This window comes from Felis catus, chromosome C2 (genome assembly GCF_018350175.1).
Source record: "Felis catus isolate Fca126 chromosome C2, F.catus_Fca126_mat1.0, whole genome shotgun sequence".
Classification (NCBI taxonomy): Eukaryota; Metazoa; Chordata; class Mammalia; order Carnivora; family Felidae; genus Felis; species Felis catus.
The window spans coordinates 74,089,421-74,153,270 of record NC_058376.1 but is presented as its reverse complement, the minus strand read 5'-3'; the positions used below and the strand labels follow the sequence as shown (position 1 = coordinate 74,153,270).

Here is a 63,850-nt window from a genome sequence, read left to right as displayed (position 1 = left end):
AAAGAAAACAAACTCAGGTCTACCACTGTCGGCAAACACCAGACAACTTAGGGTACGTCTTCTCCGCGTCAAGGGCAATCAGAAGAGGCTCCTGACATCTGTTTCCTCTCAGGAGCCTGTCAAAAACATAACGCAGGCCCGCATGCTGGCTCCCGGATCAGCAGGGCACCTGCCCACTGCCCGCGGTTCCTGGTGCTGCAACCTCCCAAGCTGGCGAGGAGGGGCAGTTTCCGGGGGGGAAGGGGGGTGTCCTGGGGGGGCTGTCACCTCCCCAGCCTCTCATGTGCCAGCTACTCAGACGGGTTTTCCCCAACCACTCTGACGAAACTTCTTCTCCTTCTTTCAGACTCCGCGAGTATACATTCAGTCCTTAGACACAACTCTGCAGAGGCATCTCCAGGCCGGGCACAGGTCACTCTGCGACGGAATAAAATTTCCAAAGCTTAAAAAAAAAAAAAATCATCAAAATACAAAGAGTGTGGCATGAGCCGAGCCCTTCCAATGCATAATTAGTTCTAGATGAAGGATTTTCAAATAGGGTAGGGTAAGGTAGGGGAAAGACATCATCATCTTTTTAGGGGGTTTTTCAAACCACACAGGCCACCCACACGCCCAGTTCCGGAGATTCTGGCACATGCCTCAGTGGCTCTCAAACGTGAGTGGCATTGGAGTCACAGAGGGTTTGGTAAAACACAAACCGCTCCGCCCACCCCCAGAGTTTCTGATTTAGTAATTCTGAGATTGGGGTCAAGAATGCGCATTTCTTTTTTCTTTCTTTCTTTCTTTCTTTCTTTCTTTCTTTCTTTCTTTCATGTTTAGTTTTGAGAGAGCGCAAGTGGGGGAGGGGCAGAGAGAGGGGGACAGAGGATCCGAAGTGGGCTGTGCGCTGACAGGCTGACAGCAGTGAGCCCGACATGGGGCTCGGACTCACGAACTGTGAGATCACGACCTGAGCCGAAGTCTGACTCTTAACCGACTGAGCCACCCAGGCGCCCCCAAGAATGTGCCATTTCTAACAAGTCCCCGGGGGGATGCCGATGGTACAGATCCCCCGTCCAGGACCATGCTAAAATTCCTCCAGGTGTTTCGAGGTAGAAAATGGTGAAGAACCATCGGTTTCAAAAAGAAACCGTCTGCTTCTGTTTATCGCAAAGGAACAAGATCAAACTTCCCTATCACTTACTTCTCTTGCTGCTGAGAGATCCGCACACACAAAAAATATTGGGGGGCAATGGCTTTGAGATGAGCATATGACCAAGACACTAGCCCCGTCAGAGCCAGTGGCTCTCTTGGTTGCAGACCACGGTCAGGCTGGAAAGTTCCCGCTGGTCAGGGGCTGAAACAAGGCTGGGTATCCACCTGCTTTTTTAGCCGGAGCCTGGATGTGAGAATAGGGCGGAAGGAGGCCAGGAAGCTTGGCCTGTCCTGTGGCCATGGTCGGGGGCCTCTTAGGGGTCAGTCCTCAGGCCGTAGGGGAAAGCAAGGTGGACACCCCTCGCAGACAGCCAGTCCCCTGCAGAGCTACCCTGGTCCCTGCAATAACTTTCCCCTTGGAGACGAACGCCACATTCTCAGAATTCAGAGGGGACTTCGTGGCCACCAAACTTACAGCTTTTAAGCCTAAGTCATACCCTTGACCCCAAGGGTAGCAGTCACGATGATAGAGAAAGGAAGATGGCCTGGGGTCCCATGGAAGGAAAACCACAATCTGGGAGAAGAATTTTTTAGAACTTGCTTTCATCTCCTCTTATGGGCTCATCACATAAGAGGTTGTATTGCCTCATCACAATATGGAGGGGGAATGGATTTCTCCACTTCCTCCAGGGCTGGGAACCACATGTCAGAGCCTCCGGGGCCTAGCACAGCGCCTCGAATACGCTGGGTCCTCAGTGAAAGATAAACGAATAAATCCTTTAAATTTGGTTTACAAGCCAATGCCTCCCCAAAGGGGGCAAAAATACCATCACAGGGCAGAGCTGTGGGGGCCTGTGAGCTGTGTTCAGCTCAGGGGGACTCAGCTCAGTCTAACAAGGAACCCCACAGTCATGGGGCAAAGATTCTTTCTCCCGATTCTGTTGGCTCTCCCGACTCCATTGTAAACATTCAGTGATTGGAGTAATTGAGGCTATCACCCACAGACGGTCACCCTGAGCATTCAGAAACTGTCCTGTTATTCTTCCAAAGAGTTAATGACATTCAGACCTTGAAAAGACCCTCTACTTTGGCTGGTTATCAAAATTACCGACAGAGGAACTGATTCCAGGAAATGGAGTCTTCTCCGTGGCCGTGTGTATGTTGGGGGCGAGGGGGAGAAGTAGGCAGGGGAAGAAGGGCTTGTATCCACATCCACTCCCATACATGCATGGCCACGGACACCAACAGCCAACAAAACTTAGTTATTAGCCGTTCAGCCAGATGATTCATTTTCTGCTCAGTGCGGCGGGGGAACGGGGCACAGGAAGGAAAGTTGGCCACATGTGGAGTTAGTGACTCCCTGGAGATAAGCCTTTAGTAGCTTGCCTTTCGTCTTTTTTTTGCATCTAACTTGAAGTGCCCTTCAGTAAGGACGGCATGATATACGTGCCAGATGATTTTACCAGTGCTCTTAGAATTTCCCACATTCCAGGGGCGCCTGGGCGGCTCAGTTGGTTATGCGTCCGACTGCGGCTCAGGTCACGATCTCACGTTCCGTGAGTTCAAGCCCTGCGTCAGGCTCTGCATTGACAGCTCAGAGCCTGGAGCCTGGTTTGGATTCTGTGTCTCCCCCTCTCTCTGTGCGCCCCCCTTCACACTCTGTCTCTCTCTCTCTCTCTCTCTTAAAAAGAAATAAACGTTAAAAAAAATGAAAAAAAAAAACAATTTCCCACATTCCATTGTACCCCAAGATCCTTCCACTTCCCAGACTAGTCTTAGTGGTGTCCTAAATGCTGGCCAAGATCATGATAGAAAATACGCATGCGTTTAGCATAAAACTGTTGCTGACACATTGGTCCACTGTATCACCCTCCAGGAGCCCCTCAAAAAATTAGAACTCAAAGACAAGATAAACTTTATCTCCCCTAAGGAATCAATCTACTTCCTTTTTTTTTTTTTTTTTTTTTTAAATTGGCTACTAGGAGCCTCGGAGTTCACTTTCATAATAGTTTTAAGTTTTGTATTTTTACTCCCCTCCTCCTTCCTGTGGTCCTGAAAATAGGACAATTTTAATAACCTTATTGAGTGTGTGTTCTTTGTTCTAAAGCACCCAATTTTTTTCATGTTTTATTTTTGGCTAAATTCAAGGTATCGGTCATCTTAGTGTAAGGCAGAGATAAATGCAAGATCCTACTCTCAGAGAAGAAACCAGCTGCATAAATGACGATTTTCCATAAACAAAAATCCCTGAAAACGATGAAGGGGTCAGAGTGGGGCACAAGCCGATGCTACAACAATAATCTTGTGCAAGGGGGCTATTCCTTCTCCAGACCACTATTTTCTTGCAATTTTCCATGAAGCTTGAGTTTTAGTCTCACACTGGCCTCAGAAGAAGATAATGGTTTTACTAAGACTCGTAGGAAAAGATTGTATCACGCTTAACTGCAATCTTTCTGCATACGAGAGCTGGCTTAACATCCATTAGACACCTACTGTTGTCAGAATCCTGCCCAAGTTCTAGAAAAGGGAGCATCAGGAGGACAAAGAAAACAGTACAGGTTTTCTCCCACTTGCGGTCACCAGTGTTGATAAACACTTCTGGAAGCAGGTTTGCCGGCAGCATTTTCTACTGAGAGGGCTGGTCAGCTCCTGGTTGGGTGTCCGAAGGCTTTAGATTCTCCTGTTTGCCCAGGCTTTTAGAAAATTGTCATGTGATTGGACTGGTCTGGTCCCTCAGGACTCCTGCTCTCCACGGCCCAGGTCACACCATGGCCTGGCCTCAAAAGCATGCTGCCAACTCCCAGAAGGCTGGCGCGAAGCATCACCATACCGTACGTACAGTCCTGATTCTCTCGTCTAATCCTCCCCAGCCTTCCTTCCTGGAGCTGCCGTGTTGGGGGTTCTGGCACCAGTGGCCATGTGAGCTGTGCTGGCTGGCCCCTTTCCCTGACTTTTTTTTTTTAAATATAAATTTTAAAATGTGACTTTGAGATGAAAGCAAGAATGCCAAAGGAGGCCGATGCTTTCTTGTGTTCAATTACAGCCCTGGGGAGTACCCCACAGAAGGAGCCGCTCAGAGCTCCAGCCAAGATGAAATCTGCTTTTCCAATAAGCACTTCAAACAGCGAAGGAGGTTTTTGGCTGCATTCAGCACCTGGGAAGCCAACAGTTAATGGGGCTGGGCACTGAGGCCGGGCTCCCGGCCATCAGGGGAGATCTGAGGTTGCCTTTACCGCCGCTTTCGCTGCAACTGAAGTTACAAGGCACTTGTCTGCTTCCCCCAGACGAGAGCACGAACCCCACCTTTGGACCTCATGGAGCAGATCTTCCAAGATTAAAGATTTCAGTACCCCAGTTAATTACTCTCCATACAATTTTTCTACATTATTTTCTCAGGCCAAATTCTTTTATAATAAGTTCTAGGCATGGAATGGGCCACATTAGAAATGCAGATAATAATACAATAAGGAAATTGATGGCAGTGGAGATGACTGGTGAGGGAATGGATGGGCGGATGGATGGATGGATGGGGTGGGTGGATGGATGGATGGATGGATGGGCGGATGGATGGACTGATGGGTGGGTGGATGGATGGATGGATGGATGGGTGGATGGATGGATGGATGGATGGTTGTACTGATGGATGGGTAGATGGATGGATGGATGGACTGATGGGTGGGTGGATGGATGGATGGATGGATGGGTGGATGGATGGACTGATGGGTTGGTGGATGGATAGATGGATCGATGGATGGGTGGATGGACAGATGGATGGATGGACTGATGGATACACAGACTGGCTGGTGGCAAAGTTGAAGCAGCATAGTGACATAAGTAGGGGAACCTTCAGCAGCTCCATTTCATAAACCTGGAAGTTGAAACTCCTTAAAGTGAATGACCTGCCCAAGCTCACCACAGTCAAGCCCAAGTCTTCCAAGTCACACCCTTCTCATGACACCGGCCTGTAGATTCAAGAAGTTGGGTTGCCCCTCGACTTGACAAAATCAACATCTTGCCCTGCACTACGGGCTCTCCAGACCCACTTATGGTCAGGGGTGTGTTTTGACTGCTTGAGTTACTAAATATTAGCCAATTATCAAGTCAGGATCCTGGAGTTTAGCGGCACTCTTTTTTGTTTTTAATGTTTATTTATTTTTGGAGACAGAGAGACAGAGTGGGGGAGGGGCAGAGAGAGAGGGAGACACAGAATCCGAAGCAGGCTCCAGGCTCTGAGCTGTCAGCACAGAGCCCGACGCGGGGCTCGAACCCACGAAGCGCGGGATCATGACCTGGGCTGAAGTCAGACGCTCAGCTGACTGAGCCACCCAGGCACCTCTCCAGCTGCACTCTTAAACTCCTAAAGTCACGCATAGATTTGGGCCAATATTTCCTGAACTGTTAGGTCAGAGTCTTTTGCATGGAGAAAAAGCACCAGGGTGCCAAGCAGGAATTTCCCAGTTTTGGTGTGCCTAAGTGACTTGTCAAAAAATACATATTCCCAGACCCCACTCCTGGAGGCTCTGAGTGAGCCGGTAGGTCTAAGTAGGTACAGGACACACTGGGTCAATAGTAAAACACTGGCCTCTCAAGTCTTGGTTCAATGCCACCTTCTCAGTAAAGCCTATCCTGACCGTTACATTTAAAACCACAACCCATACACCACCTCCCTGGTCCCCATCCCCTCCCCTGCTCCTTCTCCTCACAACACTACACTCTCTGTCACGCCATTGCTGGAGACTGCATGTTTGCATCCTCCCCACAAATTTGTATGTTGAAGTCCTAACTCCAAATGCGACGGTATTTGGAGGGAGGGCCTCTGGGAGGTGATTAAGTTGAGGCGAGGTTATGAGGGTGGAGCCTCCATGATGGGATTAGTGCCCTTATAAGAAGGAGGGAGACCAGAGCTCTCTCCCCGCCCTGTGAGGACACAGCAAGAAGGCAGACATCTGCAAACTAGGAAGACAATCCTTACCAGAACCCCAAATCTGCTTGCACCTTGACCTTAGACCTCTCAGCCTCCAAAACAGTGAGAAATAAGGGTTCGTTAAGCGACCCAGCGTACAGTATTTTGTTACAGCAGCCCAAGCTAAGACAACTGTATAACGGATTTGTTTCTTATAATTATTTTGGTCTCCCCAGTAACGCAAGTTCCACAAAGGGAGGACCGGTCTTGTTTCCTGTTGAATCTCACGAGCCTGGATCAGTGCCTGGGTCGGTCCTATCGGTTTCACGGAACTGACTGAATGAAGAAGGGATTCCAACGCAGGGGGCCCGCGACACACTCCTGAGAAATCCTGGTCAAGGAAGAGCATGTTTTGGTATTGGCCAGACAAGACTTCGGATGCCAACTGTATCCGCCTCCGTATCACTTCAGGCAGTGTAAGCCCCCGGAGCCTGAGTTCTCTCATCTGTAAACGGAGACAATACCCAAATCTTAGGGTCACGACACAAGGATCCAGTGAGATAACGGGGCTCAGAGCAGTGCTCCGTGCATTCCTTCCTTCCTTCATCCTCCTCTTCTGGGTGGAATTTTGCATTCAATGTCCTCTGAGCAGAAAAGGTGCTTGAAGCCTCCCAGGTGGGAGGGAAGTGCATTCTGCTTCGCATCAGGTGGAGAGAGGCAGGGAGGAAGAGTTCGTAGAGGTCGCTGTCGGAGGGAGGTGAGAAGTCATCCCTGCTGGCTTCCTCTGCAGCTCAGAGGACACGTGTTCACCGCCCTCCGTCCCCCATCCCTTCCCACCGGCAGAAGTGAACAAGCAGCATCTGGGGAAGCGGACAATAAATCACTAGCTGGGATCAGCGCCCCCAAAAGCAGCACCATTCAAGATCCCAGGCAGAGAGAGCATGTGCTGGAGACAGCAGTGTGGACACCCTGAGCAGGCATTCCTCGGGAAACAGCCCGGCCCATTTTCCTGGGGGCCCTTGGAACATGTCCCAGACTCTGCCAGCCCCACCTGGAAGGACTTAAACTAGAGCATGGCAGATTCGGGAGAGGTGGGGACAAGGGTTTCCTGATAGTGATCCTGGAATCGGTGGCTAAGGTTTATAGAATCTCTTTTCTCTGGGTTTTCGTGAAGCAGAGAGAGGATTTGGAGGCAGGCATAAAGGAAACAGGAAATGTCTGTGCACATGCACATGCACACAGACACATTCATGACACACCCCAAAGGGAGGAAAAGAGGCAGCCCGCATAGGGTGGGGTCAAGGCCTCTTTCCACATGGGAAACAGGACAGTGGTGGGACACACGACTCAGAGTCCAGAGCCTGTGTCTAAGCGCTGGCTCTAACTGCTCAGGGACCTGGGCCAGCCCCTTCCTGCCACACCCAAATTTCTCACCCATATGCCATGAACACGGACCTCCGTGATCCTTTCCATGCTGATGGCACAGGAGTCCCTGATGCCGGATGGGCTGCTGGGGCAGCAGGGACACAAGTCCAAATGCACCAGTGTCTCGATATCCTTGCCCCCCACCCCCACTCCAGACCCATCTGAGATCCAATTCAAGGCTCAGGCCCTCGCTATCAGAGGCTACCCCGGAAGGAGCAGGATGTGTACTCCCCTGGCCTTCCGTCCCTCTTGAAGGCCATTGCGGGGCAGGCTAAATTCCCCGAGTCCTGGGGAGGCTGTTTCCACCCACACCCCTGCTGGATCGGTGACTCAGTGTTGCCCTAAGTTCAGGCTAAGTCCGGGAATGACATCTGCTTTGACAAGAGGTCACGCATCTGGATTCAAGGAGAAACTAGATTTCTTCAAATTAAACCCAATTGGTTCCCTTTGGATCCCAGCCACCACTCCCTCAACACTGCCTTAAAATGTCATACCCGGGACCTACTAGGAGCTCGGAAGGGCCTTGGCAGGGGCTTCTGAGGAATTAGCTTGAAAAGGGATCTGCCAAGAACCAGTTGTGTGACCTTGAGCAACTCCCTTCCCCTCTCTGGGCCTCTGTTCCCCTCTGAGCTGGCTGGCTCTCCGCCATCGGCCCAGTGTTGACACCCTCCGCCAACGTCCCTCACCAACGTCCAAGCAGCCACCCTCCTGTGGGGCTGCAGGGACACCCACCTCACTGGCTGGTCATGGCCGGGGGTGGATGCCGTGGGACTCAAATGAGAGAAACTAGGAACAGGTACTTGAAGGCAAGGCCAGAGGGAGAAATGAAGCCTGCTTCCTGCTTCCCAGAATTACCTCTTCCCCTCTGGGAAGGAGCTGTCGAAGCCATACCGGTCATGAGGCATCATCCAAACCAGAGGTAGTCAAGCTGTTTTTACCCACACAGTCTTTCTCCAGATGAAATCTCACACCAGTGAGCCCAGATACCAAACAGATTTGGGGGGGGGGAGGAGGGGGGGACGTGCAGAAGCAGGGATGAAATGGAACGTTTATGATAAAAAGCAACACTGGCATGGACGCTGGGAAAAGCAACTCCAAGGAAAGGAAGAGTCTTCAGCCAGTGAGGGAAGTTAGGACAGCATCACTGTACCTGCCTGGACTCTCATCTCCAGAATAAATTCCCACCTCTGCTTGAAGGGGTACTATTTTTTTTTTCTTTTTAATTACATCAACATCCAGAACTCACCCAGTTCCCACCCACCAAGAGAGCCGATGTTGCTTACAAATGGCACTGCCTTATCTGTCATACGAAACCGTGGCAATCTGGCCCCATCTATGCCACTCCTGCGTACGAAAACACAGTAGCTTGGAATATCTGATCCACACAGCTCAGATAAGACAGAAAAGGGAAGGGCAGGCAGCAAGGAAGGAACTGAGCAGAGGAGAGTCAAGGAAAAGAAAAACTCCTAAGAAAGGTTTGAGTTGGTTCCTGTCGCTGACCCGGAAAATCCAAGGACTTGGGCCTGGGGGATTTCCTGGGACCTTCGGATCCCTGACAAGGCACAGAGCTGCTGGGGAAGATGGGGAAGGGCACTGGGTCTCAGTCCGAGTCATCGTCGGAGGGGCGTGAACAAAGGCTCAGTACCCAGAGTGAGCCCGGCATCCTGCTTGGAGGAGGCGCGCAGTACGTGTGGCTGCGTCAAGCAACTTGTCTCGTGGGGCCGCAAAGGCCGCATCTCCGCTGCACGGAGCACTTCACTGACGCCAAGCGCAGCGGGGCCACGGCCTGCGCTAACGAGGTACAGATGCCCGAGAGAGGACGGCCTCCGCGAGGAGCCGCTCCCGTGGGCGCCAACCCCCCAGCCCTGGTTCTGCCCCTGCAGCGGGCGGGGAGGAGTCTGAGCCTCCCGCCGCCTCCCAGGCGGTGCGACAGCGCACTCTAGTGGCCACGGCTCAGGGAGCGTGTCTAGGAGCCCCGCAGGCCTAGGCGTGGGCCTGACACCTCTCATACCTTCTAACGTTCATCGGCCTCGCATTAGAGTCGCTTGGAAAGCTTTCAAAAATCTTAGTGCCCAAAAGGCACCACATCCCAATTAAATTAGAACCCCTGGAAGCGGGACCTAGGCGCCAGTATTTGTAAAAACTCTAAGGGGGTGGGTCAGAGGCTAAAGGCAACCACTCTCAGTTTTTGACACAGGAACTCTATAAATCTATATGGACAAAAATAACTACATAAAAAAATTTAAGGGGTCCCTGGGTGGCTCAGTCAGTTAAGCGTCCTGCACTTGATCTCAGCTCAGGTCAGGCTCTCCCGTTTCATCAGGTCAAGCCCTCGTCCCGGCACTGTTAATGTGGAGCCTGCTGGCAAAATCCTCCCCAAAATCTCTGGATCAGAGAGCTGGATGGAATGTTCCAGATTATCTGATCCAATTCTCTTGCATGACGGATGGGGGAAAACTGAGACCCAAAGAAGGGAAAGAACTCGTCCAGGGTCAATCATCCTGGGCACCCCAAATTTCATACATGCATAAACATCTCCTCCTTCTCCCCAAGAGGTCGCACTTGTGAGTTCTGATCTTTATCCACAAGTCAGGCACCTCATGAACTTGAGGAGGCCTGTGGAGGTCCACGGCCTTCTTGTCCTGTCGGCTTGGGGTGCACTGAGGCAGCGAGTGGAGACACAGGAAAACTGCAGCAGAGCACAGTGGGAGGTGGCCTGTACAAGGTGACCCAGGAGAGGACAGGGTAGAGATTTGAGTGTCAGCCCGATTTTTTGTTCACGATTCTCCTTCTGAATTGTCAAGGAAGAGACATCAGAGGCCGATCTTACACGTACCTATCTTGTAGACAAATGTGCACACGCTGAGCAGCCTGTCCCCAGAGCGGGCTGAACGTCCAGCTCTGGCCAAAGTGCACAGTGGGTTTCCATCTTTAGATATAATTCATGCAGGCAGTCTGAGGGGCACACAGAGCCTGGGTGGAGACTAGACAAACACACAAATAAATGACAATGAAATAGACATCACAAGACTGGAGGTTTTGATGTCCATGGGAGTGCTGGGAAGGATCGCATTTGGAACAGGTGGACACTGGGAGTATGCACAACGTGGGTCAGAGAAATCAGAGAGGGCTTCCTGGAGGCTGTGTGGCCCTCACAATTGGGGCGTGATGGAGCTTGGACGTGACCCCTAGCCTGTCCAAATTTGGACCTCGCACTTCTAATCGCTCCTCTACTCTGTCCTCCAAAGGTGCAGAGACGAGACCCACCTCGTGGCCTGTCTGGAACCCGTACACGCGATGTCTGGCTGGAAAAGGTCCAGGCCGAACAGAGAGGGAGGAGCGGGAGGTGGGGCTTGGATATAAAGTTGATGAGTTTGAGCTTTATCCAGGATCCCACTGGAATCTGGCCTGTGATGCAGGAAAGCGACCTTGGTAAAAAGTTCCGGGAAGGCTGAGGCTCTTCAGAGCCCGGCATATTGCTGATGCCTACAGCTCCAGCTTTAGGGGGCTTTACGAGATTATAAAATTTCATTCCCCAGAATCGGGGGGGAGTGCAATCAATTGTAATTGTTAAGTAAAACTGGCGGGTACTTGTTGTCCTCTGGTGGTCTTTTACATTCCCGGCTACAGCACGTTGTTCTCAGCTTCACAGAAAACAAAGAGACTGAAATTAAACATTAACCAGGATCATTGAGAATGTCAGGGAATGGTAAGCCCTGGGGTTAGGAGAAGAACACCTGACTCTCTGGTGGCTGTCGTCCCAACAGGAAAGGGACCTGGGGGCAGGCCCCATCTGCAGGGTGCAGGGGGGCGGAAAGCACACTAGCCCTTCAGACAGAGGGAATCTAATACAGAGGACCAGTCACACAGCAATGTAAAAGCTAAGAAGCCGAACAGGGTGTGGAGGCAGCACAGAGGTTAGCCATGGTGAGAAGCCACCAACATCATCTAGGGCAAGAAGGACAAAAGAGGGAGGCTTGCACCGGGAGCCAGGAGCCGGGAACCACGGGGCCCCGCACAAACCAAACAGGCCTGTGCAGTGCGGTGCGGGCTGAGGCCGCGTGGAGGAAGCCTAGCGCAGGGACAAGGGACAGAATGGCCTGGCTTCTCTCCTCGCCCACCCTCCCACCTCGCGCCTGCTATTGGCCAAGCCTACTTGAAACCCCAGAGATCAGGACGCCTGGGAAATGTGTCCCCAGCACAGAAAGCAAGCAGAGAAGGCCGGGACTCTGCGTGAAAGCGGCAGGCTGGTGCGTAGCAGCCTCACGGGGAGCGTGAGGCGCCTCCCCGAAAGGACAGCTAGTCCACACTGAAGACGTGGACTGGGAGGGCTGGCAGATGTGGACGGGTCAGCATGGCTCTGTTGGAGGTTTCCCTGGCTGAGGCAACAGCTGACTCACAGCTAGGCCACACTGTCCCAGAGCCGAGCCTCATGGGTGGGGCCGGACAAGGTGCTGTCTGGTGACTCAGTGATATCAGGGACACCAGACGGTGCTGTGGAGACGGGGCTGTCCTGGAGAGGCTGCTAGGCTCACAGCAGCGGCCAGTCCTGACAGCAACTAGCCGTGTAACTTTGGGCAAGTGAACAGTGCCTTCTGGGCCTCGGTTTCCCATCTGTAAAGAGCGTACCCTCCCGCCTCTCCCCCCAATGGGAGACTGGAAACCATACAGAGGCACTCTGTGAACAGTGAGGCTCTAGCTACTGCTGGAAGACCCGGGGTGCCAAGCAGATGCCAGACCTGGCCAGGGCTCAGTGATGCCACCGAGGCGCTGGGGACGAGGGCTGGGTTGAATCTGATGCACTCCTGGGGCCTCCTGGGATTACCTACACCCGCAGAGAGGCTGGTGCCATCCGCCTGCTGCCAACTGCTGGACTCGAAGGCTAGTTTCTGGTGTGTTTTAACCGCCCGGCCACGCCTCTGGCCTTTCTGTTATGACGAGCCACCCTATTCTAAATGACTGAGAAAGGGGCGCCTGGGTGGCTCAGTCGGTTAAGCGTCCGACTTCGGCTCAGGTCACGATCTCACGGTCCGTGAGTTCGAGCCCCGCATCGGGCTCTGGGCTGATGGCTCAGAGCCTGGAGCCTGCTTCCGATTCTGTGTCTCCCTCTCTCTCTCTGCCCCTTCCCCATTCATGCTCTGTCTCTCTCTGTCTCAAAAATAAATAAAAACATTTAAAAAAATTAAAAATAAATAAATAAAAATAAATGACTGAGAAGGCAGAGTGGCAGGTGAGGCCCCAAGGAGAGACAGACTGTCTGGTCCCTATGAGGCCTGTGACCCCATCTCTGGTAGCAGGGAGGCAAGCAAGCTAAGAGTAAGTACCCTTGACACCACGGATGCCGGTGGGCGTGCAGGCAGGAGCCGGGCCACCGGAGGGCCAGGGAAGGGCGTGAGAGACGGGGCACAGGAACAGCGCGGCATACGGGCGCATCTGTGTGTCTGCACCATGGCTGGCTCTATCACAAGGGCAGAGAGACGGCAACAGTCAGTGTTCTCACTCGACAAGGTAAACCTACACTTGTTTTGTTTTGTTTTGTTTTGTTTTGTTTTGTTTTGTTTTGCTAGACAACGAATCGAAGTGTTGAAACGCTGACCTAAAAAATGTAATGTGCACTCACCTTCACACCCCTCACACAGATGGGGATGACTGAGCCCTGCTCACAGGGAGGCCTGGTCCTTCCCGAAGGCCCGGCCTCGAGAGCTCTGCCCAAGCACTCACGTTATCCCAGCGCAGCACGACGCGTCGTGTCCCCACGGCCACGCCACCCACCTGGGATGGCTGGGGATTGGGGGCAGAGCAGAGGACACGGCCTTTCAGCAGCAGGCATTGACCCACGGACACGTCCCCCACATAAAGTTCAAACTCTTCCTTTCCTGATACAGTGGGGGGTGAATTCCTCACCCCCTGCCCTTAGCACCCTGCTCATAGCCACTGGCAAGTGTGGGGCCCACTCTGGCTCCAGAGAATGCAGGGCGGGAAGGGGTCTTTGAGGTCCTCTTGGGTTGGAGGCCTTGCCCCGGTCCCTGAAATGGTGTACAATATCCTGTGCACCATTTCCTGAGAGAGGGGCCATAGCTTCTGTCAGGTTCTGAGAAGAGTTGGCAGACCCCGGGGGGGTCATGACCTCCAGGTTGAGCCCCCCCCCCCCACTCCACAGCCTCGTCCCCTGCCGTCCCCGCCTCACACAAGTGGCTTCAGCACCACGGAACTGCTTGCAGTTACCAAAGTCTCCATGCTTCGTCAACATCCTGGTGCCTAGTGGTGCTGCCTCGCTACCTGGAGCCCCTCTCCGCCCCCCCTCGCCACACATCTTAGCTTTACCAGTCGTTAAGACTCGGTGCGAGCGTCTGCCCCTCCCCCCTCTCCCATACAGCATTTTCTGATATTTTTCTGGTATTTTCTGAAGATGGCCACTCCCATGCACTTGTCCCATCCCACGGGACCTCCTGGCAGTGTGACTGACATTGGTCCTGTGGAGAGGTGGGTCTCAGGCCCTCCCCTTGGGTCTGGGTCTGTCTGGTGAGAGCTCTGACCCGTCGAGTGGAGGGGAAGTGAGGCCTTGTGACTTCCAAGGCTAGGTCAGAAGAGGTCAGCATTTCCACTTCGTTCTTATTCATATTTGTGTTCATTCTCTGTCTGTCTCTCTCTCTCTCTCAACACCTGCTCTTGGACCCCAGCCACCATGCTCAGGAGGCCCCCGGGCCAACAGGTCACAACAGGTGTGCCTTCAGGTTATCCCATGATGGCGCCAAGACAAAGTGTTCCCACCATGCCTGTCTGCGTGCTGACCCGCGGAAACCCAGAGAGGTAATAAATAATTGCTGTTGCTTGAAACCACTCTGTTTTAGGGTAATTTGCTGTGCAGCAATTGATAAAAGTACTTCTCTGGAGGCCCAGGACGCCTGGGCTTCTCTCTGCCAGCATATTTTATCCATGAGCCGTAACTGTTGGCAGACAGCTCTGGCTCCTCGCTAGACCCTGAGGACCCAGGGCCCAGACCACCTGCCATCCCCACATCCTGGGCCAGCCTCCCTTCTGGGGCCCCAAGGGCACTCAGCAAACCTCTACCCAACGAAACCCAGGAACTAGCAGGAAGATGATTCGTTGTATCAAAAATGAACTCCTAGGGGCGCCTGGGTGGCTCAGTCGGTTAAGCGTCCAACTTCGGCTCAGGTCATGATCTTGTGGTCCGTGAGTTCGAGCCCCGCGTCAGGCTCTGGGCTGACTGCTCAGAGCCTGGAGCCTGTTTCAGATTCTGTGTCTCCCTCTCTCTCTGACCCTCCCCCGTTCATGCTCTGTCTCTCTCTGTCTCAAAAATAAATAAACGTTAAAAAAAAAAAATGAAAAAAAAATGAAAAAAATAAAATGAACTCCTAGCTGAGTTACTCCTCTAAAGATGGCAGATGCGTGATTTTTATTCACTTTTTAAAAAGTTTTTACTTATTTACTTTGAGAGAGACAGGGAGCAGGGAAGGGGCAGAGAAAGAGGGGGAGACAGAATCCCAGAATCCCACTGACCGTGCAGAGCCCGACGCGGGGCTCAAATTCGTAAACCATGAGATTATGACCCGAGCTGAGATCAAGAGTCGGACGCTAAACCGACTGAGCCATCCAGGTGCCCCGGGAGATATGTGTTTTTTAGATGAATTAAGTATCAGAGAGAATATATTCATTTAAACCTTGAACGCCTCACGAACTGGTCACACTAGCCTTGGTCTCCTACGGCTTGCAGACATTCATCTGTGGAGTAAACAGATGAAGGACATAGAGGGACCGATGGCCGTCATGTCCCTCCAGCCTAAATGACCTCAGGGAACCACCAAGTTGTATTTACAGCTCACTGGATTCCACAGTGTCCTTCTTCTCATGGAGCCTCACTTTCTCCCTCCCCGCCGCTGCCCCGGGGACTCTATGAGACCCCCAGAGAGAACCCCCCACTCCCCGAGGCTGTACCCCACAGGGAGCCACCCCGAACACAGAACACCGCTCTGCAGTCACAGACCAAACCATTCTCCACGGCTGGACCCGCACTTCCTTCCCGGAAAGGCCCCCCACTCAGAGCCGTCTCACGAGGACACGGACCTCAGCGTGGGGAGGCTTTTCTCCTGCCTCATTCCACCTGATTGCCACACGGCCATGGGGGCAGATCCGCAGGAATGACAAGGCCCGTGTTGTAAAGGGAACGGGTCCCACTGGCTCTCGAGCCCAGACTTGTGCCTGCACACCTCGCCCCATGCTGGCCACCGTCAGCCGGGCTGCTGCTAAACCACCGTGCTGAGCCCGGCTGCATGGGCCTGGGTGGCTGAATCAGCCACACACACCTGACCGGCTTGGCTCAGCCCTCAGCACCCGGAACATTTCTAGGCCTCTTGACTTGCAGCGTCAGTTAAGCACAGGAAAAAAAAAAAAGCTCGGGTAAATCAAATAGGATGAGAACCGGCACCATGGCTACCAAAAGATACACGCGCGCGCAGAGCAAAACCAAACAAATCGAGAAGACAAACACACAAAAACCTTCAGCGTACGTTCCCCAAGCCAATGACAAAGAACTGGTTTTGGGTGACTTACTATTCGGGGCTGTTGGAGCTCCCTTTGCTGGGACCAAGAGTACCAGTCCATTTAGCTGTGCTCTATTTCACCAATGTCTGCTTCTATAAATATTTAGGGGGTCCCGGCGTGTGTCCCACATGCACACGCACACACACCTCCCTCTGGATAAAGAGGTCTCTGGGTTAGGATGCGTTCTGGAATCTTTCCTCCCACACCTACCGGGTCTGGTCACTGTCTTTGAGGCCGACATTCCTCATTCCTCACGTTGAGGGATGAGCAGGCAGAAGGCCGCAGGCCGTGCACCAGCCGGGTCAGGTTACGGGGAGCTGTCAACCTGGCTTCTGACACCTTAGCAGGGCCATAAATAACCACAGTGGAACTGCAGCGGGCTGCCGGGGCCTCCCCTGCAAAGCACGGCCGTCCATCAATCTCCCCTAATGACTGCTTGGCATTCAGGCTTCCGCCTCGACCCGACCCCGGCCCCAGGCATTCTTTGGGGGTGCAGCGGCCCTTCCCAGGCACAGACTGGGTCAGCCAGGAGAACACTGCTTTGAGCCGTCCCCGTGCCCTGCCAGTATACTTTATGGATGCCGGAGACAGGCAGGAAAACCCTCATTGCTCAAAACGCCACCCCTTCCTGGATGGGCTCCAGAAAGCAGACCCACAGCCGCATCCACAAGGTGGATCTGGTCACGGTGAATCCTACACCACAGATGACCCCACACGGCAACCACAGCCACCCCGCTCCGTATAACAGCTACTACTCCAGGCAGAAATCTGGCCTTTGTGTTCTCCGCTACGTGGGTGGGCAAAAGCCAGATGACAGCGGCGCTCCACTGTTTACTCTCCTTTGGCCCTGGTCTCAAGTGGCAATTACCTTTTATTCTTTCATTCGTACCTTTTGTTCTTAAACCTGGTTTGTCTCGACTATCTCAACACCCTGGAGATATCCACCTAAAATCACATACCTCGCCCTACTTCCTCTCTGCCTCTCTCTCTCTCTTTCTCTCTCTCTCTCTCTCTCTCTCCCTCTGCGGAACTCTTGTGATGGAATTTACATAAGTAAAATGCTCGTGTGATTCTACCCTACCACCGAAGAAAACAATCTGTCTCATCAGCAGCCTTATAGCAGAATTTTAATCGTATGCTTCTAGAAAAAAACAAGATGACGCGATTGCTAAAATGTGTACCGTTCGTCAGTGCATATGTGCCATAACGTTAGGCCTCAGTGACCAACCACGCCACTTGTCAGTGTAGAAGGGGAGAGGTCTTACAGAGTCTAACCCCCTCACTTATATACGGGAAACCAAAGCTCTTAAAGTTACAGGGTTGGATAGAGGACTCGCGTCTCCTAGGGTCTAGTGCACTTGGGGACAGGAATAGCCAAAATCAGTTCTTCCCACAGTTCTTGGTAAAGCCCCACCCTGCACCGGGCTCAGAGTAAAGCCTAACTGTATTGGGCATGGGCAAAGCTCCTCCAGATCCCCGGGGCCCCTTTTCCTTGTCCTGTGTGCTCTTCCTCGGCCTCTGGGTATTTTCACTCCTCACCTGAGCTCCTGTGCCTCTTTGGAGAGCTGTCCCCAGGCTGCTGGGGCTGCTTCGCATCCTGGGGAGCAGCTGGGATGCGGGGGACTTGTCCTTGGCAGTGGCTGACTGATGAGGGGTAGAAAGCCCAGCTCCTTGCCTTGGGTTGGGGCAAACTGAGAAACAATTTGCACTCCAGAGCTTTCCTGCTGGATTGGACAGGGGCTGACTCTCCACCTGAAAGCACATGCTGCATGGCTTCCTGTCCTTGTCCTGCTTCTCTCACTGGGATCATTTCCTTTCAAGAAATCACTGGGGCACCTGAGGGGCTCAGTTGGTTAAGCATCCAACTCTTGGGGCGCCTGGGTGGCTCAGTCGGATAAGCATCCAACTTCGGCTCAGGTCACGATCTCGCGGTTCGTGAATTCGAGCCCCACGTTGGGCTCTGTGCTAATAGCTCGGAGCCTGGAGCCTGCTTCGGATTCTGTGTCTCCCTCTCTCTCTGCCCCTCCCCCTCTCATGCTCTGTCTCCGTCTCTCTCTCAAAAATAAATAAACATTAAAAAAATGTTTTAAAAAAAAGCATCCAACTCTTGATCATGGCTCAGGCCACGGTCTCACAGTTTGTGGGATCGAACCCCATGTCAGGCTCAGGGTAGAGCCTGCTTCAGATTCTTTCTCTCTCCCTCTCTCTCTGCCCCTCCCCAGCTCGCACTCTTGCTCACACACTCTCTCTCTTAAAATAAGTAAAATAAACTTAAAAAAAAAAAAAGAAACCACCTACATCTGGACCCTCATCTCAACGTCTATTTCCGGGGAGCCTGACCTAAGACGTCGGGAAACATTTGTGGAATGAATGAAGGGATGGACCCTAATACCAGCCCAGGAGAGGGGCAAATGAAACATAATGTGTGACTAGGGGAATTTGTCACACTAGGGAAGCAGCCCTGGCCCAAAGACGGTGTGCGGAGGGCTGAAGCCAGGATTAATGACAAGTGCCCAGGTGCCTGCACTTACAGCTGCTCACGTAGGTACTGCACCCACAGCACCCCCGTGACCATACCCACGAGCACGGGTTCTTCAACACTCCCAGGGACGCCCCGTGAGCCCACAGCCCGCTTGCATTGCCACTCTGGGTTGGCTCATCTGGATAACTGAGTACCCGCGCTGTTGATGGATATCGCATCCAACGTTTACACCGCTTGGAGTTCACAGCTGCTGCTGTAGACAGAGGGTGCTTGCGGCAGGTGCCTCCGGCCCGCCCATTCTCAGCGACAGCTTGGGCGCGTGGGAGCTGCCCGCCTCAAAACTGGCCGTCGCTGTCTCTCTGCCCCTTGGCCTTCCCCAGGGCCACTTCCAGAAGTGGGGATGAAGGGAAGCTGGGGGTAGGTGAGGGGCGAGTAAGGGCAGCTCCAGGACCTTCTGGGTGCTTCTCAGGCAGGTCCTTAGGGACTTGAGCCCCGTGGGCAACAGCAGCGTCCACAGAACATCCTTGTGTGGTTTGTCCTTCTGTAATGGTGCTGCTTCCTGGGATTCCCTCCCCATCAAACTACATCCAAGTTCTTGCCCCAAGTTCTGCTTTCATGAGCACGCAAACCAAAACCATATTCTTCCTAATGTCCACTTTTCCCGGGCAGCTCAGGGTCATGGCCACCCGCCTCAGTTCATTATTTACCCCCAGCTCTGTGCTGGAGTGATGTGTTGCCTCGGGAGCTCGGGAGGTGCCCTCCGCTAAACAGCCCGGGCTGGTGCTCTTTGGGAGTTTGTGTCTGATTTTTGCCATGTTTCCACCTCTTTCTTTGTTGCAAGTCTCCAGCAGGACCTCCACCCTCCTCCCTGTTTGTGATTTTTGCCTTTAATCTACCACAGTCTGGAAGCCATATGACCAAACTTGATAGATTTGTGTCTGACATAAAAGTGAACGGACTCTGAGTGGAGGAATGTTCCTTTGAGCAACTCACAAGCTTTCATCTAAGGCATTGGAAACTTCTTTTCGCTGCTTGGGAGATGTTTTCATTTTTTTCCTGGTTTGGAGCTCTAACTTGGAGAGTGTAGTAGTTGGGTAGTGAAATTTTGCATGAATGACTTCTCCTATTTCAATCTAAATACGGGATGTGTTTGTGGGCAAACGCAGTGGGTCTAATAATACTTATCACAAAGGCCCTACGGCTTTTGGCTTGCCATTTATTAGGATATGCTCATCTCATAGATCCAATTTTCAAAACTCTGGGAGACTTCGCCAGTTCGCCAGCTTCACAGATGTCAAAACAATATCGTACACAAAGAATAGTGGCTGACACACAGATTTGAGAACAAAAATGAATTCAGTCCAGGGATTGAATACAGATCTCCCCGTCTGGCCTCCGACTCTAAGCCAGAGGCCCCTTCTCCTCTCCCGAGAAGTCACATGCCTGCTCTCGTGGGTGGGAAAAGAGACGTGCACATCAGCTGTGGCCCAGGAGTCTAGCTGCCCCCCCGCCCCAAGGCTGAGAGTTTCGACTCTGGCCCGGGCCCTGTTCCCGGGGGACCCACCACCCTCCAGGCCAGGTGGGCAGACCCGGGAGGGCAGGGGCAGAAGGTTGGACCCTCCACACACCCATCTGAAGAGAACATGTGTGCACAAAGCCCCTGGTTACTGTCCCTAATCTTTTCTCTCCCTCCACACCCGACTCAATCTCTATTCCCATTTACAAAGCCTCTCTGGTAACGTGGAAATGAGCGGTGCTCTCCCATAGGGAGGGAAGGGGGAGCCGCAGGCAGGGACCCGGGACCTCCACCTCATAAGGGGAAAAGCGCCGGGAAATAATCCAAATCAGTAAAGACTGTGACGGTTCATTTCATGGGTCACCTTGACTGGGCTTGAGAACGTCCAGAGAGCTGGTAAAACATTCCTTCTGGGTGTGTCTTGTGAGGGTGTTTCCAGAAGAGGGGCCGGAATAGAACAAAAGGGTGGAGGAAGGAAGGGACAATTATAATCAGATCGGGTAGAGAATTTAAAAATTAAGTGTCCTAACAGCAACCAATTAGAAGTAAAAGGTAGTTTAGGATAACAGAATATTCATTTCCATATGCAAATGCCTCAGTAAGACCTCACTCGAGATCTGATGAAGCAGTCAGCAGCTTTTGCCTACTAGATACTGAGCAAAGGATCAATTTAAGAGAACTTGCTTTCTGTTTGTAGTTGTCTTCTTGAAAATACGGGGTAAGCCTCGCCAAGGGGGTAAGATTTTCCAAACTGCTGAACACCTCTGGTAAAACTGCAAAGAAAAAGCCGTCTTCCCAGCACGTGTATGCCAAGGTGCCGTCCCGGGAAACCAGAAGTGTCCCATCAGGGAGGACGACTTTGTGTTCACCTGTGACAGGGTCAATGACGGGCGGAGACCCCTACAGGATTTCACCCACAGCAGTGCCTGGCAGCCCGCTGGCAAGTCGTGGGCGACGCGTGACCACTCCCTGTCGCGCGGGGCTGTCCCACGGTGAGGGACACGCAGCCTCCCTGGGGCAAACGAGAACGCCCCAGCGTGTCCGGACGCCCCTCGGGCGCGGGCACCGAGCGGCCTGGCCCTTGCCCAGAGTTGCAGGAGACAGACGCCTCGGCAGCTCCGTCCGCCTGCCCGGGAACGGCCCCCGCGCCACCGAGTCAATGTGCCCCTCTGTCTCTCGCAGCGGACAGCGCAGCGCCCGCGCCGCTTCGTTAGGCCCCGCGAGGAGAGCCGTTCCTCCAGTGTGCCACAAGGGGGCGCCCTGGGACGCCGAATCGGCCCGTGTGCCGTTCGTGGAAGGTGGAAAAGTCTGCAGATGGGGACGTGGAGGCAGGTTGAAAACACAGGGTGGGAAAGAACTTGGGCTTACACTGTGCTAAACTGTCTGATCTTTGGCATTGCTGTCCAGCTTTCCAGAGTCCCCGGCAAGTATGCACAGTTTGTCAACGGCTTCTCCGGTCCTCCCAAACAATACAATTTCCACATGCAGACAGCAATTTTAATGGCCTCCCAGAAACACCAGTGGAAACAGGTTGGCCAGTTCTTGCCTCCTGCCACACCCACCACACTTCTCTAGAAATAACAGATAGCATTCTGGGAGCCCACGTGTCGTTGCTCTGGCCACCTTACATGAATGCATTTATTTTCTCTTCACCAATAATAGCACTGTGCCGGTGATAAACAGGATGGATGAGGAAACTGAGGCACAGAGAGCTATGGTAACTTGCCCAAGAGTACACTGCGAGCAAATGGCAGGGAACCACCGAACTGTGGAAGGTTCAAGACAGCAGGGCGAGGGGCCCCGCCTGTTGGAAGGAGGTGCTTTGGGACGACTTAGCCATTCCTGTACTTCAGGAAAACAAGGCAGCATGCATCCAGCTTGTTTGTTCAAAATCTACGGGGGGCAGGAGGATGGTGAAATAAAAAAAACACCAACGAGAAAAAAGAAACCCTATGAAATATTTTTACATGCAGCAGCCTCTTCTCTGCTTCCCCCCGTCTGAGCTGGAGGGAAGCTCCCACCTCCTGCTTCCCGGCAAGGTCCTGTGGTCAGTGGTCAGGACTCCTACCACTGCAGACTCAGCCCCGGCCTCCCTCTGGCCCTGAGGAGAACCATCCGCTCCCCACCACCTCTGCCCCACTGTTTTCCCGACATTCATCATGTGGTTGGGTCGCCAGATAAAACACTGGATACCCAGTTAAATTTGGATTCCAGATAAACTACCAGTTGTTCTGTAGTATAAGTAGGTCCCACGCAACATGTTTAGGTTTATGTGTTTATTTGCAGAATCCAGCAGTCCTATCCGAAAGAACACAGTGCATCTGGGGTCAGTCACACAGCCAGGAGGGGGAGCAAGCAGATTGCCCAGACCGCACAGCCCCTGGCCGCCAGCCAGTGCTCTTTCCCCAGCATCATTCAGCACAGACAGAAGTGATTATACTTTAATTGAATAAAGAGTTCTAGTTTGGGGGAAAATATAATTAAGAGAAATGTCCGCTTGATTATTTTGTTCCTTTATCCCTGGCCGTCGACGCATGACAGTTTGGACCCTGGGCTGTAGCTCATTCATTGGATGGAGATTCGTGAAGCACCAGATAGGCTAGGTGTGACGATGCTTTACCCAAATAGTGTCACCCCCTGATGGCCGCCAGCAGCCTAAGGCAGCCAGGCCTCCAGCCTGGGCTGTGCCAGCAGCCTGGGGCTGGTGTTACCCGGCTCTCAGACACCCAGGGCTTCAGCCTTTCTGGGATGGCAGGGTTCCCCAGCCTTGGAGGACCGATTGAGATTATGAAACCAAATGTTTCTGGGAACTGAACCCGGTAAATTTGGGAGAGAGTCTGTTTCTCTGGCAAATCTGCTGAACTCTATCTTCCATCACCTTAGAATCTATTGTGATTTTGATCTGAGCCTCAGGAAGTGTGGGGGTTTTTTTATTTAATTTTTTTTAAGTTTATTTATTTGTGTTGAGAGAAGGCATGAGAAGCCCCTGATAAGGGGCAGAGAGAGAGGGAGAGAGAAAGAATCCCAAGCAAGCTCTGCACTGTCAGCACAGAGCCCGATGCAGGACTTGATCCCACAAACTGCGAGATCATGACCAGAGCCGAAATCCAGAGTTGGATGCTTAACCGACTGAGACACCCAGGTGCCCCAGGAAGCACGTTTTTTTTTTTTAATTTTTTTTTAACATTTATTTATTTTTGAGACAGAGAGAGACAGAGCATGAACGGGGGAGGGGCAGAGAGAGAGGGAGACACAGAATCGGAAGCAGGCTCCAGGCTCTGAGCCATCAGCCCAGAGCCTGACGCGGGGCTCGAACTCACGGACCGTGAGATCGTGACCTGAGCTGAAGTCGGACCCTCAACCAACTGAGCCACCCAGGCACCCCGGAAGCACGTTTTTTAAAAGGGCATCCCTGGACATGAAGGAGGAATTCCACTTCCTTGTCTGCAACTGACCTCTTGCTCCTCCCGTCCCCCAAATCTGTTCCTGTCCTTGGTTAATGGTTTCACTGTCCTCCCCGCCACCCAGGAGAGAAAGCTGGGAGTCACTCCACTCACATGCCCCCTCGTCTGATCTCTCCCACCAGACCTCAAGTGGGTTCCTGGAGGGCCTGCCATACGTCAGATTCATTTCTCCCTCCCCCACCGAGCGGTTCTCTCAGACCCATCCGCACTACACACAGAGAACCAGGTAAGACGCTGCACTGTGGTTCCCTGGGCTGGGAATGGGGGAGGCGAGAGGGGTACTCATGGGCATCCACCAACTGGTAGGCCGTGGGGATCAAGGCCGAGCAGAGACTGGAGAACACGCTCGGCCCCTGGCCTTGGCAATCTGCTCCATGGGAATCCGGGAGGAACTGGGGACAGGGGTTTGGTCTACACGTGTTTGTGGCTGCATGATTGTACATGGGAAGTATGATATCTCGTCAGGGGGCCAGAAGGACGGGAGACCGGGATGAAGATTTGGGTCATCATGCATCGGACCCCAGGGACATGCATGAGATTCCTCAGGGAGGCTGACCGTCAGGGCAGCAGCATGGAAGAGGTGGCCGGGAGGCTGAAGAGTGGCCAGGGCTATAAGCAAACCAGAGAAGCACTGCAGTGAGCGAGTGGCCCACGGCGTCAGATGCCATCAGAAAGCTAAGAACCGAAGCACCTCCGTGCCAGGCCACCCAGTTCATGCCCCCTCCTCCCTTCCTCCTCAAGGAGCAGCCCCGTCGTCTGCTGGACGTGAGGGGCAGCGGGCTTGGTGTGGGGAGAGCCAGACAGCTCGTGTCTGCTCTCCTGAGGCACGATTCATCCTGGTTTCTCCCGGCCATGCTGGCAGACGTGGCCCCTAATGACACAAGTGCCCCGCACAGCAGTCACACCTCTGCCCCTAAACCTTCCGGTCACTCCCGCTTCTATCACCTCCTTTGTTTTCCTCAGTGTCAATGAAAAACAAATTTCCAGGGAGAGAGATGGAAAGGGACATCTGGCCTTTGGACATCTGGATGTCCAAAGAGGGTAGCTCCCGTGCTGTGGACGGGGACTGGAGGTTCCGGAACCTCAGGGCAGGATGAGAGTGAGATGGGTATTAGAGGATCAAGAAACACCAGGGAGAATGTTCTTTTATTCTCCAGACCGTGGTGCAGCTTTAACGGCTGCTTTGCAAAGCTTGAGGAAGGCCGAGGCAGGTCTCGGCCAGGTCGCTCAGCCTCTGAGCTGGGGTGGTAATCATGGAAGAGGAGGACGACGACGAAGGGACCCTGGCTGGTGGAGCTGGCCGCGTGGCCTCCTCTCCCTTGGAGATGTAGCTCCGTCCCTCTGAAAAAGCAAAGCACCAGCTCCCCCTCCGCCCCCACCTCCCGCCTGGTCAGGCCCCGGGGGTCATCCATGCAGGCTCCCGGCTCGGTGACCCTATACTTAGTCTCCCCCGGGCCGAGCCTCGATAGACACAGTGAGCCTCACGGAGCCACAGCTCGACCTCAGGTCCCACTCCTGACTGGCATTGTGGGTCAGTCCCGGGAAGCCCGACCCCTGCCTCGGGGACAGCTGGATGTTCAGCCAGCGACACCGGGTCTCGTCGCAAGCGAGCACCACGGTGCCCTCGGGGTTGCTGTAGGTGCACCGGCTCCCGGCTGCCCTCTCCTCTGCTACCAGATCCCAGCTTTCCCCGGGCTCCCTGTCCTCCATCCTCGGGGCCTGGATGCCCAAGCGGTCCCGGGTGACGGGACACACCAGCTGTTCCTCCTTTAGGGCGGGCAACACCTGGCCCTTCAGGTAGGCGGGGCCCGCACAGTAGGTCTGGATGTTGAAGAGCCGGTCGCTGTACTGGTTCAGCCAGCTGAAGAGGTAAGCCAGGTGGCAGTCACACTGCCAGGGGTTGCCGTGCAGGGCCAGGTTGAACAGGTTGTAGTTGGTGTCAAAGATGCCCTCGGGGAGCGTGGTCAGCAGGTTCCTGGAGAGACTGAGCAGCTCAAGCTTGGACAGGTTCTGGAAGACGGCTGGGTGCAAGGCTGTCAGGTTGTTGCTGCCCAGGTAGAGCTTGACCAGCCCCTCCAGGTCTCTGAAGACGCCGGCGGGGAGACAGGCGATGGCGTTGTGCGAGAGCGTGAGGGAACTGAGGCTGGACAGGTTGGCAAAGGTGCCCTCGCCGACAGCCTCCAGCTGGTTGTAGGACAGAGACAGGCTGACCAGGGCGGGGGTGTGAGCGAAGAGGCCGGCGGGCAGCGTCCGCAGCGCGTTCCCCTGCAAGTTCAGGAAGGTCAGGCGGCCCAGGGAGGAGAAGACGGAGCCCGGCAGGTGCCTGATGGTGTTGTGCTGCAGCCACAGCTTCTCCAGACGGAAGAGCCCCGAAAGCACCGTGGGCGGCAGCTCGGAGATGGAGTTGCCGTCCAGGAAGAGCTCCCGGAGGCAGCCCAGTTTGTCAAACACGCCCTGGGGCAGGCTGGAGAGCGCGTTGCTGCTGAGCCTCAGGGTCTGCAGGCTGCCGAGGGGGTCGAACAGCTCCTCGGGCAGCTGGGCCAGCAGGTTCTGAGCAAGGTTGAGGGTCTTCAGACGGGCCAGGGGCCGGAAGAGCCTCCCGGGCAGGCTCTGGAGCCGGTTGCCTTGCAGCTGGAGAGACTCCAGGGCGCCCATTTGGTGGAAGAGGCCATCGGGCAGGGCCTCCAGCATGTTGAAGTTGAGGGTGAACTTGCCCAGCGAGGTCAGGTTGGAGAAGGTGTCGGTGCTGAGGTTGGAGAAGGCGCTGCCAGTGATCTCCAGGTCCTGGAGCCTGGGCAGCCCCCCGAAGGCGTCCGGCCCCAAGTGGCGGAGCTGCGTGTTGAGGAAGACCACCTTGGTCAGGTTGGGGCTGCCGCTGAAGGCCCCAGCTCCCACCGTGGCGAACGAGGTCTCTACGAAGATGACGTCTGTGGCGTGTGGTGGGAGGTCTGGCGGGATGGCAGCCAGCCCCTCATCGGAGCAGAACACCTCCCCGATGAAGCAGTCACACCCCTCTGGGCAGGGCTGGGCGTGCCTGGCCAGGAGCAGGAGGCAGGCCCAGGGTAGCCAGGCTCTGGGCAGCATCTCCTGACCCCAGTGGGAAGAGAAAACAGAAGTGACGCCTTAAGGGTAGTGCAGCACGGTGGCCAGCGCACCTCTGGGTCAGCCAGAAGACCCGGGGGGTGGGAGGGACAGGGACGGGGATCAGCTGTCAGGGAGGCCACCCGTTGGGGCAGCCGTTTGTGTTTTCAGTGGTTGTTCCCATACTGCCTCCGGCAGCCTCGTGAGGTCAGCAGGACCAGCATTCTGACCTCCTGACACTGTGGGTGTCATGTGGCCTGTGCCCAGTCACCCTGCAGGTTAGTGGCAGGACGGCGACCCAGGCCTCTGGGATTTCCCATGCTCTTTCCAGATGAGAGAAAGGGCGGACATGGGATAAAAAGGCATGAAAGACAGGGTGTAAGGAGAGCATGGGTATTTTTGCCCACGGAATTTTTTAAGGTCATGGGTCAAATATGGGCAGATTATCAGTGAGTTGGAAATCTTTAAACCGTAACTCTTCCTGAGCTTTCAGACCTCAGCACATTTCGGACCCTAATTATGAGGAGATTTCAGCGTCTGCTCCTGTGCATCCGCTGAGGGTGAGAGCAGCAGAAGGGACAAGACAGGTTCTTACCTCGAATGATCCCTGCTCCTCACTACGGCTGCCCAGTGCTCTCCTGCCCCCCTGCCTGTGCCCCCCACCTCGGAGCCCCTGGAACTCTCCAACATTGTGTGGACAAAGAGGGTCCCCGCTGCAGGGATTCCACAGACCAGTAGGTTTCTGTTCTCAAGGGAAGAGGACTGAGTTTTTAGCTAACTAAAAAAAAAATGTTAAATGCCAGCATCCAACCACAGGATTGGATTGGCACTGCGGGTCATAAGTGTGTTTTAGGGTTCAGTCTGTTTTGTATGTGAACTATCAGCCAACATGTAAACATGGAGGAATCTCACATTAAAAGTCCAGATTTCAGGGGGCCCCTGGCTGGCTAGGTCGGTTAAGCGTCTGACTTCAGCCCGGGTCGTGATCTCGCAGTTCGTGGGTTCGGGCCCCGCATCAGGCTCTGTGCTGACAGCTCAGAGCCTGGAGCCTGCTTCAGGTTCTGTGTCTCCCTCTCTTTCTCGGCCCCTCCCCTGCTCACGCTCTTTCTCTCCTTCAAAAATAAATAAATAAACATTTAAAAAGATTTTTTTTTTAAAGTCCAGATTTCAGGATGATTTAGGGGCTGTGGGCTCACATTCCCACATGACAAGACCGACTGGGGTTTTGTTGCCCCATTAGGGGGTGTGCAACCCGCCCCCCTCCCCCCCACCCATCGTTTCCATGGCTTGTAGTGGCCCAAGCTCTGTGAGTTTGAATACAAGCTCCATCACATTCTAGCTGTGGGACCGTGGGCGTCTTACTTCATCTGTAGTGCCTACCATGTCAGGGGAATTGCGAGGACTCAGTGACAACAAATAAGCAAAAGTTTTAGGCCAGTGTCTAACATGGAATGAGAAATTAATCAAGTGTGTCAATCATGGTTCAAGGTTGCAAGCCACCTTGCATCATTACTCATCATTACATCGTTACTCTTTTAAACACCGAAAGAGTGGGAAGAGCAGAATGTCCTTTAGACAGAATACATTTGACTTTACCAAAAAAGACAGAAAGGAAGTTAGGAAGGGAGAGAGGAAGGAAGAAAAGAGACAAGGGAGAAGGAAGAAATACAGAAAGAAACAACGTGTCCCCAGTAAGCACTCACAATTGGCTTGGTTTTGGAGAATCTGGACCCCACAGGCCTCTTTGCTGGCTGCTTCTCTGCTGCCCTCTGCTGGCTGCCTCTTCCATCCCAAGATTCCACTTCTGGCCAAAGGGCTCCGTTTGCAAACACAGTGCTTACAAAAGCCCCCTATACCCTCCCCCCATTCAGACACTCAATAACTCAGTTTTTCCAGGAACTTTTCTGCCGAATCAATAGAGAAGGGACCGTTTGTCCCACAGAAAGTGCATACCTCCCTTGAGGCTCCCCTGATGCTTGCAGAGAGAGACACTGAGTCAGCCACAGGAGGTGGCCGGGAAGGACACAGAGTAACTGCGCCTGCCTGCCACTCAGGCACAGGCGGGAAAGTAACAAGCATCAGACAAGCGTGTGCCCCCTGGTGCTACAAGGCTTAGACCAGCGGTTACAGAGTTCAGCTTGAGCACAAGACTTTATTCTCTTGAGGTCGTACGTATAGGATACAGATAAGAAGCAGAGGTTCTGGGGGCGCCTGGGTGGCGCAGTCGGTTAAGCGTCCGACTTCAGCCAGGTCACGATCTCGCGGTCCGTGAGTTCGAGCCCCGCGTCAGGCTCTGGGCTGATGGCTCAGAGCCTGGAGCCTGTTTCCGATTCTGTGTCTCCCTCTCTCTCTGCCCCTCCCCCGTTCATGCTCTGTCTCTCTCTGTCCCAAAAATAAAAATAAACGTTGAAAAAAAAATTAAAAAAAAAAAAAAGAAGCAGAGGTTCTGGAGAAGGATGAGGCAGCCACTGCCCCACCCCCACCCAGGCTGCCCCTAGGGATCCTGACAGAAGACTTCCTTGAGCCCAGAAATGAGGTGCCTGGTGGTTGCTTCTCCATCTTGACAGGTAGCTGGGCCCTCCAGAACGGTGGCCTTTCATGGCTGTCCTTTTTTGTGAGATGAGGCTGCTCATCTCTGTGCTCAGCGTCCAGCACGGTGCTGACTTACCGTGGACTTGGTTAGGGTTTGTGGCCCCAAACGCTTCATCGCTGGTATGAGCAGCGTGGGAGGTAGATTTGCCCTTCCCTAGCATGGTTCGAGCCCAAGTGAATGACCATCAGCCAGGCCGTGAGAGCAGACTCGAATGCTTCTCCTCCAGAGAGTAAGAGAGGAGAACAATTTTTATGTTAAACGTGCCATAATGCATAAAAACGCATACTGTGCCAGTATCCTTCCTTGCAAACCCCTTTAGTCTTTGGTTCTCAAAGGCAGTTTCCAGAAAGACTTCCACTAGTATGGACATGAAGGCCCTGGAGTGAATATATACAAGGGACCTCACGTGCTGTCTGTCCCCAGATCCCTAAGGGCATGCACTTCCGTGACATAATCAGCGTAGTGAAAATGGACCTGGGAAGGCAGCCCACATGAGCCCTGGCCCCTGGGTACCTGAAGCATGATTTCAAATGTGGGCCCTGGGGGGGCCTGGGGGGCTCAGTCGGTTACGTATCCAACTGTTGATTTCGGCTCAGGTCATGATCTCGTGGTCATGAGATCGAGCCCAGCATCAGGCTCTATGCTGGGCATGGAGCCTGTCTGAGATTCTCTCTCCCTCTGCCCTTCATCTGCTTTCACGCACACTCTCTCCCCTCCCTTTCTAAAAAATAGAAAATAATAATAAAATATAAAATAAAATAAAATAAAATAAAATAAAATAAAATAAAATAGGGGCATAGCCTCCGGATGGCTATGTCCCTATGGTTTTGCAAACTTCTCACCCCTTGGAGGTGTTGTGGTGGGAAGAGGGCCAGAACAGGGCCTCTGAAGTTCAGGAAAGAAAGAGCCCCGGTGTGGGGGGGTTGGAGGAAGCAGGGGACAGCACTCAGTGACGGTGTGGAACACTGACCACTTCCAAACGATCCACTCTCAGCCCGAGACTCATTGTCACCACTCTAGAATGGCTAAGGGTTTGTGCTCTGGAGTCAGACAGCATGGGTTCAAATCCTGTCTCCATCCCTCATTAGCTGTGTGGCCTTGGCTGAATTACTTAACCTCTCTGTGCTTCAAGGTCCTAATCTTCAAAACAGCAAGCTTCAATACTACCTTCCTCATGGAGTTGTTCTGAGGATTGAATGAGAAAATGTGTTGAAAGCTACAAACCCAGAGCCCTGCCCACAGTGAGCGTTCAGCAGCAGAGCATTAATGACCCTGATTATTCTGAGTTCAGGCCAGTCCCAGCTTTGTTCTGAAGTCATCACAGAAGTTAGCTATGGAAAACCTGATGAGATCGTCCAACCACCCCATTTATGGACCAGCGAGATGCCTCTCTGTAGCACTTTTTCTGGCTCTTTCCTCCCAGCCAAGGGAAACGTGTAATTGCTTTGTCCTTGGTTTAGAAGAGCACAGATTTTGATGGCTCTGCCTAGGATGCCCTGGACTTGGGCCCCTTCCTCAACCGCCCTTAAGAGCAGGTCACTGGGGGCTCTGGAGATGGGAAGTGCCCCTGCCTAGGCACCATGGAGCCTGGTACCAGAAGGGACTGTGGGACGGCAGCCAGAAGATTCCTGCTTCTCATCCGAGAAACCACCTCTGCATTGATGCAGACACCAGCCAATGCCCGCAAAAACTGTTCCATGCCTTTAGCAAGCCAAGGAAGTCTGGCTTTGGCGGGGGCAGGGAGGGCGGTTCACTGCTTGCAGATGAACTTTTTCCTCTTCTCAAGTTGCTTTTGGGTTGATACATTTCTGTGTGTGCCACAAGCCAGTCTCTCATCCACCACAAAGCCAACCCTCACTCCTTCCAGAGGGCGACGGGAGCCCAGAGCCCCAGCCCCAAACCCCCAGCGGACTGCTGCTATACTCAGAGATGTCGACACTGGCGTCTGCTGCCTTCTGCCTCTTGGGCCCCAGGGCATCCGAGAGCAGCAAGAGGGGCTTCAGAGGTTGGAGCCACCGACTGCTTCATCCCGGTCCCCGGGGAACGCCTGCCACTGCCTGGATCCCAGCCTCCTTTCCTGGGCTCCTGCCTCCACCCCAGCCAGCCAGCCCTCCCCACCCTGCTGCCCACTGTGTCCCAGGCAGGGGAGTGGCCCCTCGGGGACAGTTTCTGCACTCGTAAATTGAGAACAGTCACGATAATAACACTACTCCCTAAATTAAGGCTTTGTTACAGTTAGTGCGGTAATCACGTAAGAGAACTGGTAATGACGTAAGGTAAGTGACATGGTGACATAAGAAATACACATTTGTGGTTCGAGCCCTGGGTCGGCCTCTGTGCTGACAGCTCTGAACCTGGAGCCTGCTTCAGATGCCGTGTCTCTGTCTCTCTCTGCCCCTTCCCCACTTGTGTTTCTCTCTCTCTCTCTCTCTCTCAAAAAAAAAAAAATACACTTAAAAAAATTGGGGGCACCTGGGTGGCTCAGTCAGTTGAGCATCTGACTTCAGCTCAGGTCATGATCTCATGGGTTTGTGAGTTCAAGCCCTGTGTCAGGCTCTGTGCTAACAACTCAGAGCCGGGAGCCTACTTCGGATTCCGTGTCTCCCTCTCTCTCTCTCTCTGCCCCTGCCCTACTCTCACTCTGTCTCTCTCTCTCTCTCTCTCAAAAATAAATAAAAATTAAAAAACAAAAAAGAAATATACATTTGCTCTCCTTATCCTGGTTCTTGACACAGCTCCAAAAACCCTTGAAGCTTCCTGAGAGATAATAGGGGGCTTCTTTTGTTATTCAGAATCAGCGCCTTTCAACCCACATCTTTATGTCAATGAAGTGACTCTCCGTGGGTCCCTAGATAAAGTTCAGATTGCACACCAAGTATTTGCTGGGGTAATCTTTGAAAAATAGAACTTTTTTCCTTTTGCTTTTATCATATATGTTTTACATTCTAAAAATATAACAAACCAGTGGCTTTTGTAATAAGGTCAAAAGTTATAAAAATTCAGGTCATCCTGTAAAACACACAGCACAGTTCCAAACACATAATGGGCTCCCTTGATTTCTCTCCCTCCTTGCAATTACACTGCAAAAGCCTGGAAGAGCCCGTCTCCCAGCTGCCATGGTGTTCTTAAAGATAGCCAGCCTCGTGAAATCAGACAAGTTGTGAACTGAGCACGGTGTTTCCTCGAACGCTTTCCACAGGGTGACACCTCTAACTCCTGCTTCTACAGCCCTTTCCATTTTAGAGTGCCCCCAAGACTCCCCATCCTGCCTGCACCCCCAGCCCGTGCAAGTCACACCTCCTCCAGGAAGCCCTCCTTGACTGCATCTCCTGGGGATCCCACAGGCCATTCCCGTCCTCAGTGGAACGCTTGGGTTCCTCTGCTCTAAATTCTGATCACTTGCAGCCATCTGACTGTGAGCCTCAGGGGGCTGGGCTTCTGTCCTCTGCAGCGGGTCCAGCCTGACGGAGCGCCCCCAGCACTGAGCTGAGCCCGGGCGAGGTGCTGTGTGCTGAATTGAACCACAAGTGTCTGTGGCTCGTGGCACCCTGTACATCACGCCTTATGTTCCTTCTGCTTAGTGGAGCCGGGGGGCACCTGAGCTCTGCTGGGGCTGTGACCTGGGTTCAAATTCTGACACTGCTACCTACAAGCTGTGTGGGCTTGGCCAGGTCATCCAGCCTCCGTTTTCCCCTGCATGATTATAACCCCGTCCCTCGGGGTTAAAATTAGTATTCAATGCGTGAGTTAGGTAGTAAATATAAAGGATTTAACACAGTACCTGGGCAACAGTAAATGTTCAGTAAAAGGTAGCTACATACGTATTTTATTCCTAGAGGGACTATAGACTTTATCAACTAAGCCAGGACTAAAACAGGAGCTATGGATAATTATGCCAGGGTGACATTAACAAGGCATAAGTGAGGCTGGAACCAGACAAACCTGGGCATGTGCTTGTCTGCTTATCCCCACGGTTCACTATGTGCCCCCAGAGCACAGGGACCGGGTCACCTTGATCTCAGGAAAGCCTTGCCTCAGGCCAGCACCTGAGCACCCGGCTGAGCACTTCAGGGGCTTCTCCTCCCATGGCAGAGGACACGGATAGGGCAGCCTGCCTGGAGTTGGGGACAGGCTCTGAAACCTGGGAGAGTGGCCTTCCCCTCTCGTGCCCCACAGCCGGGACTGAGGCCAGATTCCTCCCACGTCCCCACAGACCCCAGGAGACCTACCGTGAGGGGCTGAGCAGGTGCACACCGGCCGCCCTGGCTCTTCCGGTGGAGCGGAAGGGTCTGGTGTGGTCTGTGATCAGTATGAACCCAGCAGTGCCAGCGCGGATCAAAGTTCCAGGCAGTGGTTCCTCCCCTCACGTGGCCTAAGTGTTCCCGGAATGTCACCAGGGTCACAGGACAGGAGAATAGAATCTGGCACAAGGCCTCTAAAGATTACAAAATAACCCTGAACTGTTTCCATGGACAGATCCACACGGAGGCCAAAATCTGGCTAAGATCCCAGGCCTGGCACCTGCAGGAGGACCCCAGGGCATCCACTAGGCCCTAGAAAGTTTCCAATAGGCCTATCCCGAGGTGAGGACTAGGACCGGGGGTCCACACCTACATCTTCTCCTGGTGAAGGGCCAGGCCAGTGCTGGGAGCCTGACCTCGGCCAAACAGCCAGCCACAGACATCTGCTGGGCTATCAATGACAGGAGACATTCTAAGAGGGCTGTGGGCTGGTTCCTTGGTTTGTCTGTTTGTTTCATAAACCAACTTTCTAAAGCCTTTCTGGGTTAAAAAGGGAGAAGATAGAAGGCGGTGGATTTGGGCCCAATATGGAGAGGCATGCTTTCACCACAGGGCTAGCCAAGGTTGAAAGACATTGCCTTGGGAGGCAAATTTCCTGTTTGGAAAGGTTCATCCAGCGGCTACAGAATGAGGCAAACTGTGTGTGGGAGGAGGGGGAGGAGGGGAGGGGGGGAGGGGGGGAGGGGAGGAGGGGGGTGGGGGGTGTCTATGAGCATATATGTTTTTTTATTTTTTTAATGTGTATTTATTTTTAAAGGAGAGAGATGGAACATGAGCAGGGGAGGGGCAGAGAGAGAGGGAGACACAGAATCCGAAACAGACTCCAGGCTCTGAGCTGTCAGCACAGAGCCCGATGCGGGGCTCGAACTCATGAACTGTGAGATCACGACCTGAGCCGAAGTCGGACGCTTAACCCACTGAGCCATCCAGGCGCCCCAAGCATGTATATGTTTTAAGGGATGCAGGGTGAAGGCATGACCCAGATAAGCAATCTCAGATGATTTTCAATGTCCAGTCTCCCATTCAAAGCAGACTGTTGACTTTAAAATTCGTTGCATGGTATTAATATTTATCTCACTCCTTTTCAAATATTAACTAATATTTCATCAGCCAAACCACAAAGGTCTGATAAAATGTAGCAAGAAAACATTTTTCAATAGAGACATATTACAGATCCACACTTTGGCGGAGGAAAATGGGAGCATGTCAGAGGGGAGAAAACCTGTGGACCTCCATAGCTCCCACCCTTCATAGCACCTGCCCTCCAAAGCACCCGCTCTCCATAGCTCCCACCCTCCAAAGCACCCGCCCTTCATAGCACCCACCTTCATAGCACCCAGGCTGACGGAGGCAAGATGGCACATTGGAAGAATGGCCAGAGGCCAAGGGGTGAATGAAGGGGGCACACCTCTGGAGAAGACTCACAGCCAGGCTAGGGGAACAGTCCAATCTGCCCTGTGCTCTGAATAGGTTCTTATCACGTTGACACTCATCTGCAGAAAGAGAGTTTGTCTGTTTGTCAATATCATGGTGAACAAGAGAAATTGGGTATCAGTGGTCCGGGTTGGAATCCTGGCTCTTCACCTAATTAACCAGACTTCACACAAGTTATTTTATCGCTACAAGTCTTTGCATTCCCATCTGTGGAATGGGTGTGGTAGAGGGCTGGTGTGTGTGTGTGAAGGGGAGATTTGCATTAGGAACTCTAGGGACCTTCTGGGAAATGGGATAAAGACTCTAACCCCTTTTTCCATTACCCAGAACTCCAGAAACTTGTCTAAGAGGCCAGGTCCAGTGGTGAAGGAAGGACAACAAGCGTTGCCCCAAGTCATTGAAGCACAACGAGCACACTATTGACCCCCATTCAGGTCCAGCTTCCTGGGACAAGCTTACACCTGGCAGAAGGGATCTAAGAGCTAAAAAGGGCCCGGGAAAATACAGTTTGAAGCTCCCTTATTGGGCATAGCAGCGGGATAAAGGAACAGCAGAGTCATTCCTCTCTGAAGCACTATGCCAGCCACTATGGCAGCCCCTACAATCTGGAGACCTGAACGAGTCCTGGGGACACCTGGACACGTTGGAGGGAGCTAGTGTCTTCTGACAGCCCACAGGCTGTCACCGAGCCTGGCGCTCAGCACTGATAGGAGTCCTGAGGTGCGCAGGAGAGCCCTGTCCGCCTGAGTCTGCGTGTGTGCGTGTGCGTGTGTGTGTGCACGTGCACGGTCAATGAAGGCTGAGTGGACTTCGTGGCCTTTCTGGTGACATAGAAGAACCTCCAGTCTGGGGGTCTGGGGACCCGCTGCGGTCCAAGCTCAGCTCAGTTCACTAGGTGACTATGGGAAACTCATTTCCCCCTTGGATCTCACTTTCTTCAGGTTGAACCTATTCTTAAGACTCCTTCCAGCCACACTGGCCTATAGATAGCATTTGTTACTCCATTTTTGCTCCCCCTCACTTTCGAAAGGCCTTTTCCCCGCTCGGAATCTACTCTCTGTCAGGGGCTGTCTGGGTCAGCCTTGCACGCATGTGACAGGAGTAGAATCAACAGGTGTGAGATTCCTTAGCCAAGACGTCCATAGAGAGCACAGGCGTCCTGTGTATACCATTTATTGTTGATTTTGTACACCACGGTTGTTACGGGCAGCGTCCAGCGAAGTTGGACCCCCAACCCTGCCCACCAGGGCTCACACTCTATAAAACCCTGGGGGCCTAGAAATCTCTAAACGCATCACCAAGCACCTGGGATTATTTGCAGTGATTCTCTAAGCGAGGCGAATATGATCTACTTTTGAATGCAACAGGTTGGTGAGAAGGAGCTCTCCGTAGGTGAAGGAGAGATCCAGGCTGGGAGGAGTCTGGCCTGGAGAAGCACCCGCCCGGCCCCCCTCTCCGAACCCCAGTGATGGCTTCTTCCTCGAGCCCTCCACCACCTCCCCAGCACCCTGGATTCGGTTCTGACTGTAGGATCTGTGGGCTGAGCTCGGAGTGGTTTGTAGCTAAAGGCTGGGATACAGCCAACGTCTGGTTACCGGCTCTAGTTACCTAGTTATCTCTAGCTGTCTGCTCTCCGGAAGCTTCCTGAGTTTGGAAACAGATTCCTGAAACTGCTCTGCACTGACATCTGAAGGGTCGTGAACTTGTGTTGTTGCCCATGAAGAGTCCTGAGAGCTGAGCTGCGCCCTTAACTCCTAAAGAGGAAGAGAGCACACACACAGCCCCAACAGTTTCCATGAGAGGGGCCTTTTTTCTGTAAGGGACGGGTGAACTCCATGTTTTCCTGTATTGACCAGGCTTCTGGTCCACACACTACCACATGAGGTTCCCATGCCTGGGACTGTAAGAAGCAACAGGGAAGTGACTCCCATTTTCTCGACTGATGAAAGCGCAGGACAGGCCACAAGGTCTCGTACAAAGTTTGAAGACAGAAAGGAAACCCACAGCCCACTGAATAACGTTGCGGAAGAAAGTGATTTTAGACCCATTTCAAAAGGGATAACGGTAGTACCTATGCACAAGGGTGTTGTGAAGTTTAAAAAGAAAATGCTCGTTAAGTGCTTTAAAGGGTATCTACGCACTTAAGTAAGCATCGTCGCTAAACAGTGGTTCTAACTGGCTTTTATTATCTTTCCTGCAACATTAACATTAATGGAAGCTGCTAGTACCGGCAAGGTGAAAAATTAAAGTGAACTCTGTGCCCTACCTCAGCCTTGGGGGACAAAGCAGCTCGCTCCAGCGCTGAGAAGTGAGCAAATGCAATGTCTTGTGGGAAAGGAAACTCCACCCAGCTTTTCTGGTAGCTTCCTGACCAGACAACATGGTGCAGAGAGGCCAAGACGCCTGCCGAAGAATTGGAGGCCCAGTGGCTCCATCCAAGCCACTCTGATGAAAGAAAGGGACAGGCAAGCCAGAGGGTCAGGTAAAGGGGACACACTGGATGAAGATGACTCCTTCCTCACCTCCCTGCCATCTCTGGCCCACTTGCACCCTTGTACAACGAGACACCGGAGGCGGTGCCACACCATGCTTCCTGTCTGGAGGAAAGCAGGCCGCTTCCCCTGATGGCCCCAGGATCGAATAGGGCAGCACCATCAGTGGAATGATGCCCATGCCCCAAGCTCTGGGCTCACTTCCTTTCAGGCTCTGGCAAGTGTCAGTACCTGTCCACTAGTTGCTATAAATATTTTGAAAACATTTTGGAGGCCCAGATTTACCTTGGAGAGAAGATGTCTTTTGCCTTTGACAAGCCCTGTCTCTCCCAGATTCTCTGGGACAGAGAGTATAACACTACTAAGTGTACTAGTTAGCACATCCCTTCATGGACCCTTTTTGTTGGGAACCTGGTCGCACCGTGCTGCTAAGGCCTCGCAGGATTTCCCATTCGTCTTGTGCTACAGAGGAAACTAGTAAGAGCCAGTCAGGGTTTCCCAATCGTGATAGCATTGGCTGCAGCTCTTTCCTGGGCAGACACAGGCACCCGAAATTCTCCATTTCACTGTTTTTACCTCTCAACTGATAGACCAGTTGTCCAGACGAAGATGTGAGTTGCCCTGACCAAAATTTCTTTACCAGTGTGAATGTGTGTGGAGCAGGAAGGGTGACAAAGGCAGGCATTTATGTGACTATTATAACCCCGGACCAAACAACTCCACTCTCATAACCAGGCCACAGGCACAAGGAGTCCCAGAGAGCCCCCCTAACCCAGCGTGACCTCTCTGTATGCCCTGATGTTGCCTGCTGTATGTGATGAACATCCGTGTCTAGCTGACTGATGGGGGATTTTACCACACTAACAGGATTACCGGGTTCCATTACACTTGGCTTTTCAATTAAAGGATCTCATCTCTGAACTATTTCACTTCCCTCAAATGGGGAGTGAAAATTAAAAACAGATATAAGGCATAGCATGCCCATAAAAGGACCAGGCAGAAGGGCCTCCGATCAGCAGCAGACAGCTTGCGGGCAGAGAAAGGTCTTCTGCAGTCGAGGTGCCTCTAACCTGGCCATCCTGGGTGCCTTGGGGCGTGGGGATCTAATAACATCTGCTGTCTAGGCCGGAATGTACCCACATCCTCTCCGCCACCCCTGGCAGCTGGGCCTTTGCAAGGGCTGGCTGGCAGGGACAGTGAGGGGCTGGGTTGGCTCATGGGGACCCATCTCCAAAAGCCTGTATTCTCCAGTTAAAGCCCAGGATTGAAGATACTAGTGATACTCTGTTTCTTGATGTGGATGTTGATTACACGGGTATGAACTGCTTGTGAAGATCCATCCAACTCTACATGATCACACTCCCACGTTTCTGTACGTATGCTACACTTCAATAAAAAGTTAAAAGAGAAAAACCCTAGGGGTGAACATAAGGGCCCCCTGGTACCTGGGTGCTTTCTCCATCCAGTACCAATAAGCTGATTTTAAATGTTTTTAGGGGGCAGACATTCTACATGATCTTATTCCCCAAGGGACCAAAATTTTCAAAGCAAAGTCTGCAGTTCAGAAATATTCTCCACGAGGCTGACTCATTGCACTGGTGCCCTTCTTCCTTTTCCAGATAACGATCCCGTGAGAGATGTTGACAGCGGCCCTCTCCACAGGAACTGAGCGACATGGTCCCTCCTTGTCTCTTTCACAGCATCCGAAAGCCAGGGTGCTTGGCCACTCTCAGGAAGCCGGTTGAGTGGGTGGAAGCCTTCTTTGAGGACAGAACTCACCCTGCCTTCAGGAGCAGAACATTGAGGGAGACCTTTCATTTCAGGGGACAGGGGACAGCCATGCCACAGGCGGGGGGGAAGCAAAGGAAGGGGAATCAACTTACATCATACTTGGGAGGGGAGTTGCCCCCCCCCCGGGAGAACTATTCCCACAAAGTGAGCAGACATGGGAACGGAGTCTACAGAGGCCAGCAGGGCCGTGGACACAGGGAAGCTTGTTCTTGGAGGAGAGCTGGTGAGGCTGTGGAGAGGGGCCTTCTCGAGTGAATTAGACATGAATTAGAAACCCCAGGGGGGTTTTGCCATGGCCAGTTCGATCTCCCTGGTGGTTACGAAGGCCCTGAAAGAGCTGATTCTCCTGTAGTTCTCTAAAGGAGAACCAGGCAGGTCAGGAAAAAGTGGGGGGGGGGGAGCCTTTCTATTGGGGAGCAGAGAGGAAGCAGGGGATGGCTCTGTGGACCCAGGGGTGGAGGTGGAACAATGAAATTCCCAGATCTTCCAGTGGTCCCACTGTCCCCCAGCTCCGCCTCCAGCCCGCCTCTTCAACACTCGTTGGGTGCCTTCATCTGCATCAGGACCGCATGGCTCCTCTTCCTGCAGCAGCAACAGCAGATGCAGGCAGCCAGGGAACAGGCCAGGGCAATGATGCCAATGACAATGGCGGCAATGGCCAGCCCGCTCTGGGCCTGGGTCATGCCCCACGTGCCACGGTCATCGGTGACCTCAACGGTGGTCAGGTCGGTGTAGTCCTCCACGGAGCTGGTGAACTCAGTAGTGGAGGAGATGGGGGTGGTGTCGGGGTAGCTGGGTGTGTCCGGGTACTGTGGTGTTTCCGGGTAGCTGGGCACCTCGGGGATCACTGGGACCTGGACACTGGGGACAGCGGCACTGACGCTGACGATGATGAGGGACTGGCCTCGGACACTGGGTGGGCTGAAACATACCGGGAGAGTATCTGTCCCCAACCTGGGCTTGTTGAGCAGAAGCCAACTGCGGAGTGGTAGGATGTCTGAGTCGCATCTCCAGGGGTTGTCATAGAGCCTCAGCTCACACAGGTGCCCCAGGTGATCGAAGATGCCCATGGGCAGGTTCTCCAGCTGGTTGTTCTGCAGCTGGATGGTCATGAGGCCATTGACATTGGCAAAGATATTCCCTGGGAGCTGTCTGAGGCGGTTGTTCTGCAAGGAGATGTTCTGTAGATTGACCAACGTGCGGAAGACATTCCCGTCCAGCTCTTGAAGCGCATTGGTGTGGAGGGACAGCTCCCGCAGCTCCACCAGCCCATTGAAGGCGTCTGGGGAGATGTAGTTGATCTGGTTACGGCTGAGAATCAGGACCTGCAGCTGGCGGAGGTTGCTGAAGACGTTGTCAGGCAGAGAAGTGATGTGGTTGTCGTAGAGCCAAAGCTCACGCAGGTTGTGCATGGGCCCAAAGATCCCCGGAGAGAGCTCCTTCAGGGAATTCCCAAAAAGCGTGAGACGGTTGAGCTGGGGCAGCTGCATGAAGATGCCAGGGGGCAACTGGGAGATGTGGTTGTTGGACAGATAGAGCTTCTGGAGGTTACGGTTGTTGTGGAAGAGGCCAGGGGAGAGCATACCAATCTGGTTCTGCTGCAGGGCCAGCTCCTGGAGGTTTCCACACCCATCAAAAGTGCCCATGGGGATTTCTGAGAGCCTGTTCTCATACAGCCGGAGGACCTGGAGGTTGCCCAGGCGCTGGAAGACCCTGGGCGAGAGATGGGTGAGGCTATTCTTGCCGAGATTGAGCTTGGTGAGGCCCACCAGGTGGTCGAAGACACCATCAGGGATATATTCCAGGTGGTTGCCGTGCAACTGCAGCTCCTTGAGGTTGCTGAACTGGGAGAAGTGTGCCGGCTGGATCTGCACCAGCTGGTTGCTGGACAGAAGGAGTGACTCGAGGTTGTCCAGGCCCTGGAAGAGGCCAATAGGCAGCACCTGAAGCTTGTTGTTGGCAAGGCTGAGGTAACGCAGCGAGCCCAGGCTACGGAAGGCACCGGGCACGATGTGGGACAGCTCGTTCTTCTCAATCCTCAGGGCAATGAGGGCTGAGATGTTGAGGAATGGGGACTCGTTGAGTTCAGTGATGTGCGTGTTGAGGATCTGCAGGCTCATGGCGTTCCAGGGCAGGGGAGTGGGCACTGCCACGATGCGTGCCCCAGTGCACTCCACCTGGGAGGCCCTGGAGCAGGTACACTCAGTTGGGCAGCCATAGTAGGCCAGCCCCGCACTCCAGGCTTGGCAGCCCACCAGCAAAAGAAGGTAATGTTTCAGCGACATGGCCTCTGCAAGGGGAGAGAGCACACGTGAGTCAGGGTCATCTCACCAACACTGCTGTTATTTTTAAGCCCACGTCAACCTTTGGTGCCAAACACCGGCTTGCCTTTGAACCCCACAACCACACGCCCTGCCATATGCTACTTACGGTCCGGTCAGCAAGCCCCTTCACCTTTCCCACATGCCAAGCAATTCCCCCACCCGGAGTGCTCTTTGTCCTCATCTAAATCTTCCCTATACTTCCAAGTCTAGCTCAAATGCAGTCGCCTCTAGGAAGCTTTCCCCAGATTCTGTGAGTCAGCATTAGTTACCCTCCCACGCAGGTGGCCTTCCCAGTGTCCACTATGGCCATGCCACAGCTGGCCTCGTTCGGAATTCGTTGCGTCCCCGTCTCTGTCCTTCTCTAGTCAATAAGTTTTTCAAGGGCAGGGATGTTCATCATTCATCCCCAGAGATTCCTTCAGGCAGGAACAGTATCTTGTCTGGGTTGTACCCTGGATCCAGCCCCCTGGATCAGACGCATCCTTGTATCCCTCACAGCGCAACTAACTTGCTGGTTGAACATGACCTCCTGGGGAGGAGCAGATAGATAGGAAATGAGACCTGGCAGAAGATGCTAAGACCACAAACATGGACCTCTTCTGGGAAAGCAGCAGCAGCCAACAAAGGTGGGATGCGCTGCTGATCTGGCAGAAAGGACGAGAGGGCAAGTTCAGCTTTTCCTCTGCCTGGCACTTCCCGGCACTGCCCTGCCCCATCACCACCACTGACGACCTGGCCCTTCGGTACCCCTTCCCGGCTTTAATTCAAACCCTTCCCAGTGAAAGGAAATGATCTATGCCACTTCCTGTCTCTCTGGAAGGAGCCAATGCCTGGGGTCTACCTTCTGGGTAGTTCCAGTTTCCACAAAGAAACATTGAGTGGCCTTGAGTAAGTCCCAGAAAACTTGGGATGTACTTTGAGCTGAAAGGTGGTAGGGCCATACGCTCCCACAGGGCATGGTGCTGATCTGGGAATGGAGCCCAAACTCATGAAAGGTTCGATATTTGAGGTCAGAGGTGATATTTAAGATCAGAGGTCAGAAGTGATACATATACAGATATGTGTACATATATATATATATATATATATATATATATAATTAAATATATAACGTATACAATGTGGTGGAGCCATGAGCTGTGGGCACTGAGCCCTACGTAGAGTTAAGAACCACTAACTAGCTGTTTGACCTGAAAGGAAACTTGAAACCTTCAAGCTCAGCTTTCTCGTGTGTTAAATTGGGAGGATAGCCTCTGCCCCTTCTTGAGGCCGCTGGGAGGAGCAAACAGAAGAATGGATGTGGGGGTGTCCTGCACAGTGTTGTGCAAATGTGTGCGGTTGTTCAAGGTCATCCACGACTTGGACTCTATAGACTCATGGAGGCAGGAAGGCCTCAAAGTGTTTTTAATCTTGGAAATCTTACTCAAGGGAATTAGAGATTCCTGAGTATGTGTAAAGCAGTATCTGTAACTTCCAACTGAGGTTCAAAGGGGTCTCTAACTTCCAAAGGGTGAAGAACGGCTGATCATACATCCCCACTATTTTCTGGGGATGAAGGAAGCAGGGAAACTGAGGCTCAGAGCTTAAATCCGGGACCTCCAGATTCTTGGGTGAGTGCTCTGAGTGTTATTGCAATGCAATACAGGTCAGAGCAAGGAATCTGAAATGATGGCATGTGAGGCATAAACTGGCTGGGTGGGGAAGGTATTTCTCTAGCCTCTCTTCCTGAACTCATGGAGTCCAAAGTCTGGCCCATAACTCAGAATAATCCAGGCTTCCCAACCTGGCCTTAACTCAGTGCACCCTTTTCCTGCCCTCTCAACAAGCCTACTCTGAGGACAGAACCCAAGTTTATCTCTCCCCACCCAGACCTTGATTTTTCATTTATTCACAGCCCATCCAAGCCCCCGACCTGTTGTATTTTTGCATTAAGGACTTGAGTAACTATGTAACGTGTTGGAGAAAAGAAAGAAAGAAAAACTTGGCCACCAGAGTCTAGACGCAGAGGAATGGGGTCCGATGAAGCTATAGACACATCCAGAAGCACAAATTTGTATAGACAAAAGAAGGTCCAGAACTTAAGAGTAGAAAATGAACAGCCTAAACAGGGGGCCCAGAAAAAGTGACTCAACATCCACCCCAGGGGAAAGACTTAAGACTTTTTATTGATAGTAGCAGAGAAAGAAGACTGGCCAGGAAAACCAATGTCGATCTTAGCCTGCGTTAACAGAAGTATTAAGTGCGGAACAAAGAAAGTGATGGTCTTCTTCTACATGGCCCTCATCAGGCCACACCTGTGCTTCTGTGCCCCAGCTTCAAGAAGGCCAATAACAAACTGGTCCCTTGAAGGCCCTGTAGAGAGGGGTAAGAGGACGGTGAGGGGACCTAGAAATGAGAACCTCCGAGCACCCATTGAAGGAAACTGGAAGAAGATAGGAGGAGGCTATAAGCACTTGCCAAGAATACATGAAGGACTGCCCCGGGATACAGAAGGCAGCCTTACTGTGGCTCCAGAGGTCAAAAGTGGTGTGCAGAAACTGTAGGGGAGCACATTTCAGCTCACCACTGTCTGAATCAGAATGGACGACCCATGGCGTTAGTAAGCTCCCCATCACTGGAAGTGTTCAAGCAGAGGCAGACCAACTCTCTGGAAAGGATGCTGGAGAGGAGATTCCTACAGCTGGGAGGGCATTGAACTGGATGACAGCTGATGTCCTGTCTATCCCCCAAGATTTTGGGATTCTAAGGCTGAGTCCAGAGCAAGGATGTGAGATCCATATACCCAGCTAATTGTGCCTGTGCTCCCAAGGGTCTGTGTGGACAGGTGTGGGTGTTTGCCCATCTCCTTGGTACATGTGTGTGTGAAAGACTTACCCCCTGGACTGACAACAAAATGGGGCGCCTGGGTGGCTCAGTTGGTTAAGCGTCCGACTTCAGCTCAGGTCAGGTACTCACAGTCTGTGGGCTCGAGCCCCACGTCGGGCTCTGTGCCAACAGCGCAGGGCCTGGAGCCTGCTACGGATTCTGTGCCTCCTTCTCTTTCTGCCCCTCCCCCCCTCATGCTCTGCCTCTGTCTCTCTCTCAAAAATAAACAAACATTAAAAAATTAAAAAACAAAAAAAAGGAGAAGCTCTAAATGCTCCTGGTAATGCGATGTGCTTCATTTATTTTTAATTTCTACTTCTATGCTCACCATGCTTCAAAATGGTGCCGTGGTCCCGATGTCGGGGACTAACTTAAGTGCCCACAACCTGGCAAGTCCAAGGCAGTCCCTGTCAGATTTCCCCATCTGTAAGTGAGGGTGCGGGATGAGATGCCCTCTGAGGAAGCCATCTCAGACCTTCCCTGAGTCTGCCTTCCCCAGCTGGGGCGGGGGGAGGTGGGGAGGGCGTCATGCCAGTCTCAGGGAGGGCCCAGGGCCAGGGGAGGGTGCCTCACGGCTTGAGAAGAAGAGAGAAAAGATAATTCCCTTATGGGAACAGAGCCACTGTTGTTTAAAATGGACCGCACTCAGCTTGACAAACATTGCAAGAATTTGCAGATTTTCCTTCTTAGAAATCCCTATGTCTGCGGAGTCCGCCCCAGCGCCACACGCAGCGGCTTCCTGTTTTCCAGCACTTGTTCCCGCCACAAGGCACCGACTGCTCCAAAGGACCTCCAGAGGGCCCACCTCCAACCCAGCTACAGAGCCCTCAGGGGACGGAGGGGCCACAGGCGCGGGGCTGGCCAGCCAGCGAGTGCTGCGGGCGTGCTCAGGAGCCCGGCACACAGCAGCCTAATAGCACACGCTGCCCGGTGCCGCTTGGCAGCCGTGACAAATGCCAGTTAAAGACCCACAAAGCTACCCTAATTATACCCTCCTCCTCCAGGCGGCCAAAGGCGTCCTCAGTCACTGCAGCGACTCAGCCCAGCCCCTGTCCTAGAAGGAGGGACAGCCCGGGGTCTGTCACCGGCCCAGGAATTCAGTAAGCCAAGCAGACGGACAGGCAGCTCACCCTGACACCCCGACGCGGTCCCTCCCCAGGAGTAGAAGCACTTGGCCCAGGCACTTTGTGAGTCTCTTCAGCAAGAACTGCCTGTGACTCATGAGTGAACACATAATTAGCGTTGAAGCCCTGGGCTTTGTTGGTTGGTGGGTTGGCACTTTTTTGGTTTATTACCATCATTCACATCCCCTAAACATGAGGTTCCCTGGGAGGAGATGCCTTCTTATTGCAATGCCACGGAGCAAACTTCTGGAAAAAGCCTGGGAGACAGATGTGCGACACTGGTCTTGATGTTAAACTGGAGTGAGAGTTTGAGTACATTCTCCAGGCCTCCTGTAAAGACTTCCAAGGGCCCTTGATAGCTCTGATATCTTCTGACTGGAGACAGAAAGGAAATCTAGCCTGAAGCCCCACCATTCACCTACCCTCCCTCCCACAGACCATGCAGGTTACCCTGAACGGCCGGCAACGCTACCTGGCCTGGCCCCTTCATGCCAAGACTGAGGAACTCATACCCATCTTTTCAGGTCTACCTTGTTGCAGAAGTTTCCCAGGCAGGGCAACCCCGCTTCTTAATCAGTGCATCTTCAAATAGCCAAGAGCCATTTCATGGGATTGGGGAGCCTCTGGTCCTGACCCCCTCCAGTGCACCCGGGGAAACTGAGGACCCGAGAGAAGATCTCCTTCCCTGGCCTGTGCCCTCTCCCCACAGAGGTCTTCCCCTAAGCATGGCCTCACCTGCAGTGACATGTTGCCCCATCCAGCCGAGGGAGATGTCAGGCTTGGAGCTGTTGAGGGGTTGTCTTCCCCCACCCCCAGCAACTCTGCCACCCCCTCCAGCCAGTATCAGCCTCTATCAAGTTGCTCATCAGTGCTTGGTCAACGGGCTTAAAGCCACTGATTGAGAGGCTCAGTGCATCCAGACGTCCCCATCGCACTAAACGGGGGGTAACCACCCTACACCCCAAATCAGTAGATAAAAATCACCTGGAAGATCCTGGGATGCTTGTTGAATAGAAGTAGCATTGCAACTGTGGGGATTAAATGAATCCTACCCACAAAGCACTGAGAGTCGTTCTTGGCACAGAATGAGTACCCAATAAATGTCACTGATAGTTACTGTTCGTTCTGCTGTTGAGTAAAACCAGGATCTCTTGAGACTCCACCCACAGAGATCCTGATTTCTAGGCCTGGGTGGGCCCCAGACTCTGCAGCGCTTAACAAATTCCCCAAGGGACACTGATGTAGGTGTCCATGGTCTATACTCAGAAGCACTCATTGGGGTCTAGCCCAGCTCAGATACATACTCCTGACCTGTGTCATTTCCTGCCAAGAACAGAGAGACTGAACTCAGGATCAAGGAGGCTGAAGGCCAAATCACAGACCTCGCCCAGAGACCTCTACCAATATTCCCTTCCCTGGCCCTTTCGTCACCACTGTCAGAAATCTGAGATTTGTGCTAATTTGAACGTAGCAGTACAGGCTATTTCCAAAAGCAGCACTTAGAGCCCAGGGCATCAGAGGTGCAAGGGCCTTTTGACTATCCTGTCAAACCATCTGGTCATTTTGTAGATGGGAAAACTAAGGGGCCCAGAGGAGGAACGGACTTGTTCAAGGTCACACAGTCAGTTGAAGATTCGTGACATCCAGATCAGGACTCTGCCTAACTGTAGAGCTTGGTGAGCCCCTGAACCTTATCACGAGGCTTCAGGACCTTATCCACCACGTGTCTGGCAGTGCCTGAAAGGGGGGAAGAGGTGGCTTTACTCCTTCTGTCCTAAAATGATCTCAGGCTCACATGCAATCCACCCTCCAGCTGCCTAGCATTATTAACCAAGATCAAGTACCCCTCCCTACTCCCAGCCTGCATTGTTTGAGGGATTCCTTCCTTAAGGCTGCTCTGATGCTATGTTGGCTCAATTTCACCTGAGTGGCCTGGAAGAGCAGAGGGCAGGGACAGAAGGGGTGGCCAGAAGGGATTAATCCCATAATCTGAACACACAGCCCCCTCAGGGTTTTACCCAAATTAGGAATGCTCTACCCCAAACACAAAGCATGCTGGAGCCCCAAGGCTCCTCCCCCACCTGACTCGATTGTTGATCCCATCTCTCCTGGTCCTTCAAAGCCAAAACATTCTTCACTTGTTTAAAAATGAACATGAGTAAGAAAAAGCAAGTCCTTTCCAGCCCCAGGGTTAGGGGAGGTAGGGCTTCCTGCAGAGGCCAAAGCAGGCCTGTAATTAGCTCACAGGCAGGGGCAGGAGATACTAACAAAGTTGCCAGCGGAGCAGGGGAGAAGCTCCCACTCGACCGACGCTTTTATGAAAGAAGCCACCGGCTACAGCCCCCTGCTCGGGGTGACCCCCAGGGGACCCAAAACAGACAGAAATGGATGAACCTCTCAACAAAGCATCTTGGAAAAAGTTTCTAAATCCTATGTCCCAAAAGCCCCAGAGAGGCAGTGAAACCAGAAGTTATAGTCATTCGTGGTCGGGATTTAGGGAAGCAATTTGCCATGTGTAATCACAGCCTCGGGAGCATGTGCTGGCAGGACCGAGTGGGGACAGCTTCTCCCCCATCTCTCCTTATGTCTCGGCATCTGGAACTAGTCCCATCCGCAGTCCACCACGCCTGGCATTTACAGAGCAAGCCCAGGTAGCCTCCAGTGCCCTGACTTTCTGCAGGGTCTGTTCACAACGCTCCCCCCTGGCCCTGACCTCTCTCCCAGGCCTGTGTCATCACTGCCGAGCCCACCCACTGACTCAAGACCACAGGCAAATGGGACTGTCCGGTCCTGACTGTACCCCCGATGTCCCATCAGTGCAGTGAAAGAAGTGACAGCTGTTAGACAATTTCTAAATTATGGAGACGGTGGCACCAGCATATCTGGGAGTCGCTGGAGATCCAGTGCTATAATCCCAGAAGGTGCTGGCACCTTCAGTCTGAGTGACACCTTAATCCAAGAGCATCGCGGCCTGCCCTGAGGTAATACGTCAGGCCCTGGAGGTAGACTGGCTCTCTCACACTTCAGCACAGGGGGGAAACTCTAGAAAAGTTCTGCTTTTCCACAGTTGGTCCCATGGCCCCACTCCTGCCTCTACATTTGAGCAGAGATGCGGGTAAGGGTGCCTCAGTCACAGGATTTTACATGCACACCCAGCCCCAACTCCCAGCTCAGAGCCAGCGGCTGCCGGCCGCCTAAGCCACACACAAACTTAGACCCTGAAACGATGCTCAGTCCACAGCCGAAATCCAAATTGGAGATCCGAACTGGGCGGGCACTTCTGCTGAAGCCACTTTTGTAGCAATGATAAGGCCCAAAGAAGAGGACAGATCTGTCTTCTGGGAAACCCTCCACTTGTCCTGGACAGAACCACACGCCGGGCAAGCCACTGGCGGCCACCACAGTAAGTGCTGGGGGAAAGGACGCGGGTTCGAAACAACCCGAACCTTGGAAAAAGGGAACTTCTTCCCCTAATAGCACAGTCCCAGTGATAATTTAGTTAACTTTCGGGGCATCTGAAAACTACCTGGGCAGCACCGCAGACTGACCTCATGGGGCGGTAAGGGTAAGTGGGGCAGGGGGCGGGTGGCCCCAGGCTCGCGGGAGTTGGCCCCCTCCGGAGAGCATCCCCAGGCACCCCGCCAGCCGCTCCCCGGGGCGCCGGCCGGCCGGACGCGAGGTGGGGGACAGAGCCGGCGCTGGCCGGCAGGAGGGAGGGAGGGAGGGAGGGCGCGGCGGCCGGCCTGCCCACTTACCAGCAGCTCGGCGCCCGCCCGCCGTCGACCAGAGGGAGCCCGAGAGCAGGACGCGGCCGGCTCAAGGCGGCAGCATGAGTGCGGCGGGCCCGGCACTCCCCGTATTTAAACGGTCCGGGCGTGAGTCACCGCCGGGGGCAGTGTCGGCGCGGTGGCGGGGAGGGGCCGGGGCCGGCGGGCGGCCCAGCCGTGGGCACAGCCTCCTCGGAGATGCAGGGTGCGGGGGCTTCTCCTGCATGAGTTAGTTGTGTTTTTTTTCTTTTCTTTTCTTTTCTTTTTTTTTTTTTACAGAACACGTTCTCCTCCTGCCTCCAATGTTCCATTGGGACTCAGTCGCTGCCTTGGCCATTTCGGCTCTGGGAAAGCTCCGTGGCTGTAGAAAAGCATTGATTTTTTTTCCCTTTTTCTTTGAAATTCGGAAGTAATTTCAAATTTACGGATAATTTGCAAGAATAATACAAGGAACACTCTTCTGTGCCTAACCCAATTTGCTTATTTGTTAACATGGTGGGAAAAAAATTTAAGTTCCAAAGAGCGATAAAGTGCCCCCCAACCGTGCCCCCCCCTAAAAACAAAGTTTCGTTTCCCTTCTGATATCAACTTCTGCTCCCTGGCTGCCGCCCCGCAGAGATAGGGGCATGCAGTCAAGGGGCACATTTAAGAATGAGAGGCTCCCTGTGACCGTCACTTCTGCTTTGGAGCCCACTCCCGGCTGCCACTAGGGGGGCAAGAAACCATTTCTGTTCTTGGTATCACCAAGAGGACCTAGGGAAGAAGAGAAAGAAGTCATAGTTTATGGGGTGAGAAGGCAGCCAAACCCTAGCATCTTCTCCAAGATGCAGCCTCAATAAGGCAGGAACTGCGCTGGGCTGAGCCACGTGCCCTTCCCTGGCTCAGTTTACCTTTTCAGCCCAGTGGGGAGAGTGATATTTACACACAATGCCTCATGGAATGCCAGGAGCCTTAATTAATGTTTGCACTGTGCTTTGAGATGGGCGATGAAAGGAAGATATAAAACTGCATAGTGTTATTACCGAAATAGTCACTTGGGTGGCTTGCGATGGTCAAGCCCTACAGCCTGAATCATGTCACATTCCTCCTCACTGGTGGCACCATGATTCAGAGCCAGAAACAAAAAGCACCCTGTCCATTAAGTGACATGAGCCCAAGAGGGGCAGGCACCGCTTGGAGGGATCACCAAGCCCTGGTTCTTCAACGACCAACCTCCCTTCCAAATAACATTCTGTGTGGAGAACCCCCTCCCTCTTACTAACCAGGCACCTTCACCTCCCCAAACTGAAGCCGTCAACCGCCTTTTTGTAGAACCTGGAAGAATAAAAATATCCCCTCTTTACCTTCTTTCTTTCCTTCCTGATTCTAACATTCAGCCACTCTGCACTGGCTGCCGAGGTCCGCACAGGGATGAATCAGATACTTTTCTTGCCCATGAAGAGCTGAGAGAAGGACGGACATTTATGAAGCACCTACTGTGAACCATAGAGCCCACAGGCACCTTATTACATCTCTACAGTATTTTATCTATACCAGGTTTCTAAATGTTGCCACTACTGAGATTTGGGGCCAGAGGATTCTTTACTGTGGGGAGCTGTCCCAGGTACATGCATTCCTCAAAGATATTGTGGGTTCAGTTTCAGACCACCACAATAAAGCCAGTATCACAGTAAAGCGAGTCAAATGAATTTTTTAGTTTCCTAGAACGTATAAAGTTGCATTTACACTCTACTGTAGTCTATTAAGTGAAGAATAGCATCATTTCTAAAATAATGTACATACCTTAATTTCAAAATACTTCATTGCTAAAAAATGCTAACCATCGGGGCGTCTGGGTGGTTCAGTTGGTTAACTTCGGCTCAGGTCATGATCTTGCGATCTGTGAGTTCAAGCCCCGCATCGGGCTCTGTGCTGACAGCTCAGAGCCTGGAGCCTGCTTCAGATTCTGTGTCTTATTCTCTCTGCCCCTCCCCCACTATGCTCTGTCTCTCAAAAATAAATAAATGTAGAAAAGATTTTTTTTTTTTAAATGCTAACCATCATCCGAGCTTTCAGCAAGTCATAATGTTTTTGCTGATAGGAACTTATGCCTCAGTGTGGGCGGCTGCTGATTTGTCAGGGTGGTGGCTGCTGAAAACTGTGGCCACTGGTGACTTCTTAAGACAAAGCAACAACGGAGTTTGCCACTTCCTTTCACGAAAAATTTCTCTGGAACACGCGGTGCTGTTTGATAGCAGTTTACCCACAGAACTTCCTTTAAAATCGGAGTCAGACCTCTCAAACCCTGCCACTGCTTTATCAACTAAGTTTATGTAATATTCTCAATCCTCTGTTATCATTTCAACCATCTTCACAGCATCTTCACCAGAAGTCTCTTCCATCTCAAGGAGCCACCCTAAGAAGCCACTTCTCATCCATTCAAGTTTTATCAAGAGGTTGCAGCAATCAGTCCCATCTTCAGGCTCCACCTCTGATTCTGGTTCCCTGGCTATTTCTACCACATCGGCAGTTCCTTCCTGCACTGGAATCTTGAGCCCTCAAAGTCATCCATGAGGGTTGGAATCAACTTCTTCCAAACTCCCGTTTATGTTGATATTTTCACTTCCTCCTATGAATCATGAATGTTCTTCATGGCATCTGGAACGGTGAAGCCTTGCCAGAAGGTTTTCAGTGTACTTTGCCCAGATCCATCAGAGGAATCACTATCTATGACGGCCAGAGCTTTCTGAGATGTATTTCTTTAGGACTAAGACTTGAAAGTAGAAATGACTCCTTGACCCGTGAGCTGCAGAATGGATGTCGGGCTAGCAAACATGAAAACCTCATTTCCCCTCTCCAACAGAGCTCTTGGGTGACCAGGTGCTTTGTCCATGAGCAGTCATATTCTTAAAAGAATCTTTTTTTTCCTGAGGAGTAGGTCTCAACAGTGGGCTTAAATTATTCAGTAAACACGTTGTAAACAGATGTGCTGTCATCCAGGTGCTGTTATTACATTTACAGAGCTCAGGGAGAGCAGATTTAGCATAATTCTTAAAGGCCTTAGGATTTTCAGCATGGTAACTGAGCACTGGCTTCAACTTCAAGTCACCAAAGAGTCAGCTTGTGCTTTCAAGTTCTGAGGCCAGGCATTGACTTCTCCTCTCTAGCTGTGAAAGTCCTAGATGGCATCTTCTTTCAAGAGAAGGTTATTTCGTCTACATTGAGCATCTGTTGCTTCGTGCAGCCACTTTCATTAATTATCCAAGCTAGATCTTCTGGAAAACTTCCTGCTTCACCTTGCACGTTTATATCATGGAGACGGCTTCTTTCTTTAAACCTCATGAGCCAACCTCTGCCAGCTTCAATCTTTAATTGTGCAGCTTCCTCTCCTCTCAGCTTCCTAGGATTGAAGAAAGTTAGGGCCGTGCTCTGGCTTAGGCTTTGGCTTAAGGGAATATTGTGGCTGGTTTGATCTTCTATCCAGACCACTCAGACATTCGCCATATCAGCAATAAGGCTGTTTTGCTTTTTTTTTTTTTTTTTTTTTTATCACTCATGTGCTCACTGGAGTAGCACTTTTAATTTTCCTTCAAGAACTTTCCTTTGCATTCACAACTTGGCTAACTCTTTGGCACTAGAGGCCAAGCTTTCAGCCTGTCTCAGCTTTCGGCATGCCTTCCTCATGAAGCTTAATCATTTCTAGCTTTTGATTTAAAGCAAGAGACATGTGGTTCTTCCTTTCACTTGAACACTTAGCGGCCAATGTGAGGGCAATTAATTGTCCTAATTTCAATATTGCTATGGGTCAGGGAATTAGGAGGCTCAAAAGGAGGAAGACAGATGGGGGGAGCAGCTAGTCAGTGAAGCAGTCAGAACACATACATTTATGGATTAAGTCCACCATGCTATGTGGGTGTGGTTTGTGGATCCCCAAGACAATTACTATAGTAGATTAAAGATTACAGATCAGAGATCACCACAACAAATATAATAATGATGAAAAAGTTATAATATTGCAAAAATTACCAAAACACGACACAGAGACATGAAGTGAGCAAATGTTATTGGAAAAATGGCACCCATAGACTTGTTTGATGCAGGGTTGCCACAAATCTTGAATTTGTAAAAAAAAAAAAAAAAAAAAAGTGCAAAAAGGTGAGATGTGCCTGTATCATAGGATGCTTAAAGTATCCCTGGGCTCAACCCACTAGATACCGTTAGTGTCCCTCCCAAGTTGAGACAACCAAAAATGCATGTTGCCAGAGCATGCACACCCACCCACCCACACACGCACAGAGCTGAGAGCCACTGATCTACCAATAATCCTGTGAGTGGGAGTAACTGTCCCTGTTTTACAAATAAGAAAACTAAGGCTCAGGGCAGTTAACTAATTTCCCTGAGATCACACTCTAAGTGACAGAGCCAAAATTCAAACCCTGGACGCGTGTTGTATGCTTTCCCTCCCACTGTGTGCTTACACTCACTTAACTCTTGCAGATAGGAGTGTGGCCATGTTTAAATTAGAGTAAGGATTTCAAGAAGTCGAGGGACGTGAGGTCCTCAGCATAAGTTGGATAAATGTGGATGCATTTGAGTTTCGTGAGGAAGGTGGCCTTCAAAGATGAGCAGGATCTGGAAATATGAGAGCAGCGAGTTAAGGAAAACCATTGAATCAGAGTAAGGAGAGGGGGCTCTCCAAAAACTCTGAGCCTAGGCTTTGTGGCAGGTCTTCCTGGAGAGGGCTGGGACGCCTCCCTGAGGAACATGAGGTCCCTTACAGGCAGTAGGGAGACACCGAGGGTTTGGGAGGAGAGTAGAGGCACAGTCAGAGCCACACTGCAGGAAGCATAGTATGGCAGGAGTTTCAGATTTAATGGAGGACCCTTGGCTGTCCACAGGGCATCCAGTTTCCAAAGCACTCCTACCATCCTCTCTGGTCTTCATGACAGGACATGGATTTCAAGACAGTAAGCAGCCCATGCAGGAAAGACCAGTTCTCCAGACTGGGGATCCAGCTACAGGACCTGTGAGCTTTAGCTCACCGAGAACCCCTCTTTCATGGAGCAGCACGTTCTTTGCTACTGAGAAAGCAAGATGGCCCCAGTCAGCCCCCAGAAGTGAGATCTCCTGGTGAAAGTAAGAGCCTGATTCACCACCCACGGGCCCTATAAACCTCAGGGCTCACTTTCCAGGCCCCCCTCCCCTCCCCTAGAACCGGAAGGGCCGGGGTTGCCTTAGGGATTCAAAGAGGTCTATCCCTCCCACCCATGCATGTTTCCCAAGTCTAGTTAATATGCATAGAACCCAGGGAGCTGAGGTCATGAAAGCCCTTCACAGCAACCTCAAGAGACAGAGTTATAGCTCTGTTTGGTCCACTCCGGGAGAGGGGAGTCAGGACTGCACAATGAAGTCCCTGGGGTGGGGGTGGGGAGGGGAATTGGCAAGATAAAAAAGGTGGAGAATGCTCAGGGCTCCTAAGGATGTGGGTACTATTGATGGGGAATATAAATTGGTAGAGCAGCAGCTATCAAAATTCAAAATGTGTAAACCCATTCACCACGGTCAGTGCAACACCACACATGATCGTATGTGTGCACAAAGCTACATGCCCAAGAACACTCAGCGCAGAATTGTTTGCAACAATAGGTTGTGTTAACAATGTGAATGTCCTTCCATAAGACAATGATTCCGTGTATCATAAAAACCCATACCAAGTGCCCAATTTAAAAAGATTGGATACATCTTCATTTGCCAAAGAAGAAAAATATACTTCATGTATTAAGAGATTAATATATAGGGGCGCCTGGGTGGCTCAGTCGGTTAAGCGTCCGACTTCGGCTCAGGTCATGATGTCTCGGTCCGTGAGTTCGAGCCCCGCATCGGGCTCTGTGCTGACAGCTCAGAGCCTGGAGCCTGTTTCAGATTCTGTGTCTCCCTCTCTCTGACCCTCCCCTGTTCATGCTTTGTCTCTCCCTGTCTCAAAAATAAGTTAAAAAAGCATTAAAAAAAGAGATTAATATATATACATTATTAAAATTATTATAATTAATATACATTATATTACTTATATATTATAGTTAATATTATATATATATATTTTATATATTGCACTTACTGGTTTTAGGGGGAAACACATACATGTATAACTCCTCAGTTATATTTCAATATATGGGAAACATAGTGAGGAAAACAATGTCACTATTTGCCCATCATGATCACACGTGATGCCAGAAGATGGTACAGAACATCAGTTTTCCTACTGAATGGCTCATGGAATCAGCCTCAAATGAGCACCCAAGGCTCTTGTCTTTGCCTGTCCCCCACCCCTCTTCTTCCCCAGGTCACTCTGCTCTGCTCCCACCTGCTGGTCCCCAGGGGCAGGGAGTGGCGCCCAGCCATGCTGGATTCAGAGAAGGTCACGGGGCCCCACCTGGTTTCCAGCTCATTCCCAAAGCCCTGACTGTTCTTTGAAGGAAGAATTTTAGGTCGCTTCTCAGAGCAGTGACTCTCAAAGACCAACAGCCATCTCTCTCGCTCGTGTGGACAGCTTCTCACAACGGGACTGAAAAACTACGTTGCCAGCCAAGTCTCTGTCGATTTTCTCAGTTTTACAAAACAGCTTTCATAACAGATGAGGAGGAACCAGAAAGAACAGTGCAGGTGAGATAAAGTTTCAGCCAATTTTATATCTATGTGTATGTGTGTGTGTGTATTCGCACACGTGCATGCACACACACAGACACACGTGTATGTACACACATGTGCACATGTACACACATGTGCGTGCACACACATGCATGCGTGTGCGTGCGTGTGCTCAGTGCATGTAAACGCGCACATCTGTGTGTGCACACGTGTGTGCATGTGTGTGCACACGTGCATGCATCTGTGTGCACACATACGTGTGTGCACACATACGTGTGTGCACACATGTGCACATATGTGATCTCTGTCTATAGCTATGTATAAATGCTTAGGAAAGGACAAGGACATGGAAGGACACACAGAACTGCTGCAGTAGCAGAGGGAGTGATGGATAAGGATTTTTTATAACTGTGTGTTGTCTTACGTTACATTTAAATAGAAACACATTCCTGAATTGCATCTCATGGACAATTAGAACAACTATTTGAAAAGACAATTAAAAATTTTATTCTTTTGTTTTTCTGAAGTTTATTTATTTATTTTGAAAGAGAGAGAGAAAGAAAGAGACAGCACAAGCAGGGGAGGAACAGAGAAAGAGAGGGAGAGAGAGAATCCCACTCCGTCAGCACAGAGCCCGACGCAGGGCTTGAACTCACAAACTGTGAGGTCATGCCTGAGCCGAAATCAAGAGTTGACGCTGAACTGACTGCGCCACCCAGGCGCCCCTAAAGTTCTATGCTTTTAAACATTTCTTTTTATTACACCGAAACCCACCTACTGGAACCTCCACCAGTGGATTCCCTTCCCCTCTTCAGGCCCCATAGTGCCTGCCCTGGCCTGGGGGCCATCGCCTCAGATGTTTGAGACCCATGAACAGGCTCACCCCCTTCCAAAGCCTCCGTGCCATCTGCCCCTTTGGACACACCACACATAGTCCCTTCCCTCAACTGTCCTGGTTGGTCGCCACGGGGCTTTGCATTCACTCAGCAAACGGAGAATTCAGTAAGTGGCAGGCCCTGGCTGAGTGCCAGTATACAAGGGTGAATCTGTTCTGGGAGGCACTCAAATACAGGAACAGTCATATTCAGGTGGAAGGTATACATGGACTGGGGCCAACAAGGGAGCCGCTGAGCCTTCCTGGACCATGGGAGGAAGGCTTCCCCAAGGAGGAGGCCCTTGGACTAAACCCAGTAGGATGAGTGGCCGTTTGGGCCTCTGAGAACAAATAGCATTTGCAAAGTCTCAAAGGCGCTGAAGACCATGGCACATCCAGCATGTGGCCAACAGTTCAGGGTAAGTGGAGAGCAGGGTGCACGTGAGGGCTTAGGAGAAAGGCAAGAAGGCAAGACCCAACGTATGGGGGGCCTCACCAAATGGGACTCAGTCTGTAGGTGGCCATGGAGGGCCACAGAAGCGTTTGGCCAGGGACAGATGTAGTCAGATGGGTGTAGGGCAGTGGTTGCAACAGGGATGATTCTTCCCCATCCCGCGGAACATTTGGCAGTATCTGGAGACATTTGGGGTTGTCACAACTTGAGAATGCAAGTGGCGTCTAGTGAGTACAGCCAAGAGATGAGGCTAGACATCCTCCAGTGGACAGGACAGTCTCCTGCAGCCAAGCATTATTTGGACTGAGATGTCAATGGTGCTGAGGTTGAGAAACACAGATATGGAAGGTGGATAGTTTTAGCAGCAGCATAGAGGATGGATCGCTGAGGGGGTGTGGGTTGGAGAGGGTAAGAAGACCTGATAAAAAATTATAGCAACAGCTCGGATACGAGGCAATGAAAACCTGAATGAAGACAAGGCAGTGAGAATGGAGAAGAGACTGAATCAGGAGGTGATAATAAGGAATGAACTGGTACAACACGGTGATGGACTGGTTATAGTGGGAAGTGAGGTGATACAGTGGGGCTGTTACAATACAGGTTAGGCCACCATAACGAAGTGAGCCAAACATAACAAGAGCTTAAGCAAGACGGATGTTTATTTCCCATCAAGTCTGGAATGGTGGCTTGACTATATCAGGGACCAAGACCCCATCCATCCAATTGCTCAGCCATCTTCAATCCATGCCCACGATGGTTGTTCTAGCTCCTGCTTTCATGTTCACATTCTAGCCAAGGGAAAGTCAGGAGAGAGGAAGCATCTCAGTCCTTCTCTTTAAAGGCATGACCTAAAAGCTACACACATCACTTCCACTCATATTCCATTGGCCAGAACTGAGTCATGTGGCTGCCCCCATCTGCAAGGGAAATGTAGTCTTGAGTTGAGCACCATATAGAAATGAACACTTTTAGGGGCGCCTGGTGGCTCAGTCGATTGAGCATCTGACTCTTGATTTCAGCACAGGTCATGATCCCAGGGTTGTGGGATGGAGTCCCATATCAGGCTCCACGTTGAGCGTGGGCTGCTTAAGAGTCTCTCTTAGCCTCTCATTCTGACCCTCCCCTGCTCTCTCTCTCTCTCTCTCAAAATAAAACTTAATTAATTAATTAAAACTTTTATAACAGTAGAAGAGGAGGGAAGCAGCCATTGGTAGGCTATTAGCAGTCCATGCCATGGGTGATAAAAGAAAAAGCCATGAAAGGAACAGCCAGGTTTTTGGCCTGAGAGACCCAGTAGATGGTGGGTAACATTAAGAGGACTCGTGAACATGGAAGTGGTAAGAAGCAAGGGGGCAGACTCATTTTGAACAGGCTGCCTTTGAGCCCTGTGGGACCACAATGTGGACTGTCCCACGGAGCCTGAAATCAGGGTCTGAGCTCAGGGCAAGGGTCTGGGTGGGAACAGAACTCTAAGAAACCACAGAACCATAAAGGGGAGATAGTCTAGCAATGGTACTTAATCTGGAGTCCATAAGCCCCAGCCATTAAAGCAGCCTCCCTACACCTAAAGTACTGACAGGAAGTTGCAGCCTATGAATTCCCTGAAATTGTCTGTAAGTTATGTGGAAATGTGCTGTACGCTTTTCCAGGAAGGCAGCTCATGACTTTCATCAGATTCTCAAGGATCTGGATGCAGAAGAAGAGGGTTCAGAATGGCAGCCTGGGTATTTCCCCCGTCTTATTACTGAGGCAGGTAGAGGAAGAAGAGCGAACCAAAGGGACCAGGAAAGAGCAATGAAGGTGGTCTTAGGAGCAGCAAGACAGAGGGTTTGGATGGGCAGCATGGAGCAGGGTTTAAGAAGAATGGGTGGTAAATCAGTGAGGCCCATGGATGTCGGGAAGCCTGTGACAAGGACAGTCAGTGGTTTCGAGGGAGCGGAAGGACCAGGTGGAGGAGACACATCCCAGAGGGAAAGATTGGAGGGAAGGCCAGGCCCGGCTTTTAGGATGGCAGCAGATTAAACATGGCAGAGGTCGAATGGAAATGTCCAGCAGAGAAGGAGGTAATGAGAAGTGCAGAGATAGAGCAAACGATATCTTCTGGAAACAGGCTCCTAGCACCAACTTTACCACTCGGGTGTGGTCCCAGCAGCAAAAACAGAAGTGCTCGCTGTCACAGAAAGGGTTCAGACTTGTAGGGTGCTTTCCACCTCTGCCTGGCACTGATCGGGACCTTGGCGACTTAATCCACCTCTCTGAGCCTCTTTGTCCCCGTGTGTGAATTCAGATAACCACTTGCCTGATGTGAATAATGAAAGGACTAGAAGAAAAATCATGTGTGGAAATGTCCAACTCAGGTCCTGGTCGCAGCAGATGCCCAGTAAGTGGGAGGGCCTTTCTCCCTTCCCAGTCCTTCTCTTCTGATAAGATTGTTGCTTTTTAGCTCACATCAAAAGGGCAGTCTTTGAGGAAAGGACCTTATAATCTTCCTACTTGTCCCAAAGGGGCAGAATTCGGTCTATTTCAAGTACTGCACGCCAACGTCTTGTGGAAGAATGAAGCCAGAAACACTGACAATATATAGAATAATACCAATGGGGCCAACAAGCAGACAGTCACCTTCTTAAAATCCCCAGTGACAGCTGCCAGACTCATCTCCATCCATAGCTGGTTATTAGTGATGTTTCTGCAAAGACAAGTGTCATGAGATTGTCCTCGGTCCCCCGCATTCTGTTCCCGATGATGATGATGATGATGATGTGTTCAGAGTCATGAGTGTTCCAAGGAGGCTATTTGGTCGGAGGCTGTCAGGCCTGGAAGCAGTGGGTGGAGGAGAGAGGATTTCACACGTGAAAGAGCAACCTTCAAACAAACAACTCAATTAAAACACCGGCAAAGGACCTGAGCAGACGTTTCAACAAGGAAGATACACCGATGGCCAACAAGCACATGAGGAGATGCTCAGCATCACTCGTCATCAGGGAAACGCAAACCCAAAACCACAGTGAGGTACCACCTCACACCCACAAGGATGGCTGCTATCCAAAAAATGGAAAATAATAAAGGGTTGGAAAGGATGTGGAGGAACTGGAGCCCTGGTGTATCACTGCTGGGAATGAAAAATGATGTCGCTGCTATGGGAAATGGGATGGCTGTTCCTCAAGAGTTGAAACACAGAACTACCCTAGGTCCGGCGATTCTTCTAGGGGTGCACCCAAAAGACTGAAAAGCGGGTGGTGGCACTCCAGCGTGACTACGCTTAATGCCACCAAACCGTGCAAATAAATGGTCACAGTGGTAAATTTTATGTTCCGTAGATTTTTTCACACACGCGTGCGCGCACACACACGAAACGATCCTCAGACTGAATTATGCTGGACAGAGTCGAAGACCATTGTTGAACTCGTGAAACGTTTTTCTGGGAAATGAAAAATTAGGCCTTCGTGCAAACGTTATCAAAAATAGAGAACACGCAAAGCCAATCTAAGCTGGTTCCTGGTTGACCTGCATGTGGACAGGTCGCCGAACGCACCCCTCTGCTCCGGCCTGAACTCAGCTCCCCTGGCCCAGCGGCTGTGTCCCCGGCCTTTGAGGAAGGCTGGCCTGCCTTTGGATGATGTGCATGTGAGCCATCATTCCCTCCCCTATAATTTTGTCTTTTATATTTTTTTTCCACATTTTCCGTATATGACTTGACAGTTTTTATAATGAAGTGAACATTCCTTAAATGCTCCATATTTTAAAGACCCCGCCCTCCATGCCAGCCCTTGTGAGCAAGGGCGCAGTGTTTCTCAGAAGGGACCTCCGCTGCCCAGCATTAGCCCCCGGCGTGCAATGCTCTCTTCTCCCAGGTGAGTCACGAAGGACAGAGGACGGAAAGGTTTGCTCAGCCAGGATAGGGCAAGGAAGGCATGGCGGGGTGAACACAGGCCTTCGAGGGTGAATGAAAGGGTTTGAAGGGGGCAGGTGGGCATTTTAAGCAAGGGCCCAAAGAATAGATGCTGTGTTTGTAGGGAGTGAGTTTTGACAGAGAGCTGGATTATGAAGCCCTTCTAAGCTGGGCTGAGAAACTTGAACTTTTCTCCATAGGTGACAGCGAACCGGGAAGGGTGGCGGTCATTGTTGTTTCATTTATTTTATCAAGACCCAGCCTGCCCGGTCCAAGAAGCCCCAGGGTCTGCCTTCTCATCCCATCAGCCTCCAGAACAGCCTGAGCCCAGCCACGGGGTGTCCCGGAACATACAGACGGACTCAGGTTAAGTTTGCCAAGTGTCTTCTTAAACACTGTTTTTCAAAGAGCCCGTCCATCCCTTTCCTTCAAAGGGATTCAGAGAGTTTGAGGCCAGACAGCTGACAGATGGGGGTAGGAAAGAGTCGGGGCTGGCTGCAGGAGGAAGGGAAAAGTTCTCTTTGGCCTACAGCAATTCCAGTTACATTTACTGGCCCATTTTAATATGAGACTTCCAAATTTTATGCCACAGTAAAACAGAGCAGCCTTTGAAATGATTAAACTAGCAACTTCGTAGTCCTCACGGCTGGAGCGTCACCACACCTAATTAAAGGTCAGAGACGGGTGCTGGAGGAGCTGTTGTGTTTTCCTTAATTATTACATGAACGAACAGGTCTGTTTTGAAGGACGTACATGACTGAAGTTTGCACAGAAACACAGGGGCACGTGGGCTCAATCCAGGGAGCCCTAGCCTCCCCCTGCTCCCCCACTTTGAGAAACCTGCCTTGCTCATCTCCCTACAAATTCTTCTCAGTGTACAATCCAAAAAGGAACAGGAGAAGGTCACTTGGCCAGATTCAAGGTTCAAGAAAGACATGGAAGGCTAGGAGCTCAGAACACGGACCTCAGCAAGTCCTTTCCCCCTTTGGGTGCCAGTTTTCACATCCGTGAAGTGGGACCAGGCATTACACTAGATAACCACTTATGGTAGCCTGTTATTCTATGGGAAAAAAAATCCTATCTTTTTGGCTCATCTCATCTGATAAAGGAGAAGGGAAGGGAGGGAGGGAGGCAGAAATTGTTCAGAGTTCCTATTTGCATCCACCTTGACTAACCGCAAGCTTTCCTAACTCCTTGCACTGCCTACCACACACGGTGCCCAGACCAAACAGCTGTTTAATAAATGCTCATTGAGACCCTCTTTCCATCCTTCTCCCATGGCGCCGGTACAGAGAGTGAACCAAGATGGTGGATCTGGAGTTGAAGAAGATAAAAGCAGGTCTTGAGCAAGGGAGAGGTTTCCCTTAGGAGGTTTAGGGGACTGTGGACAAGAATTTCCAGTGAGGTCTGAGTCCTGGGGATGGAAATAGTCTCCAGGGGCCTGGAGAATGCTTGCACAGAGTCCTGGGGTTGGCCCTGGTCTCCTCAAGCTGGGTGGGAGCCAGAAGTTCTTGCAGAGTAGGAGGTGGTTTGCTTGGATCCAGGTAAGTCTATGGCCAATCGCTGGCTCTTGTTCCAAGCCTCACAGGCTTCTGGAACTCAGTTCCATAGTAAGTCCTGAAGACAGCCTTTTAATCTGGAGCCCCTTTGGATGGCTTGCGCAAGCTGAGGCATCTATATAATTCTGTCTCCTCTCTTGCTTTGAAAATCTCTAAGTCCATGGGGCGCCTGGGTGGCGCAGTCGGTTAAGCGTCCGACTTCAGCCAGGTCACGATCTCATGGTCCGTGAGTTCGAGCCCCGTGTCGGGCTCTGGGCTGATGGCTCAAAGCCTGGAGCCTGTTTCCGATTCTGTGTCTCCCTCTCTCTGACCCTCCCCCGTTCATGCTCTGTCTCTCTCTGTCCCAAAAATAAATAAACATTGAAAAAAAATTTTTAAAAAAAAACAGAAAAAAAAAAAAAAAAAAGAAAATCTCTAAGTCCAACCTGGGTTGGATCCCAGGCCATTTATCCGATCCCATACTTTGAAAGGTCACAGTAGCTACAGTTCAGAAAGTCAGACTCCCTCATGGACATTTTCGTCTCAGGCCTTTGCCTCTCCCCACCCCTCAACATCCCCTTTTCTGAAGGGCTTGTCAAGAAAAGGAATAAATCCAGTAGAGTTTTCCAAATAAAATTGGTATCAGAAGGAATAGAGTTCTTCCTTGGTTCAAACAATTGCTTAAAACTGTGTCATCCAGAAACATTTTTGCCACCTTAGAGTGGTCAGGATTCTCACACCATTACTGACCCAAAACCACAGGGTTTTTTTTGAGAGGGGAGAAAGAGGATGGGGATTGAAAGGACCCTAGATGTCATCTAGTTTAACTATGTACTTTTCTAGAAAAGGCAACTGATTCCAGAAAAGTCTCAGACAGTGGTTGGGATTAGAATCCAGTATTCCCTGTCTTACCCCACACTTTCTTACTATTACTCTCTGTTCTTCGGAAGAACAACATGTTACTTTTTAAGACTGCCTTCTGGTCAACCTTAGCATAAGAAATAAGACAGATAAAATAGCTGTTGCTCCTAATAAATGAAGCTATGTCATTGCTCCAAAGGGGAAAACACTGCCACGTGATCGTAATGAGTCTAGGTCCCATGTGAGAGCCACCACCTAGATCCTTGGAATGACAGACTGTCTTCTCTGGCATTGGCCATTTCCATGCTGGTAAATTAAGGGAAATGATTGGGCTTCGTTTCTGACAGGAGAG

General features: G+C 51.8%; 2 protein-coding genes across 3 annotated transcripts; both read right to left on the bottom strand.

Annotated features, from left to right (window-relative positions):
- Window positions 1–24,615: 24,615 nt before the first annotated feature.
- Window positions 24,616–33,545, bottom strand: CPN2 (carboxypeptidase N subunit 2). Of its 2 annotated transcripts, none has more exons than XM_019839967.2 (2): window positions 33,390–33,545; window positions 24,616–26,570 (listed from the first exon to the last, which is right to left on the bottom strand). In XM_019839967.2, the coding sequence occupies exon 2, from the start codon at window positions 26,568–26,570 to the stop codon at window positions 24,927–24,929; it is 1,644 nt and encodes a 547-aa protein (XP_019695526.2). In that variant the 5' UTR covers window positions 33,390–33,545; the 3' UTR covers window positions 24,616–24,926. The 2 variants fall into 2 exon arrangements, with proteins under 2 accessions (XP_019695526.2, XP_003991832.2); XM_003991783.4 differs by having other exon boundaries at window positions 24,616–26,573; window positions 33,390–33,542.
- Window positions 33,546–36,052: 2,507 nt separating this feature from the next.
- On the bottom strand, window positions 36,053–49,357 carry LRRC15 (leucine rich repeat containing 15). The gene is made up of 2 exons (XM_006936178.3): window positions 49,247–49,357; window positions 36,053–41,468 (listed from the first exon to the last, which is right to left on the bottom strand). Exon 2 carries the CDS (start codon window positions 41,461–41,463, stop codon window positions 39,709–39,711), a length of 1,755 nt encoding a protein of 584 aa, XP_006936240.1. The 5' UTR covers window positions 41,464–41,468; window positions 49,247–49,357; the 3' UTR covers window positions 36,053–39,708.
- Between the last annotated feature and the right edge of the window lie 14,493 nt (window positions 49,358–63,850).

Bases quoted from the DNA above. Each gene is read 5' to 3' on its own strand.
- LRRC15 (XM_006936178.3), bottom strand. From the start codon at position 41,463: ATGTCGCTGAAACATTACCTTCTTTTGCTGGTGGGCTGCCAAGCCTGG.
- CPN2 (XM_019839967.2), bottom strand. From the start codon at position 26,570: ATGCTGCCCAGAGCCTGGCTACCCTGGGCCTGCCTCCTGCTCCTGGCC.